We start from the raw sequence: 72,089 nt of genomic DNA, 5'->3' as shown, positions 1-72,089 counted from the left end.
TCCAATAGTATCCTTCTATCATTATCTTTTGGACTAGAATTTTTCCATTAACATGGGTTCCACAAATGCCTTCATGGACTATCCTCATACCTCTTTGAGCATCCTTTTTCCCTACACATAAGAGAGCTCGACCCTTAGGTACCCTTTTATGCAACTCGTTGTCTATGAGTATGTATTGGGAAGCCAAGAGTCTTAATGCACGTTTTTCTCTTTTATCAACATGAGGAGGGTATTCTCCTTTGGTGACATAGTTAAGTATATTTGTGTACCACGGTTCTTCCTCTTCTTCTTCATCTTGGATCACTTCATCATCTTTTATAGCTTGAATATAAGCCGGTTTGTGCCTTTTCTCTATAGTTAGAGGCATTTGCTCGATTTCTGTAGGAATCCTAACCATTGAGGCCAGTCTTGCCAAGGCATCAGCAAATTGATTTTCCTCTCCAGGTAGATATGTATATACTACCTGTTCTAACTAATTGGTGAGAGTTTCCAGATAGGTTTGATAAGGGGCTAGACTTTCACTCCTTACTTTCCATCTTTTAGAAATCTGGTTGATGATCAATGAAGAGTCCCTAAATATTCGTAATTTCTTCACTCCCAATGCCAAATCTGTTTCAAGGCCTACCACGCATGCTTCGTATTCAACAGCGTTGTTGGTAACGTCGAAATCTAGCCTTATGGAGATTGGGGCATGCTTCTCTTTAGGTGATACCAATAATACTCCAACGTCACATCCCTTCTGGTTTGAGGCTCCATCGAAGTATAAAGTCCAAGTATCATGTTCTGTGACCATCAAGTCTTCGTCTGGAAATTCATTGTCGTGTATTGGCGTTGAATCTTTTATTGGAAAGTTTGCTAGGAAATCTTAGACCACATATCCATTGATAGCCTTTTGAGGCATGAATCTTACGTCAAACTGGGCTAAGTTGACTATCCATCTTGATATGCGCCCACTGAGTGTAGACTTCTCGAATAAATACTTAAGTGGATCCATTCGGGAAACTACAAAGACTGTATGCACAAGCATGTAATGTCTTAACTTGGTTGTGGCCCACACCAATGCGAGGCAAAATTTCTCAAGCGGTGTATAGCGTACTTCATACTCAAGCATCTTTTTTCTTAAATAGTAGATTGCATTTTAGTTACCTTCTACTTCTTGTGCAAGCATGGCTCCCATTGTCTCCTTGGTGACTATTAGGTACAACCTAAGAGGTATTCCTGGAAGTGCTGGTGCTAATACGGTAGGATTTGCGAGATAGGCTTTGATCTTTTCAAAGGCTTTTTGACACTCATCGTCCCATATTACTGGTACATTCTTGTAGAGCTTTTTGAATATTGGTTCACATATTATTGTTAATTTTGATATGAACCTACTTATATATTGCAACCGGCCAATAAATCCTCGAATTTGTTTCTCGGTTTTGGGCGGTGGCATTGACATGATTGCCTTGATCTTTGTTGGGTCTATCTCTAATCCTCTAGAGCTTATGACATATCCCAAAAGCTTGTCTGAGGTGACTCCAAAAGGACACTTGGATGGATTCAACCTCATGTTGTATTTCCTTAGCCTTTCAAAGAATTTTCTCAAGGCTACTTGATGGTTTGGGCGATCTTTTGACTTCACAATAATATCGTCCACATATACTTCAAATTCTTTGTGCATCATGTCATGGAGTAAGGCAGTCGCTACTCGTTGGTAAGTAGCACCTGCGTTTTTCAACCCGAATGGCATTACCGTGTAACAGTAAGTACCCCATGGTGTTATGAAAGTTGTTTTCTCCATGTCTTCTTCTGCCATGAGAATATGATTGTATCCTACGTATCCATCCATGAACGAGAGAAGTGCATGATTTGTTGTATTATCTACCTGAATATCGATGTGCGGTAAAGGGAAGTCGTCCTTTGGACTTGCCTTATTTAAGTCTCAATAGTCGACACACATTCTTACCCTTCCATCCTTCTTCGAAACTTGGACGACATTGGCCACCCATTCGGGGTATTTGGATACCCTGATAAAACCTGCACTTATTTGTTTTTGAACTTCTTCTTTTATTTTAAGAGCTACATTGGGTGTCATTCGACGCAACTTTTGTTTTACGGGTTTCATTCCTGGAATTAGTGGTATAGTGTGTTGAGCTATTTCTCTATTAATACCTGGCATATCTTCATATGACCAAGAAAGTACATTGATAAATTCTTGAAGTAGATTAATTAAATCGGTTCTTTCTTTTTCATTAAGTGTTAATCCGATTTTAACCACTCTTTTATTGGTTTAATCATTTGAGATATCAACCGTCTCAGTTTCTTCAATTATCGATGTCTTCTTTTCAAGTGTTTATATTGCTTTAATAATTTCTTTGTCATTTTCATTGTTAGTTAAGCAATGCTCATCATCTTGGGTTAAAGAAAAACACGAGGAGTAAGCAGAAGAACACATATTATTGAATTTGAAAATCATCACATCAAAAAGGGAGATATCTTTAGGGACTTGATTACTAATTGTCCTAGGAGAAGAAATAGAAGAAGGATAGGGCGCTACAACTAAGGACTTGGATGACTCTACAAGAAAGGACTCTGACTCTAACTCTGACTCATATGACTCTTCAAACATCGGTCCTTGCCTTGTCGCTATGGAGATTTCCTTCCACTTGGAGTAGTCACCTTGACTGTCTTGCGCCACCCTTGTACTGATCCATCTGCTGGAGTGATGAGCTTTGAGGGGTCAAAGTCTCGCTTTGTAGGACCGTTTGGATGAGCGAGGAATTATCCTCTATGTACTTCGGCTCATCTTTTTCTTTCCCAAATAATAACCCCATGACATTAAAGTCAAAGCATGGGGGTGCTTTCTCCTTGTGGATAGGAGTTGGGATTTCATCTAGAAAGTAGAAATCTAATAAAATTTTGAATCCCGGTTGCCTTACGCCATTTACAACAAAAGGTTCGGGAAATTCATAACACGGATAGTCCTCTCCTTCTTTTATGAATTGTCCATTGAGTGTAAGAGGATACTGATCCATTGGGATTGCTTTCTTTTTTATGCGAGCGTTCCTACGCGCCTTAGACCTTTCCTGGGCTCGCTTAAGATCTTTCCGAGTCGGTTCAAAACCAAGTTCGAAAATATCTAACTTAGGGAGGCCAGGTAATTCCAGCTGTTTTGCTATTCCCTTCTTCTTTCCTAGAGTCATTCTAGAAAAATGCCCTTATTTCTTAATAATAGCATTTACCGTCATATTGGAGTGGGGGTCATGGAAAAGAGGAGTCCTTTCATCCTCCTCGATTAAGGAGACCTCTTCATTAAAGCCCCACAAATATTCATCGTCTTCATCGTGCTTCACGCTAATGATTGGATTTTCCACAGCCTTAATCCTCATGGGTGAAGCATCGATTATGATAGGGATTCTTCCAACTATGGCTTTTACCTGTTAGTGGAGAGATGAAGGGACGACCTTTAGGTCATGAAGCCAAGGGCGTCCCAACAATAAGTTGAATGAAGCTTTAATATCTACCACTTGAAAGGTAGTAGCATGTTCTATTGCTCCCATCATTATTTTCATGGTAATATTACCAAGAGCTTGACGACGAGTGTTGTCATAAGCTCTTATTCCTTGTGTTGACGGGGTTAAGCCTTCATCCCTTATATCTAACATCCTCGCATTTCTAAGTGGACAGACATTAATTGCTGATCCAATGTCTACAAGAGTCATTGGGACGTTCATTCTCTTGCAAACCACTGTGAGGTTTAGTGCCATATAATGCCTGTCACCTTCTGTGGGTAAATCTTTGTCAGAAAAGGTGATCAAGTTGATAGGACTACGGAGATCACTCGTAAGGATGTTAGCCAACCCTTTAGGAGTGGTGTCAGAATCTATCCCTATCTTATCCAAGGCATTCATCACTGCCAACCTATGTTCTCGAGATGTAGCTAGAAGCTTCCATACATTCATCTCAACCTTGGTCTTTTTGAATTGTTTGACAATATCATTGTGTTCTATGATAGGTATGGAAACTTGCTACGTAGTCAGCATAGGTTGTGTTGAGATGGGAAGGTTGTGTTCTCCCTGATCTTGTGAGGATTTCTATAGGTGAATCCTCTTCAACCCAGAAATCATCTATTAAATATGACACTGAAGGTGGAGGTCTTTCCATGTCTTTTAGGTAGACGTCTTCTTCATCGCTGTCCTAGACCCCATTAATGCTTATGTCTTCTTCTTGTGGGATTTGGACTAGCTTCTTATCATCAATCATTTTCTGAATTAAATCTTTAAATTTAAAACAGTTTTCAATAGTGTGTCCCCCTGATTGATGGTATTGACAGTAGAATCTATCTGTCCTCTTTAGCGATTCAAATGGTCTCGGTTCGAGAGGTTTGACCTTACCACACTCAGAGAGCATTTTGAACATTTTAGCGTAATTGGAGTATAGATTTTATTTCTCTTCTTGGGTCCGTTAGTTACTTGTAGAGAGAAGGCTTTCTTCTTCATGGGTGGAATTTTATCATTCTTTTTCTGAAGCTCCTCTGCTTGTTTCTTTGCGAATTCGAGAGCCTCACGTAGCAAATTTATTCCCTCCCACATGGACCATATAAGCATTCGTACATCTTCCTTGCTTGCTGGTTCGGGAAAGTCATCCATGGCATCAAAAAGATCTCCTCCTCTTCTTCGATAGTATGAGTTTCTTCAATAGGCTAGATGAGAGATGAGGGATCAACCTCGTTTTCCTCATCAGAGATAGCCAAGGAATAAGAAAGAGGTGCATTGTTGATGCTTGGCTTCTGACAGGCAGGGGGCAATGGTAGTTTGTTATCACCAATTAAATCTTGGATAGCTTCCTTAAGCTTCTAACAATTTTCAGTGAGATGGCCCCTACCTTGGTGATATTTGCAGTGTGCATTGGGGTTCCAATTAGCTGTCCTCTTTTCAACTGGTGGATCCCCAAATGGTCCAATGGGAGTTATAAGACCTTTTGCATTCAGTCAATCGAATGCGGTGTCATCACTCATACCAATAGGAGTAAAGTTTCTCCTAAATGGTTTCTTTTGTCCTTTGTTGTTCATAGCAAGGACTTCACTCAAATTAAAGGTGCTAACATTGTTTGAGTGGGTGGTTTTAGAAGAAGAAGGATTGTCGTTCTTCTTACCTTTCCAACCACTGTTAGCAGATTTCAGCTTAGCCAGGTCGTCTTCAATATTAATTCTAATGTCATAGACAGCCTTGAAGGTATGTAGATTATTTTGATACATCAGATGTTTAGAGTACTTCTCTTGAAGGTTCTTGATGAACAACCACACAGATTCTTTCTCGCTTGGTACTTCAATCATCCTAGCAGAGGTTTCTCTCCATTTGTTAAAGAAAGAAGTGAAACCTTCATTCTCTTTCTGCTTGAGTATTTCAAGTTCCCTATAATCAGTTTCAACTTGAATGTTGCATTTGTACCTATCGATGAAAGTGTTTACTATTGATTCCCAAGTAGAGGTTCTCTCTTTGTCAAGGGAGAAGAACCATTGTTGGCAAACGATTTCAAGAGATAGAGAAATAAAGAGGGAAATACTTTCTTATCAATACCCTTAATACTCATTATTATTTCAAAAGCTCTTAGATGAAAATAAGGGTTGTCAGTTGCCTTGAATTTCGGGATGTCGTTGGCATTGAACTTATGCGGAAGAAGCTCCTTGTCCACCGAGACCCCTTGTGAACTAATGCCTTGAAATTTATAGTCACTAGATAGCTTGCTCAAGCTTTCTTGCATGAGGTCCATCTGTTGTTGCTTCATAGGGTCATTGATTTTGAGGGTTAAAGCTTTCAACGCCTCAGTCACATCAGTCAATTGATTCCTAAGTTCAGTAACTTCCTCCTGAGTTGCCATTATCTTCTTAGCTTTCCTTTTTAGAGCAATTGGTTTGTAAAAAGTTGAAGTTGAATGAAAAGGTTGTCTTTGATCAAACGTCCTTCCTTTCTTGACCACGCGCTGTAAATTAAACCATTTTTGTTTTTAATGACTTGACTCAAATTGACTTTGACTTTAACTTTACGGGTTTATAAATAAAAAGAAAAAAAAGCAAAAATAAGGTGTATATTTTTGGGAATCAAGTATAGGGTTCAAACAAGTGGTTTAATTGGAGGATTAATATCCAACTTACCCCTCTGAAAAAATGACGGAAAACACGCGCATAAAAGACTCTCTTAGACATGGTCAAAGTGTACATACATATTAGTGTGTGTGTAGACATCTACTTTTGGCCTCCTTCCCCAACAGGAAGTACAATGATGATAAATAAAGCCATCTTTGTGTTGGATCAAAGTGAAAAATACTTATGGATAACTAGTTAAGCCACAAAACACAAAAGACTAGCCCAAATTAAAGAAAAAGCCAAAACAAAGGTCTAATTAACTAAACCCTATCATAATTAGGCTTAAGCCTGTGCTTAAACTCTAATAATGACGGATTTAGGAGCGCCTAGGTTAAAACTTAGTGCTGCCGCAGAAAAAGCCGCACGCATCTCACAAAGTCGCGCTGGGCTGCCGCGCGCAACTATTTTAGTTGCGCGCGACACCCTGCGCAACTTTTAGAGTTGCACTGCGGAAGATTTGTAATTTTTCGGAAATTATACGGAAAATATAAAATTGAATCTTACCATAGTAGTGCAACTCTATAACTTGCGCTGGGATGCCGCGCGCAACTTCATCTGTTGCGCGCGACAATTGTTGCGGCAAATTGCTCGAAACCCTAAACCTAATCATTCTCTATAAATACGAGCTTAAACCGAGGCTTCAACAGACATAAATTAACCTAAAACTCTGGCAAAATAACTTGTTAACTTGTGCAACCTAGCCCTCTTGTCCTAAACACTCACCCTTTCGATACTTTGTTACTACGGTGGAGGTTCCCCACCAAGAAGGTGTCCATAAGTGTTCTAAACGGAGATCTAGCAAAGAGAAGTGGTAAATTCCCGAGCACGTAGTTAAATCACTTTTATTTTCTTGTTTAAAAAGACTTAAATTAATTAATTAGTGTTGTTTGATCACCTTTAAAATAATTAATTAATCAATTCCACATAGTATCTTGTGTTAAATAAAGACTAGAATTGAATTAAATAATTGGTGGTTGATCACTTAAGCCAAGGTGAATCTTGTTTATTTATTGTTCTTCCACGAATTTAATTAAATAAGAATAACAACTTTGCAATGTAATTCCTACGTGAATTAATGTTTTTAAATAAAATCAACTAACATAGTTTTAGGTATCGCGTTGCATATATTGTTTGGTGATGAAATTGTGAAAAAGGAAGAGCTAGTAGAGGTCGTACTAGGGCTAGGATGACGATTCCCCTCTAAAAGGAACGTTATCTTAGTTATCCTCGCTCCCGAACTCATTTCTGGTTTATAGACCAATTTGGGCATGGGTAAACTTATGATTTGTGCTAATTATTCCATGAATCCTACATGGAAGAAAGGCATGAACGAGGTTTATGAGTTTTTCCTAAAACTCATTGGCGACTCCTACTTGTTTCTTATAAAAAAGCGTGATGATGGAATCAATTCTAATTCAAGGTCCCCCAAACAGTCAGGAATTCAAATCCTATTGCACCCTAACAAGTGTAAAGTCCTAGGCTTTTAAGTGGCCAAGGGCATTTAAGGAGAGTACCCCTTACGATGGGATAAACCTCCTTACAGTGTACTTTATATGGTGAGTGCAAGTGACATGCTTTGACTCTTGTGTAAGACTATGGGACTTAGTGCCTAGACTCTATTAAGGGCTTAACAAGGTTTTATTATTAATAAAAGTAATCGAATTGATTAGCAAAATGTTTAATTATACACAAAGTGATGACTCGAGCAATATACCGAACTGTCGCCAAAACGACAAGACTGGCGCCGCACTTTACAGTGTAGCGCCAGACGATAGAGCTGTCACCTGGCGCTGCACTCCATAGTGTGGCGCTGCACTCCAAATCGCGGCGCCATTGCTGGAACGTTGATCTGGGACTGCTTTCGGTATTATTACTCTACAGGGTATGCCTAAAGTCATACTAAGTCAAATCTGATTAAGTTATTAGACTTTAATTACTCAAATTAATTAATTAAGCAAAGTTCTTTTAGTCATTAACCAGTTTATTTAGTCTTAACACAAGTCAAACAAACGGTTAGGAAAAACACATAGAGTATGCACAACATATAATGCACAATTAGTCAAGTAGGCACAATATGATACAATGAGTTTGCAACCAAACCATGGCTCTAGTTCTCTAAAGTTCGGGATATGGGTTAGTCAAAGAGAGTCCATGGTTAATTGTCCGGATGCACCGCGTTGAAGCCTTACCTTTTGAAGGGTTAGCGCGAGTGGATAGGACACCGCGAGTTTTTTTATCGCTTCCATGGTTTGGTGAATTCAACATTCTCGGATGTACCATTTGTTACACAGAGCGTTCAATCAGGTAGATGGAGCATGAATTCCCAGAGGGTTATTGTAACACCCTAGAAATTCCTTTCCTTTAAATACCCATTCTACTATTTTAAAACTATTTAGGAATAACTAAGACATTACCGCCACCATGAAAACGGCTAAGGCAATTATCAAAGATACACATCGGAAGACTCAAAATTAAAAACCTTTCCAAAATAAACCAACTTGAAAAGCTAACCAAACGAAAGTAAAGTTAAAACCAAAATGAGCGAAGTAAAATGAAAATCAACCTACAACTTGGAACCATTAAAGGCCCTTATTAAAAACCAAACCAAATACAAAACTTGATGTTAGCTCCACATATAAATATTAGCATAAATAATTAAAGCAGAAACACATTGTAACTAATATAAACTAGCATGATTCACTCTTCACTCGTGCCCCATTATGAATATGCTTCAATACCTGAAAAGCTTATCTCTACTTGTCTCCACTACTCTCCATTAAAAATGGGTCATCATAGGGCCAAGATAAAGACATGGCCAAAACACACAAATACACACAATCAGCAAAGCTGAGTACATAAGCGTAATTAAACACACTATTATGCTTTCACTTATCAACACACACTTACCTCATTGCACCTGTTCACAAGAACCCACACCAATCAACAAAACACAATGACTAGAAACTAATTAATTCATTTTGCATTGATTACGCATCGAACGGGTTTCCACCTCCTAACCTCCCCCAAATAAATTTGAGGTTAACTGACACGGGAGCTAACCGTGCCAGCGACAAAACCACTCAAAGGTGGCGGAATTCCTGCGCATAATAATAAATAAAAAAAGGAATATACAGCGTCATGTACTCCATTAGAAGTTATGGTTAAATATAAAACCCCATAACTCCCCCCATTGTTCATACTCAAGGTATATACGTTCCAAGAGTTTTGGTGCGTAATCTCTTTCACTTTACGTTATTTACATATTATTAGACTTGGTGATGACTCTCAAAGCATAATAAGTCAATCAACAATAATTATTCAATCAAACAAACATACCAATTTAATTCTTGAATAATTAGTGACTACATATTATTTATTGTTGAACCCTTTTTAATTCTACCTTAGTGTCAAAGACACCTTAAACGCATAATGCGCCAAAAATCTTATCCCTCGGTGTTAAAAACACCTTAAGTGCACAAAGGCACCAACATACAATTTATTCCTTGTGTACATAGACACTTATATAGCTCCTTCCTCATGCTTAAAGCATCAATAAAAATTATTTGAACCATAATAAAATTCCTTTTCAATATTCCAAACATAATTAAACATGTAGTTTAATTAATCATGCCTTCTAACATGCCATAAATAAAAATGTGGTTCAAACACAACATGCCCAAAATATAATTTTCCAATCCATAACCATCACAAATAATTCATGCTTCACAATTCAATCACAAACACCATAAATTCACAATTCCATACATAAACCTTAGCATATACTACTTGTAATTGATTGAAATCAAACCTAGCATGATTCTACGTCATCAAAATATGCTAAGTACGCGAACGTACCTCAATTAAGCTCTTAAAATGTTCAATTACACTACAACACCTCTCGAACCAAGTCTCCTACATAAAGGGACAATAAACTTATATTAATTACCTTAGTATACACAAATTTCCATCAACTTTTAAACATTTTAAAACCTCACTAACAAGCTGAAATTTTGGTTTAAAACCTTTAAAACACTCTCTTTAAGAGAGTAATTAAAACCACAATATGAAAACTCAATTATAGTTTTCATATAAAAATTCCAGCATACTTTATAAGGCTTAAACCCCTTTAATTAATACACAAAAGTAGTATGTAAATAAAAATTCCAGCATTATTCTATTAACAAAAACCCATTAAAACTCCATAAAGATACAATCTTTATGTTTTATTACCACTTACAATCAATGGGTATATAAAACCCCCAAATTGATTGTAAGTTAGAACCCTCAAAAATCAACACTTTACTAATTTCAAAACCCTAACTTTAATGCCTAATAAAATCATAATCTAAAACAATACAAAATCTGAAATTTATACTCTTTAATCATCAAAAACACAATTTTAAAACATACTAATCATAATTTAACCATCAAGAATCAATACCCAAAAATATATTATAGGAATAATTATTAAAACAAAATAAAAGAGGAGAGAGAAAATAAGACTAACCTTTTTGTGTGGGAAATTTTTTGGGGATTCATGGGGTATTTATAGAGTAGAGAGTGTAGGGTTAAATTTGGGCTTATAAAAATGTGGGCTTGAGTTATGGGATAGGGCTTAAGTTATGGGTTTTGGAATGGGTTATTCCAATAAGAGTATGTAGGATTAATTTACATTATCCAATAATTAATAAATGTTTGGCCCAAAACATATTTTACTTTTATAAAACTTTATATTTAAAATACTTTAACCCTTTAGAATATTTAATTAAAATACTTGAGCCCTTGAAAATACATTTTATTAATATTTAAATACTTTATAAAAATACATAAAAATACGGGGTATTACAGTTATGTCCATATGTAGAACACATATGGGTTTCAGAAAAGTGAGAAAAACTCAATCAGGAAGTAGGATCGAGCAAACAGTGCTAAAAACTAGTAAAAATTAGAACGCACATTTCTGGCTCGGCATTGGAAGAACTTGGCACCAGCGCTGGCGCCGCAATTTGGCTTTGGTGCCTGGCAACAGGAGTGTCGCCTGACTCCAAAGTCACATTTGCGGCGATAGACTATGTTTTCTGACGCTAGTTCCTACATGCCTCAACAGCTTTCTGTGCTCGATAAAATTTTCCATTTCTGCGCAGCATTATTTCGGTCCTAGTTGTGAAATATATTCCTCAAATTTCCTACGTGTAAAAATCCTATGTTTTTAACTCATTCCGGATGGTATTTCCAATGAGATCTTTTTTATGCATATGACAATAATGCTATTAAACATTACGCACATGAAATACTTAGAACTTTTTGAGTCTCATCCACTCATTCTAAATTATTACCGAAATAAATTTCAGGAATTAAAATAGAAATCCTCCCCAGCGGAGTCGCCAAAAACTGTAGGGAATATTTCAAGCATTACCCTAAACTTTAACCCCAATGTGATCATACACTAAAGCATGGTGGCGTCCAAAGGGAAGGAAGATAGAGCAAAAGAGTAGCCAACAAGTTTTAGGAACTTGTAAACTGTTCACGAGGTGAAGCTTACACCCCTTAACGATCTAGGAGATCGTCAACTCCAATAGGTCTAGAACCATGACTGGTAGTTCGGGGATGAAGGTATAAATCCAACCTAAAAGAGATTGAACCTACCCTAATAATAGACCTCTACTTTATTCTGATCGTATTCATGTGCGCTTTCTAACTAACGTGCAATCAATAGATGTACCCTAAACCTGTTTAATCTATGTTGGTTGAATTTAATGCACAAATAAATCTATTATTGGCGATCACTTGAATTATAATCAAATTAACCCTAAACAAGATTATTAATTATCTTATTAAGCGTGATTACAAGTATAAATTCCCTTTAAACATGCATAAAAGGCGTGATCAAGCAAAAACAATAAATATCAAGCAATATAATAATAAATAATCATAATAATAATTATATTTATAAAAATAATAATCATGTTTAAAACAATCATGTTAAAGCATAATAATGGCAAGATCCTAGGCATGATACTAAAAAGATTAATAACAAACCCTAGCATGTCACTAAACAATAAAAATCAAAGCTTTAACCCTAACATGATACTATTATGAATATTAGGAAAAAAATAGGAAGCAACACAGGAATCACAATTTTCATATTTGATATTAGAAATTATAGTTATTACCCTAAACATGATACTAGGAACTTATTGTTTTCATTCTAAACATCAAATTAAGAAAAACATCCTAACATGATACTAGGGATCAAAATAACAACCTAGACATGATTTCTATATCAAAATATCAAAAAAACAATTAAAGTACTTACTTGGATGCCTCGTACCTCTTTCTAATAACAAAATACACACGTTAGTAACTTCAAGGAAAATATAAAATCATAGAATTAAATTAATTGAAATAAGGAATTAAAGAAAGTTTAGACTAGATTTGGGACCAAACCCTCAGAAATCAAACCTTTCACGTCTAGGGCGAAGGCAACTTCGAATTATGCTAGGTGTGTCTAATGCTAATGTATGAGGAATTGTGTTTGTAAAAGGCTAGGCTAGAAAGAGGAAGAGAGAATCAAGAAATTCTTGATGATAGTTTATGATTTTTTTATGACTGAAAACGGAGCTTTTAGGAGGCTATTCATAGAGAAAATCAGCCAGATATGATAAAAAAATGAATCAGAGTTTCGAAAAGAATAAAACAACGTGGCGCCAAATGCTAGACACTAGTGCCAGACGCCAGGTCTAGCGCCAGACGCCATGAATGGCGCCAAGCTGGTCCCGTCATCAGACGCTGGAAACAAATTTCCACGCGTTTTCTTAATTTGATAAAATTTAACAATACGAGAGGGCAAAATCGTATTTTCCTTAAAAACATTTCTTTTATTCTGATTAAAACTCTAAAAAGTCAACTAAAGTCAATTTATCAATGCTAATTAAATTAGGAATGAAAAGAACCTTCCAGAAGAATCTAGAAGACTATAATCAATTCTAATTACATTAGGAATGATAAATCAATATTAGGCCATCCTCTAGATCATTGGGTCGCACATAAATATCAAATCGGGCCTAGTTTAGTAATTTGGCCATAACTTCCTCATTATTCATCGGAATTGGGCTTATAATATATTGTTGGAAAACTCTTTTCGAACCCAATCAAACTACACTATTATTGGACCCTTGCCATGGACCAAACCAAAATGGATTGGCTATTTTCTTAAAATAGGTTTTCAAAAACAAAGAGAAAGAAAAGAAATAAAAACTAACCGCAACTCTAAACTTTCCACACTTTCACTTCATTCGATTATGATTCGACGTGAAAGGTACTAATCACTGGGTTTGGTTTTCGGGAGACACAAATGGGTATCTACAAGCGTGCTTCGCTCTTCTAAAATGAGCTCTTACTTGAAAGCCTTCAATTACCGCTCACACGGCGACCTCCTTCAAGGTCCACCCGCAACACGAGCACCGAAGTGGTCTAATGCCTTGGAGTAAGCAAGGTCCAACCTAAAAACTCGAGTAATTAGTGTTCAAAGGTTTTCACACTGTGATGCCTTTTTCAACATTTACTCAAGTGAATAATTCCCAACTCCTTAGGTTGGTACTTATAAGCAAAGGATCCCAAACTTTCCATCATCTTTCCATGCATGTGGGAGATAAGCACGCTACTAATAAATCAATAAGTGTCAAACTCACATGAGGGGTTAGTTGAGAACCATTTGGAGGAGGGGGGACCAAACTTACTCCCCCCTCCTCTCCTAAAAACCGCCACCTCACTCTCACACCTCTCTCTTGATTTGCACCACATGGCAACCCCACTTGGGCACCAAGGCACCCCAAGTGGGTTGACATGCTTCCCCTTATGCATGCGGCCACCCACGGCCAGCTGGCCCAGCACGCTTGTGCGGGCTGCTGCTAGCTCCCTCGGTTAGCATGCCTTGCACCATATGTGCGGGATGCTGCGGAGGGCTGCTGCTAGCCCTATGTGCACATGGCCATGACAGCCATGCTAGCTCAGGTGCGCTAGCACGCACCAGCTGAAGGAGTTCTGTCTTCGATAAGTGCAATTACTAGATACATCAAGAATCACAATTATAGAGATAATTAGTTCATTCTATAGGGTCGTCAATGTTTGGTGCTAGATATGACAATTGATCTATGGGATAGTTGAATAGTCCAAAGCCTTATAGAATGAATCCTATGAGGTCACACACAAGAGTATTTGGTCAAAATAGTTAGAGGCCCATTATTGGGTCTCATGACTTTATGACATGCTACATTGATTGTTGAGCTAGAATATTTAGAAGAGCTTAATGTGTTTTGGGCTTGACAGGGATTTATTTAGAGATGTGATCTATAAATATAATGCATGCCTAGGGTTGTTTGAGATAACGATTAACAGTTAATTGTGAATCAAGCAACAAACTCCCAAAAACCCTAATTCTCTCTCACTCCACTCGACCGTCTCTTTCTCTCCTCCCTGTTCGTACGGCCGGCCCTCCTTGGGTGGCGCGCGTGGTGGTTTCGTGGGTGGTTCGTGGTGTGCTCGTGACTCAAATCTCTGCCAAAGGTTGATTGAAGTGTTCGATCACAACTAACTAGCATTAGTGGAGGTTTAATCCGTGCTCGTGGACTTATTAGAGGAATCACACGTGGGGTTTTTATTTTCATTATTGTTCTTGCTCGATCATACGTGGAATCACGCTTCAAAGGTATTAATTCTAATTCATTATGTGTTATGCATGATCTTGGAATTAGGTTCTATATGAATGTAATTCATATTTCCGCAATACGTACCTATAAACTCCTACAGTGGTATCAGTTAGCCTATGCATGTACATGTATTGAATATTAATTCTTTGATAGTCCACAATTTTAATTCAATTAGGAGGGAGAATAATTTAATTATGGGTCAATTATTATTTTAAATGTGATTTAACAACATAGAATCATTAAAAGTTGTTTAATTTACTCCATATAAGACAAAAAGAGATCCAATTTTTGCCCCTAATCACTCGAAAAATTCGACCCCCCAACCCTAAATTTCAAAAATTTCGAAACCCTAAACCCTAATTTGTGAAATTTGTGTTTTGGTTTTGATTTAATTCGATAGTTATGTGTTTAAAGAATTTAATCTATTTGATTTCATGTTAAATTATGAATTTTTCATGATCAGATTATTTAATTGAAGAGTTAAATTAAATTGGGGATTAATTTCATGAAGAATCCTAATTTCGAGATTGAATATGATTTAATTTTGAAATTAATTGGACCACATTAAGATTAATTTAATTTTAACAAAATATGTTTTGTTTTTATTTAAATTAAAATTAAAAAAAATTAGGTTTTTAGCAGCGGCAACCGCGGCTGCCGCTGCAAGTGGTCCGGAGGGAGGTCGTGCTGGGGGCAGCAATCGGGTCAGGGAGGTGCAGCAACAGCAACACCGTGCAAGAATTGCGTGGCATTGGTGCTGCTGCTGTTCACTGCTGTTGAGCAGCGTACACCTCACGGTGTACGACCACTGTGGCCGACTTTGGCTGGCTACACCACGATGGCTGGTGCATGAATTTTAAAAAAAAATTATTCTATTTTAATAAAAATCAGATTTCGAATTTAAAATTAAAGAGATAAGTTTTGATTTTGAAAAGATAATTAACAAAGTTAAAGTTGTTAATTTTGTTAAGTTTGGATAATTATGGAGCAAAAGATTCTATTTGGATAATAATTGATTTAATAAGATTATCCCATAATTATTTTTGATAATAATTGATTTAAAATTATGTGATTTGCTAGGAAATTAGGATAGAATCTCCTAAATTAGTTATGATAATCATGGCAAATAAATATGATTTATCTTCCATAATTAAAATATGATTTGATTCTATCTCTTACCTAAAATAAAATATATGATATTTTATGGTTGGTTAGAAATAATATGTGATATTATCTAATTGCAGTAATAAAATAAAATATGAGATATTTTGGAGCCATGTTTCCTTAATTGTGAACATTCGATGTTGTAGTTTAGGAAAGCATGATGAGTGATTTATTATGTGGAATTATATAATATATGATATTATTTATTGCTATATATAGACTAGTATGGCTCATAGATTCTAAATACAATCTGCGCATCATTTCATATTTTTGTAATCTACATACGGTCTACGTACCGTTAAATATTTTTGTAATTTATTTTATTTTATTTAAGTAGTAGATAGAATAGAATAATATTACAGGTTGTATTTGATCCAAGAAGCCAATGGAGTGGAGGCCCAAATGAATAATATGGATGAGATGCAGAAGATTCAAGTGGGAGCATTTTCTGCTTTATTAGTTTTCTTAGGATTAAGGGGCCATACTATGTCATGTTTTATTTATGCATTACTATATTATGCATGTTAGATTATTTTATGTTAATTGATGATGCGTTAGAGTTCACTAAATAATCACAACATAAATGAATCTAGGTCCCAGTAATATTGAGGTTTCTTTTCCAATTGAATACCCAACAATCCTTAGATCATGAGTGATGGGTCGGCCTCATCAGAGTGTCACTTATTATCGTAGGTAATTTGGGGTGGATCACGTTCTACAAATTTAATTGGTTGTACTCAACAAGGTTACCTAAAGCGTTTAGAACCTTGAAGCTAAGTGTAATAATTAAACATGTGATGATTAATTATTCAACAAAGAATTACAAAGAGTTGTAATCAGTAAAGAGTTTACTCACCTTGAAAATGTAATGCTTGATGGTAGGGCCTCAGTCCGGTCAACTATTACACAAATAAAGGGTCTTGGAATCATTTAATTCAATAGGGATCAATTTAATATTGAATAAATGATTTAAAGTTACCAATTTAAATCGTTTATAGTACTTTAAAATTATTAAACATAATTAATGAACTTTGCCTCGTTTTGTTTTTGTTTGTAGATGAATAACCTTTACGACAACACTATTTTGCCTACCAAATTGAAATTAAGGCTGAATCTCAGAAACTTTAGGAAATGGGAAAACGAGCTGATAAATGTTCTCAGAAGTCAAAGGGTTGAGGCTCGTTTATACATACCCATTGAGAGCAGATGCACTATTAGTTTCACTCCTAAAAGGCATGCGAAAGATGTTTCGGATGTAGAGAAAATCAGGAATCTCATTTTAGAATCTATTCCAACTTGTTGGAAAAGAAGGTTCAGGCACTATGAGTTGACCAATCTGCATGAATGTCTTTGTGCCATCTATCGAGGTGGCATTGGGACATTAGAAAGTGGAGGCATCAATGACCACAATGTAAGAGAGGTCGTTAATTCGATCCCTCAGATTTACTACTCCTGGATTGACAGTGTAAGGTTTGAGACTTATAGTATACATTGTAAGATAATGGATAAGAAACTCAAGCCTGGTCATTCAGTTAGGACCCATGTCAATGAACTGATTGGATTACTCAATCAGATGGATATCCTAGGGAGGTCGTTTGATGATGAATCTGCGCATGACACTATCTTATTCTCGCTCCATGATGGATTTGATCTAGTAAAGCTTATTCATGATGATGAAGGATCAACGGTGAAATTAGTCAACCTTTTGGTCAACCATTCAGAGGAGTACCTGAAAAAGGAGGGATGCCAGTCCTTCTATACAGTAGGTGGTCTTGCCACGTACTTGGGTGTCCCCATTACACACCAGTGAAAACGGAAGGTAAAGAGTTACCTAATGTTTTTGTTGTAGAAATTAATCTTACTTCTTCTTCAACTTGGGTATTCGATACCGGTTGTGGTGCTCACATTGTTAATAACATGCAGGGCCTAGAAAGGAGTAGGGCATCATCAAAAGGGGAAGTCACACTCCGAGTAGGAAATGGAGCAAAAGTTGCTGCACTTGCTATTGGAGATTATCAATTGAGACTTTTGTCTAGTTTAGTTTTGGTTCTTAATAAATGTTATTATGTTCCAACAATTACCAAGAACATAATTTCAGTTCCAATTTTAGACACTGAAGGTTTTTCTTTTGAAATAAGAGACAAGTGTTGTTTTATTTCCAAAGAAAATATGTTATATGCTAAAGCAAAATTATTTAATGGCTTGTATGTCTTAGATTGTACAATTAATATCTACAACATAGATCATAAAAAGCAAAGAACAGATGGTTCAAACCCAACTTACCTATGGCGTTGTAGGTTTGGACATATTAACCAAAAGCGCATCCAGAAATTACATAAGGATGGACTCCTTTCAACATTTGATTATGAATCATTTGAAAATTGTGAGTCATGCTTGCTTGGTAAAATGACTAAGTCGCCCTTTACGGGTATAGGTGAAAGAGCAAGTGACCTTTTGGGACTCATACATACGGATGTGTGTGGACCAATGAGTTCAATGGCTTGGGGTGGATTTAGTTACTTCATTACTTTCACTGATGATTTAAGTAGATTTGGTTATATTTACTTAATGAAGTAGAAATCGGAAGCCTTTGAAAAGTTCAAAGAATTCCATAATGAAGTACAAAATCAACTTGGGAGAACAATTAAAGCATTACGATCTGATCGTGGTGGTGAATATTTATCAAGAATTTGATGAACATCTGATTAATTATGGAATACTTTCACAGTTAACCCCTCTAGGGACGCTATAGTTAAATGGGGTGTTAGAAAGGAGGAATAGGACCTTACTGGATATGGTTTAGTCCATGATGAGCTTTATTGATCTTCACATATCATTCTGGGGATATGCACTAGAAGCAGCTGCTAGAGTACTGAACAGAAGCCCGTCCAAAGCAGTTGAAAAGACACCATATAAGATATGGAATGGAAAAGTTCCAAATTTTTCTTCTCTCAAGATTTGGGGATGTGAAGCCTATGTAAAACGTTTACAAGGTGACAAACTACACCCTAAATCAGACAAGTGTTTCTTTGTAGGTTACCCAAAAGAAACAAGAGGGTATTACTTCTATAATCACGAAGATAACAAAGTGTTTGTTGCTCGCGATGGTGTCTTTCTAGAAAAGTAATTCCTATCTAGAAATCCAAGTGGGAGTAAAGTAGTTCTTGAAGAAATTCGAGACGAGCAACAAATGGATGTGGATAACCCCACATCAGAGGAGAGGGCGCATAATCATGCGTCGGAGCAAGCTAATTCAACCAGCGAGACTCCTATCGTCCCACTTAAATCTAATTCTTGCGAAAATCTTCAAAGAGTTGAAGAGAATATTTCTATTGTTGCTCCTACCCCACGTAGGTCTACTAGAATCAGAAACAAACAGTTTGTTGAATTTATGTTAACTGAGGATTCTGAAATCTTCTTATTGGAGAATGATGAACCTACAACCTAGAAGCAAGCTTTGGCAAGCCCCAACTCAAATGAATGACTTGAGGCCATGAAATCCGAAATGGAATCGATGTCTGAAAATGTTATGTGGACCCTGGTGGACTTGCCTAATGGGGTAAATCTATTGGTTTCAAGTAGATTTACAAGATTTAAACAGACAAGTATGGAAATGCCTACATCTATAAAGCAAGACTGGTTGCAAAAGGGTACAGACAGATTCATAGTATTGACTATGATGAAACCTTTTCCCCAATGGTAATGCTTAAGTCCATTCGAATTCTTCTAGAGATTGCTGCATTTTTCGATTACGAAATTTAGCAGATGGATGTCAAAACTGCCTTCTTAAATGGGTTCTTAATGGAGGAAGTGTATATGACACAACCTGAGGGTTTTGAAGATCTAGAAAATCCTGGAAAGGTATGCAAGCTTCAGAAATCCATTTAGGGATTGAAGCAAGCATCAAGGAGTTGGAACCTTTGTTTTATAAAGCGATCAAATAGTTTGATTTTCTCAAAAGAGAAGAGGAACCTTGTGTATACAAGAAGTCTAGTGGGAGCAGCATAGTTTTCTTAGTCTTGTATATAAATGACATACTGCTCATGGGAAACGACATACCAATGCTTGAGTCAGTCAAGGAGTGGTTGAAGAGTTGTTTCTCCATGAAAGACTTGGGTGACGCCGAGTACATGTTGGGAATCAAGATTTATTGAGACAGGTCTTGAAGGATGATTGGATTGAGTCAAGAGACTTATGTTGATAAGGTTCTTGACAGATTTTCGATGAAAGACTCTAAGAGTGGATTTCTCCCCATGTCTCATGGCATTACACTCAGTAAATCTCAGTGCCCTAAAACGCTAGAAGAGTTGAGACGTGTAGTTGATAAACCTTATGCTTCGGCAATAGGGTCAATCATGTATGCTATGATATGTACAAGGCCGAATGTTACATATGCTCTAAGCATGTGTAGCAGATTTCAGGAAAATCCAGGAGAAGTACACTGGACAACTGCTAAAAACATCCTTAAGTACTTGAGAAGGACTAAAAGAATGTTTCTAGTTATGGTGGCAAAGATGAGTTGGTTGTCAAAGGTTATACGGATGCGAGTTTCCAAACAGACAATGATGATTTTAAATCCCAGTCTGGGTACATCTTTTGTCTGAATGGAGGAGCAGTGAGCTGGAAGAGTTCAAAGCAAAGCACTGTCGCAGACTTTACTACAGAATCAGACTATATAGCTGCTGTTGAAGCAACTAAGGAAGTTGTTTGGATTAATAAATTCCTTATTGAGATGGAAATTGTACCAAGTTCTCAAAAGGGAATTGAGTTGTATTGTGACAGCAATGGCACCATTGCTCAATCAAAGGAGCCTAGGTCACACTTCAAATCCAGACATGTTAAGAGGAATTATCATCTCATTCGAGAAATTGTTGGCAGAGGGGATGTTAAGATGTGCAAAGTTCATACGGTTGAGAATATTGTTGATCCACTTAGTAAACCCCTTCCATTGCCTAAGCATGAGAAACATGCTAATGCAACTAGATTGAGGCTAATGATGTAATTTCAGTTGTATTTGTTTTGGGAGAAAAACTTATTACATATGTAATACATTCATTGGCAGAATTATGTTTAATCAGAAATTCATCATTTCTCTTATTTAATTATGGTTTTATGGTATTAAATAAAATGTCCAAAATAATTATGGATTGATGAGCTCATCAGGTTGATAACCTGGTGAATGATACCCCACAGGTGAACAAAATCCATACATTATTCAAGTTCCTAGTTCGAAATCATTAAAGTGGACATAAATGATTCCAATAAATGGACTAGCATGTAAGATTGATTGTATATCACAGTTTCATGGGCTATAGGGGCATAGTGATGATGCTTGGTCAATCACATGGGTATGCATGAATGATGCATGATCGAACTATAGACCTACTTTGAAGTCCAAGTATAGAACTTCCGGGATATATTAGTGGATTCCTTTGACAAGAGTGGAACACTGATTCCATTCAATGATTGATTTAACTGTGGTACACTCAAACGTCTGCCTGTAACTGGAGGTTATAAAGTGTGTTTCCCGGTTACTTCATGAGTTGAGTGGGAGCTTTGGCTGCCACAAGATTGGATTGAGTCTACATATTTAATTAGGAATGTGTCTTGGTCCCTTGAGGAGGGAGAATTCAGAAAATGCATGGTCGTGCTCAAATGGATTACATAGTGATCATTTGTTTTGAAATTTAACTCAGTTTCTCAAGAAAATATTTGTAGATTAATATGATTACGACATTAGATGCAATCATATTATCAAATCAACACACATTGACTTAAGGAATTTGAATATTGTGCACTTGTCTCAGACAATTAGGAGATTGAAAGAGTTTTGTCTTCGATAAATGCAATTACTAGATATATCAAGGATCACAATTATGGAGATAATTAGTTCATTCTATAGGGTCATCAATGTTTGGTGCTAGATATGACAATTGATCTTTGGGCTAGTTAAGTAGTCCAAAGCCTTATAGAATGGATCCTATGAGGTCACACAAAAGAGTATTGGGTCAAACAAGTTAGAGGCCCATTATTGGGCCTCATGAGTTTATAACATGCTACATTGATTGTTGGGCTAGAATAGTTAGAAGAGCTTAATGTGTTTTGAGCTTGACATGGATTTATTTAGAGATGTGATCTATAAATATAATGCATGCCTAGGGTTGTTTGAGATAACGATTAACAGTTAATTGTGAATCAAGCAACAAACTCCCAAAAACCCTAATTCTCTCTCTCTCTCTCCACTCGGCCCTCTCTCTCTCCTCCCTGTCACTACGGCCGACCCTCCTTGGGTGGCGCGTGTGGTGGTTTCGTGGGTGGTTCGTGGTGTGCTCGTGACTCATGTCTCCGTTAAAGGTTGATTGAAGTTTTCAATCACAACTAACTAGCATTAGTGGAGGTTTGATCGTGCTCGTGGACTTAGTAGAGGAATCACACGTGGGGTTCTTATTCTCCTTATTGTTCTTTCTCGATCATACGTGGAATCACGCTTCAAATGTATTATATCTAATTATTTATGTGTTATGCATGATCTTGGGATTAGGTGATATATGAATGTGATTCATGTTTCCGCAATTCGTACCTATAAACTCCTACACCAACCAGCCATAAGCTCATCTTGGTGCGCTTGCTAGCTACCATACCCCTAGCACTCGGTTTGCTTGGGCCGTTCCGATGCTAGGGGTATTTTTGGGAATATGTTGATTTCTCATCTCGTCTTTTTATTATTTTCGACTCGACTTCCGACGCTCTAAGCTCGAACCGATTTAAACCGGCGGGATAAATTTTTTTTGCCACCGGTTTGGACTGAACTGGTGCCTTTATTGATGGTGTTAATCTCGCCCATTTTTGGACCGTTTTTTACCACCAGTTTGGAGTGAACCAGTGGGCATTTCTATTTTTCTACTAGTGTATTAATTACTTGGGACACTCATTATTAATTACTTGGGACACTCATTAATTTCCTTCTGAATTAATTCATTGCTTTGGTTCACTAGTTTCTTAGGTGTGACCCGAAGTGTTCAGTCAAGATTAAGTTGCATTATTAATTATTCATTAATATTACTGATCGGAAGTGGCCTCCACCCAGGCATTCCAATCACTTGACCTCACTGAATAATTAGCTTTCTAATAATTCCGAACCCTGTATCGGACACCATTCCTTTCAGGTAACTCCTTACCTTCTGTTTTCACTAGTGTGTAATGGGACACCCTAGTGTGTGGCAAGACCACCTACCGCAATAAAAGCATTGGCTTCCCTCCTTCTTCAAGTACTCCTCTGTATGGTTGATCAAAAGATTGACTACTGTCACTGTCGAGCCTTCATCATCATGAATAAGCTTGACGAGATCAAATCCATCATGGAGTGAAAATAGAATAATGTCATGTGCAAAGTCATCATCAAATAGTCTCCCTAAGATATCCATCAGATTGAGTAAATCAATCAGTTTCTTTACATGTTTCTTAACTCACTGACCAAGAATGAGTTTCTTAGCCATTATCTTACCATGAATATTATAAGTCTCAAACCTTACACTGTCAGTCCAGGAGTAGTACGTTTGAGGGATCGAATTAACAACCTCTCTAACGTTCTTATCGTTGACGCCTCAACTTCCTAATGCACCAATGCCACCTCGACAGATGGCATGTAGACAGTTATGCAGTTTGGTTACCTCATAGTCCATGAACCTTCTCTTCCAACAAGTTGGAATAAATGCCAATATGAGATTCCTGACTTTCTTTGCAACCGAAACATCTTTTGGGTGCCTATCAGGAGTGAAACCTACTGTAAATCTGTTATCAATAGGAATATAGAGTCGAGCCTCAAGAATGTGGTTCATAAGAACATTTCTTAGCTCTTCTTCTCATCCCTGAAGTTTCTGATATTAAGCCTTGTTTTCAACTTGGTTGGCAAGTTAGTGTTGTCGTTAAAGCTATTCATCTACAACAAAAACAAAACGAGGAAAAGTTCAATAATTATGTTTAATAAAATTAAAGTACCATAAGCGAATTAAATTGGTAACTTTAAAACATTTTATTCAATATTAATTGATAACAATTGAATTAAATGATTCCAATACCCTTTATTTGTGTAATAGTTGACCTGACTAAGGCCTTACCATCAAGCATCACATTTTCAAGGTGAGTAAACTCTATACTGATTACAACTCTTGTAACTCTTGGTTGAATAATAAACCATCACATGTTTAATTATTACCCCTTTGGTTCAAGGTTTTAAACGCTTTAGGTAACCTTGTTGAGTATAACCAATTAAATGTATAGAACGTTATCTACCCTAAATTACCCAAGAGGACAAGTGACATTCTGTCGATGCCGACCCATCAGTCATGATCAAAGGATTGTTGGGTATCTAATTGGAAAAGCAACCTCAATATTACCGAGACCTAGATTCATTATGTTGTGATTATTTAGTGAACTCTAGCGCATTATCAATCAACATAAATAAAATCTAATATGCATAATCTACTAATGCATAAATAAACATGACATAGTATGACCCCTTAATCCTAAAAACTAATAAAGTAAAACTCTCACTTGAACCTTCATGGATCTCATCCATCTAGCTCCTTTGGGCCTTCACTCCATTGGTTTCTTGGATCAACTGCAACTTGTAATACTATTCTACCTACTACTTAAATAAAATAAAATAAATTACAAAAAATACTTAACGGTACGCAGACCGTATTTAGATTACAAAAATACGAACCGATGCGCAAATTGTATTTAGAATATATGGTTCATACTAGTCTATATATAGCAATAAATACTATCATACATTATAAAGAGCCATATAATAAATCACTCATCATGCTTTCCTAAACTACTACAACATCGAATGTTCATAATTAAGGAAACATGACATCTTAATATCTCATATTTTATTAAATTACTGCAATTAGATAATATCATATATTATTCATTACCAACCATAAAATATCATATATTCTATCTTAGGTATGAGATAGAATCAAATCTTATTTTAATTATGGAAGATAAATCATATATATTTCCCATGATTATCCTAACTAATTTAGGATATTCAATCCTAATTGTCTAGCTAATCACAAAATTTTAAATCAATTATTATCCAAAAATAATTATGGGATAATCTCATTATTAAATCAATTATTATCCATATAGAATCTTTTGCTCAATAATTATCTAAACTTAACAAAATTAACAACCTTAATTTTGATAAATATCTTTTAAAATCAAAACGTATCCTTTTAATTAAAAAATCAGATTTAAAAGAATAAATTTTTAGGATAAGATCAGATTTTAAAAGATTATTATTATTATTATTATTATTATTATTATTATTATTATTATTATTATATATTTCTTCGATTTAAATTTTTATTCATGATATTTTTTTTTGTTAATATAAGTATATAACATGTTTTCATAATATTTTGTAAAATTATACATCTTTCCCCTAAAATAATAATAGCAGTACGCTTTTTAAAAATAAATTATCATATAAGTATTTTTATTCTAAATTATCATATTTTAAATTTGATAATTACACGATGAAAATATTTCCCATATATTTACATTTTTCTAAAAAATTATCATATACAATTTTTTTTTTTAAAGTTAGCATATACATTTTTTGGGGTAAATTATCATATACGTTTTTTTTATGTAATTTAAATTTGAATATCTAATGATAATCTTTTGTTCTTAAAAAAATAATTTTTATCCTTTTAAATAGTTTAAATCCTAATAAATCATAATTCGTTGTTTTTACCTACGGGGCAAAATTCTCAAATCTCATTCGTCATTTTTTCTTAGATGGCGAGTGAATTTTTTAATTCTAAAATAAAATAAAAATCTAATTTTCAATTGATTGAAATAATAACTTTGCTTATGTGGTGCGCCGAATGCTCTTGAAAAGTACCTATTTATTTATATATAATTAGATTACTATTACCCTTAGCTTATTCTTTTAAGTGTTACATTGAAATTTTTTCCACTATTCACTTTATCTAATGTGAAATTTTGAGCAGTTAATCAATGATAGTGATCATACAAATGAAACAATATAGTCTTGTGTATATAGTACTGTTGAAATTGTCTAATAAATATATTATTAATAGTCAATTGTTATACTTTATACTTATTGATAATTATAATATATTATTGGTCAAATCTCTACATCGACATAGACGAAGATTGACCTGACCCGAATTGACCCAATTCGAATTTGACCCGACCCAAACTAGAACTTATAGTTGGACCTGAAGACTGACCTGACCTGAATTGACCCGGCCCGATCAACCCGACCCGAACTTGACCCAAAGTGTTGACCCGATACTCGACCCAAATTACCATTGACCTGAAATCGATCCAAAATCCGACTCTGACCCGACTCGAATATTATTGATTGACCCGACCCGACCCGTACACAACCCGAACGACCAATTTAGCAAGCACTATTTTTATCAATAGTACTAAATTTACTTTACAATAAATAATTCAATAAAACTATCTAACTCAAATATTTCTTAAACTCTATGTTTTTTTCAATGTGTCAATTGAATTGGACCGCAAAAGTTTTGCCATATCAGATTTCTATTTCACCTTCTAATACTTGTCGACCAAACCATTCATCACCTCAATTGCACGTGTTAAGTATTCTTTCGTACCCATCCAGTTAAAATATTTGCAATTATTAACCTAAAAATAAAATTTTCTTTCTCAATTACTCACAATAAATCAAACTTAATTACATTAATCCTGGGGTGTGAAAATTGCGTACCTGATAAATCATATTTATATAGAGTTTATAGGCACGTTTATGCTAGTTTTATAGTTACTTTTTGAGTCTTTTGTCGCTTTTTAGGTCGCAATTGCATAAGTTGTCCATTTTGTATTCTATTACGCTTTGTTTGTGTTTGTCTTGGTGTTTCAGGTGATTTATAGTCATTTGGACGCTTTTGAAGTGTTTGGAGTTGATTCGGATGATATTTAGATGGAAACCGACGAATCGAGCTTATTAATCGTAGATACCATGTTCGTGTATGTTGATTTTGAGATTTATATGCATGAGAAATGAATATAGCATTCACAAGGGTCGCTATGCATCTTTCAGAAATGAATTTGAGTTAGAAACGAAGTTAAACGATATTTGAGTTAGCATTCACAAGGGTCGCCTGCGACCATACCCCGCGCCCAATCGAGGCTCTGTAGCTACTGCCAGGGCGCGAGGCTGACCTGCGCCCACAGGATTTGGCGAGTGCATGACCAGCCCACAACCATGAGGTTTCGTTGTTGCACATCACTCGTCCCTCGTTTCCATCGATATTATTCATGCCACGTCACCTTCTATCATCCAATAATATTGCAACTTATGTATATATTATTTTCTTATTTCTTTTCTTTAATTATTTTTAGATTAGATTTAGGAAGTTTATAAATATACCAAGGGATTAATATTTCCCCTTATGCCTTTTTATGCTTTTTTATTATTTTACGTTCTTTTGAGTTTTCTCTTGAACCCTAATTTCTCATGGCATCTCCATGGATTCTTTCATGGATGATTTTTGGGTTTATTATTTCAATTCATTGAGGTATTTTATTTCTATCTCTTACTTTTAATTATGTTTTATTTCTTAGATCTAGTTTTAATTATTTCTTCCATGTTTGAGTAATTTATTTCTAGGGTTTGGGAATCCATGTTTATACAATGAATCTTGATTGATGTTTTTAATATTTTGATTATTAATTTCTCTAATTGATAGTGTTTTGTTGTTAATCTTGCAACCTGATCAATTGTTTGATTAATTATTGTTAATAAGAGTTTGAATCAAACGATCTTACTTTTAGAAGCTTACCTACAATTAGCAATTCTGATTATGTTAGCGACCGAACTACATATGTTGAATTGAGAGCGTTAAGACCCGACCGTAGGCTTAGCAATTGCTCTAGATAATTGAATTCATTATTGATATTTGATAGATTTAGAATTATAAGCATGGTGAACCATAACCCTAGGTTTTTTTTAGTAGTTCTTTTATTCCTATTTTAATTTAGACTACCTTTCTATCCGAATTTCGTGTCATAGTTTAGTTTCACCAAATTCTTAAAGGTTAGATTAAATAGCTATCTCTCTGTGGATTCGACCCTACTTACCCTACTACATTGTTAGTTGGTTTTGTTAGGAATTTATTTTTTACAGGTGTACGACAACCTATCAGTACCTTAACATGTCTTCAACTCCCAACGGAGTTTATCCTCAATGTTGACGAGACAGTGATAGGAATACATAGGAAGAAAATTAAATGGAGAGGTAGAGCCGTAGAGGGGTGTAATAAATCATTCACGTGACAATAAAAAAAATCTAAAAAATATTTCAAATTCTTGTTTTTTTTTTGGCAAAATTTAGATTTCTGGCAAAAATCTCAATTTTCCAGTATCATTGATGTTAATGTTATTATGTGCACCTAAGTGTATAGTTTGATATGCAGAATGCACCCTTAAAAGGTTGTGTTACTACAAGCACTTTGTAATAGTTGGTGTTGCTGCGGCTAATTTTTCCTAATAATAAAATAATAATAACACGCTTGAGCTTTGCTTAGAAGCCAAAAAAGGACCTAATAGAGCGACATTAATTCAAACATACACGACACGAAATGTTTACAATCTCGACTCATTATGGCTAGAATCCTACATTTTTGTTTGGAGTTAGAGAGTCACGAGGACAAGTGATGTAAATCGATCTCAATATCTCTTAAAATCGGAAGAAGAACTCTAAACCTCTAATTACTATCATTATCCCTCAAGTCAGAATCCGAATATGATGGCGGAAGAAAACGAAGCCACGACGCCTCGCTATCACCCTTACCTTTATTCGCACAGATCGTATCAAATTATCAACACTTTTTTCTCTGAATGCAACGTAACTCACCCATGTCATCTCACTCGAAACCAGAGGCGATTCCAGTATGAGTTCAGTGGGTTCAGCTGAACCCAAACTGGATCCGAAAAAATCTGGTAGGTTTCGTTAAAAATGGGAAAAAAACAAAGGTATAAATAATAAACGATGCGAATATTTACAATGTGCGCTCAATTGGTCTAGTGGTGAATGATTTGCATTTTCAGACAATAGGTACTGGGTTCGAAACCATAATGATGTGAAATAGTAAATGTTAATGTGAATATATATATTTTGGGCTCTTTTATTGTCTGGAATTGAAATGTTTAGAGTATTTTTTGGAAATGTTATTTGTTAAAATCATCATTTTTTCTTTTATCCTCCCCAAATCAAATTCTAACTAATGAACTGTCTTAAAATTAAATAAACCTCCAATACCCCAAATCAACATATGTATTGTGCACACCTGATTTATCAACTTAAAATTTTATTTTTAATTATGATACTAGACGTCATTGTATGCGTTTGAAAATTCCGAACCCATAATAACAAATTCCTGGAATCGCGACTTCTCGAAACTACTTCTTTCTTCCAACGAACACCAGAAAATCATAACGTCGCATCACACAAACGAAATCACAATTCGACATTCCAATTCTCCAACACTGATCATCAATGGCGGATCATTACAGAATCTTAGGAATCACAAAAAATGCGTCAAAATCAGAAATTAAAGATGCTTTTCGTAAATTAGCGGTTCAATTTCACCCCGATAAACACGCGCAATCATCAAAGTCTGCAAAAGATGCTGTAACTCTTAAATTCAAGCAAGTTTCTGAAGCTTACGAAGTTTTAATTGATGATCGAAAGCGTGCTGCTTATAATTTGAGCAGATACAGCAGTGGCGGATCTAACAATTTTTATAATAATAATAACAGCAGTTACAATGCTGGTTATTATCGTCGCGGTGGCACTTATTATCGACCGCCACCATCGTCGTCGTCTGGAGCTAATCGCTTTGCGACGAATTTAGACGCCGTTTTTCGATATATGACGACTCGTTCTTTCCTTCTTCATCTTGCCTTTGCTGGGTACATATTTCTTTCTCTTCGTTATTATTCGTTTGGTTGTTTTAAGTGCATTTTCAATCTATTATGTTTGTTATTGTTGTTATTATAGAGATGTGAATTAGTGGAGTATTTGTGGAAATTGTTAACAATTAGAAAAATATAGTCCCGGACTATTGTAATTAAAGGATGGTTAGGATTCTGAATAATATACTAGTAGTATAATTGTATTATTGTAATTTAAGGATGATTTAGGGTTCTGAATAATGTGTTGGTTTTTGTTGATGTTTTTGTAGAATTGTGAATTGATGGAGTATTTGTGGGTTAGGATCAAGGGAATTGTAAATTATTATAGTGCAATTGTTATTTCGGGATGATTATAGGATTCTGAATAATGTGTTATGCTGGTTGAATTGTTTTCATGGGAATCGAGGGAGTACGATTTGTATAGCTGCCTGCCTGCCTAAACGGGAAACTAGTTTTTATTTTTTTATTTTTTTATTTTTTTATTTTTTTTAAAGGAGATAGTAGGTAGAGAAATAACAGTGGATGGGATAGAGAAAGGAGTTATAGGATAGAGATGATTGAGAGAAAATGGTCAAAAGAGAGCATATGGGTTAAGAGTTAGGAGAGAGCATATGGGAATTGTAAACTATTATAGTGCAACTGTTATTTCGGGATGATTATAGGATTCTGAATAATGTGTTATACTGGTTGAGTTGTTTTCATGGGAATCGGGGGAGTGCGATTTGTATAGCTGCCTGCTTTTCTATCTGGGAAACTAGCCTTTTTTTAATTTAATTTTTATTTTATTTTTATTTTTATGGAGAGAGTAGGTAGAGAAATAACAATGGATGCGATAGAGAAGGAGTTATAGGATAGAGATGATTGAGAGAAAATGGTCAAAAGAGAGCATATGGGTTAAGAGTTAGGAGAGACAATTTGAAGTTGGAAGTCTTGGAACCATGTGGTTTAAGTATGCTAGTGTCAATGTAGTGGATGTTGTTAGGACAATCAGATGTAGGCAATCTCACTGGATTTCCGTTACCGACAAGGTGTTCTGTGTGTTTAATTGCATTTGACACTGAACATTTATTGAAAATGCATTTCAACATTTGATGGTTGCATGTAGGTGACTGTGGAAAGTCATTTGGAGGAACTTAAAATGCTATCTGAAGTAGTGTAAAAGATTCCTAATTGGAGCTTGTGAATAGAATTTTTTTTCTTCTCACTGTTGTGACGTTCTATTGGAAGGACTCCATTGGAACTAGTAGGGAAGAGAGAAAAAAAAAGAAGAAAAAACGAAAAAAAAAGAGAGAGAGAGAGGGAAAAAAAAAACAGAGAAGACTTCGCAAGAAAGGAACAATATAAACTGAGGAAACTGATTTACACTACTGGTGTAAAGGGCTAAGGAAAAGATAGGCAATATGGTAATCTTTCATTTGAGAATTTTTGTACTTAAGCTCATTATAAACTTATTGACCTATCTTATATCAAATCTAAAATCCATTATACTCTCAGTAAATTGAAGAGCTGCAAAGGGACCCCCTAGGCATATTACACCTAAAATTCCTTGACCTTTTTTTGGAAAGGATATTGATTTACTCTCTTAGGCATCACACCCGAGCACAACCTAGCTTTTGCATTCATTTATACTCTTAACATCCACTATAGAGACATTATACCAAATGCAAACCCAATATATATATTCATTATATTCAAAAGTTTTTTGTATAATGGGAAGTGCTTCTAGTTATAGAGCATTAGAGAACCTTCTCTTTTAGCTAAGGAAAATAAAATGAAATAACATTACTAAATTGTACATATGTGTTAAATTGGAAGAATATTCTAACAACTCTTATCATGATTGAAAGATATTTCTCTCTAAAAACCACTTGATGGAAGCTGTTCTGACACTCTTCAAGTTCCTTGAACTATATTTCTGCTTCTTAAGGTGATGATTTAACTTCCAAACCTTCTCTTCTTAAGTAGTTGAGCTGCACTACACAGCAAGTTGTTTACTTTAAATGTTTATAATCTCCATTACAGCCACCATAGTTAATTAACTTCTCTAGTTTTATTAGTGCTTAACTAGTTATCATCAGTCTAAATTGATCGGTATCTTCAAGCAAGTACTGCTGCACCCCTGCAGTTGGCTGAATTGACCAAGATACACCTGTGTCTTATTCAGAACTTGCTCTGTTTAGAATAGAAACTGTTCCAGATTTGAGCTCAACAGAGATATCTGCAGAAGGCCTCTTTAATTATGTCCAGTAGTTGAATAACTTAAGCTGATTTGAATTTTCTACATTCTGTCTCTCACCTCCGCCGAGCACCACCGGTCCACCGTCACTTGACATTGGCGTTGAGGGTTGCTGGGAGAGGAGAAAAGAAAAACGAAGTAAAAGAAGGCACTTTTAGAGTATAACTCCGAATCGAGCAGTTTTTTATCCTTAACTCTTTTCTGAGGAACAACTTTGTCAGAAATGGCAAAAAGCTAATTTTGACCATAAATTGGTGAGAATTGGCTTCAGTATGCTGACTGACAAAAACCATACGTGAAAAGTTAAGAAATAAAAAGAGAAAATCAAGGGGATACAATAAAAATTATATTGTCTGTTTAAGGATATAGTATATATAGATGAAAAATAAATAAGGTTTAAGAATGAGCTACACAATTCAATTTAGAAAACTTTAAGTTATATCATGCAATTTAATGATGGGTTGTATGATCATTTGAGTTTGGGCCTTAGGAACTAAAATTGACCCAAAGGTTTAGTCTTTAATGAATAAGAGTTAGGACTTCATAAATATGTTAGGCTTATTTGTAAGAAGTCACCGTGTTCAAACCTAACACTTGGTTCATCAGCTGTTTGTCATCGAAACTTTTGTGTTGGTAATATTTTTAAGCCATATATCAAGGAATGATATTTTATATTTGTATAAAGATGAAGGTACCTCTGTACCAATTAGCTATTAGTACTTCTCTAATTTTTATTCTTTAAAGTTCAAGAACTTTGTTTTCGATAGGTGAGGTAGAATTTGGATGTATGTCTTTTTGGCGTAAGGTTGTGGACTATTCTTTATATTGCAGAGGTGGGATGATTTGGTGTCATTTCTAAGCTAGACTATGAAAGAGGCTATGATGGAGTAGTGAAACTTCTTGGATGAAGTTATGGAGAAGAAAGCTTTTCGCTCTGTCACCTAGGCACCTTGGCTGAGGATGTAGTGACTACCATACAGTGAATTCTTTTTGAAGATCTAATATTTATTCTTTTTAATTCAAGAACTTTGTTTTCTATAGGTGAGATAGAATTTAGATGTAATGTCTTTTGGTGTAAGGTTGTGGACTATTCTTTATATTCTAGAGGGGGGATGATTTGGAGTCATTTCTAAGTTAGAATGTGAAAGAGGCTACGACGGAGTAGTGAAAATTCTTGGATAAAGTTATGGAGGAGAAAGCTTTTCACTATGTCACCTACGCATCTTGGCAGAGGTAGTGAGACTAGTGACTATATATGTGATTTTCTTTGGTGGAGGTGTTGTGAGTTGGATATCATTTTGTTACTTATTAGAGAATGTTTAGGAGCTGTTTGGTTCAAATTGTGGAAAGAAAATTTAGGAAAACTTTATAATAGAAGGAAGTATGAAAGAGTGCTATTTTATGTTTGGTTGAATGCGGTGTTCAACTTCCGGTATTGCTTGATAAAGAAGGAAAATTTTTATTTTTATTTTGTACTTCTGTGTTTTTAATGAACTGTTACCTTGCAATATCCTTCCTTCATTTGTCTTATTAACTTTGACCGTTAAATTATGATGCAACTATGCTTTCATTTCTTTTTGTTGAAAGTTAAAGCTTTCTCTTTTCTCTCAGATTTTCATTTTACATTTACTTTCTTTGAGACTTATGCATCTTCACTCTCAAAACTCTTACAGAACCACCCTCACTGCCAGCCTATCGAGTACTATACTTGATGCACCCTATAGCACACATAGCCTCCTTATCTAGTAACCTGTGGGCAGAGCACCAGCTTTTTGCATACTCTCTCTCTCCCTCATACAGTGGCACCAACCACTCTCCTCCCCCCTCCTCCCTCCTCCCTCCTCCCATCCTTCTATTTCTTGCAATGAAGTATGATATTAATAACCCGCAATGATTAAGAATACAATAAAGCTTGATAATTTAAAAGCATACAAATACATATTCCTTTAACTAGACCCAGACAGAATTAGTATCCAAATGCACCCATCTTCTTGTAAGGAGTTTACTTCTAAGGACTCTTCATGCACAAGGCCCATAAATCATACACCAAAACAAAAGTAAGCAATCATCCAACAATTAAACTGATTACTCCCTCTGTCCTAAAATAATTGTTTTGGTTATTGGTATACTATTTTAGTCAATCCCTATAATAATGTTCCATTACCTTAAATGGATAATTTACTCATCCAATTTATGTGATATGCGCCTCACCGTTATCTATTTCAATCCATATCTTATGAGATGTAGGATTTTCTACTAACTTTTTTTCCAACAATCAAATGTTTTTGTTCTTAGTTTTCCACTTTTTACCAAAAACTCCCACACTATCGCATTATTTCTTCTTAGTATGTCTGCCCAAGTGTCACGGTTTGAGTGTTTTGACACCAAATTGTGCGTCGCTTTCTTGCCTATTGGCAGCAAGGGTGCAAGACTTGTGCAGATTCGAGGCTTGTGAGCACAAAGCAGTATAAGAGGGCATCTAAATCACAAGGGGCACTATCTTTTTGGTGATGAAGTGCAAGTGATCGAGGCTTGTGATGGCCGAGCTAGTCAAGGCGGACATAGGCAAGACCAAATCACGAGTTTTAGTATATAGTGAGTTTGGGGTCCTAATTTGCATGTGACAACACAATATGTATAGAGGTCTAATAACACAACATAAAAGCGAGTTAACACTTGGTAGTAAGCTTTTGGATTTCATTAATCTCTTGCTCCCTAAAGAGCTTCCTTTTGGATTTACGATGTTTTCCCTGTAAATGCTGGGTTGACAAAAACATAGTAATAACATCCAGGGCCTAGGAAACTTAAACAAAAGCCTAGAAAGCATTTAAATTCTAAAACATGAAAAGGAGGTTGGATTCTAACACCGAGCCTAAGAGGACAATAGTTTGAGGATGGAGGGAGTACAATAATTTAATAGCCTGCTATTACCAGGCCTATCACATCATGCTTACACTACTGTTACCAAGCCAACAAAACAGTACAGCTAGCCTTAATTGGACCAAAAAGTTAATCTAACAGCCAAGTTAAAAAGTGTAAATCTTAGTAGATCTGAAAATCTAAAATTTATAGATGGTTTTTTAAACCACTAACTTCTAGATTGATTTTTTTATTTTTTTTTTGAAAAAGGTAAAAAATACTATTAATGGTTCAAAAAACTTGTACAAACAACAAGGCTACACAAAAGCTAGCCACCCTACATATACACATCCCCAAAGCAGAACACCACAAAAAAAAAAAAAAAAAAAAAAAAGAAAAAAAAAAGAAACACAGCATCTATACATCAAAACAAACACAAAACTACTAAGCCGTCAAGCACTCCAGCCATTTCCTGTTCTTTCTGCTTGTTGTCCTTGGCATGACTTGGTAATTCTCAACTTCTAGAAATTTCTTGAAGCCAATTATAATGAATGCCTTCCACAAACAGCATCATGTACACTTCGTAAATAGCCCCCAAATTTCTTAGAGAATTAGAAGCAATTTCAGGTTCTGAGTTAAATCATCATTAGGACTGCTGAACTAGAGTCTAGTGATTGACAGGGTCTTTATGAGGGCCAGATGGCTCAAAGATAGTTGGCTTTATTTCAGGTTTGGGATTCTCATATTTCTTTTTATCTCTTTGCCATTTCTTTATGCAAGGCTCCTGGATTGGGGTGGACAATTTTACCTACTAACCTGTGTTTGTAAGCCTGAGGAAGAAGAGATTAATTGTGTTCAAGAATCTCTCTTTTATGGTATAAATGTTTATGATGTTTCCCCCTTGAAGTCAAACTCCATCGAGGACATTGTGATTGAAAGCTAACAGAGTCTTCAAAGTGATGGGCTGAACATGTAACTTGAGATGGAAGCTCTGTTTTAAGTTTTTGTCTGTTTTTTTTCCTTCTTTTTTTCCTTTTCAATCTAGCTATACCTATTTTTGTTAGAGGTTTGATCCTTTGGGAACCTTTGGTGAATAAGTGACCCCTGGTAATCCTCTATGATGTGTCAATCAGCTAAAGTAAACCGATATCTCTCTCTCCTTTTTTTTTTTTTTTTGAAAGACTACAAGACCAAAGCGATTCAAAAAGCTTTTGTGTGAGCAGTACATTAAGGAATTTTTACTAACTATAAAATTTTGAAACTTTGAATGTCCCAAAAAAAAAACTGTCTACTATACTGGCAAGGCCAGCTATCAACTGTTGAAGAATACGTTGATGTCCTTTCTATGGAAGATTATCAGTTTGTTTGCTTGCGGTTGAGTAAGGCTTTCAATAATCTCACAGCCGATATTCGCAGCTTGATGTCTTTTGTTTCTACAAAAAAAATAGTGTTATTGGTAGCTCGTGAAGGACTTGTGATCTTCACACCCTATAAATTTCTTCTTTCATTATTACTAAATATCTCTCTAGTTAAGTATAATGGTTGATGTTTGTCTATATCAACTGTCATCCAGCCTGCGTAAAGTATTCATACTTTCATTGATCTATTTTGTAATGCCAAGTCATCTATGATCTTGTCTTATACTGAGTACATAATTATAATGGAGTTGAGCAAAAGTACATTATATTGCAATGACCACTTAACATGTTGGTTTTGCAAGTAGTTGGATCTGTAAACTAACTGTGAAAGTGAAGTTTGAAAGAATTTATGTATCTTCTTGGTTTTTCCTTTTTGGTTAAATTGATACCTAACATTCTGGAGTAGAATAATGAATTATTTGTAATGACTTAAAAATTTCTAATGGCTATTTAACATCGTTTTTTATGTTCCACTTTTGCAGTATATTACTAGGCGGGACAGTAGTCATTGACATGAGTGGAGAAGCTCTGTGGAAGATGCAAAATCCTGGGGTATTTAATCTGAAAGTACTGAAAGTAGTAAGCCAGTTTTTATCACAGATAGATATGTGCTCTTTTAGTCCCCAATCTTTGTTGCTCACTATAATTTGTAAGTAGTACGACATAACTTCTTGTATTTGTGCCTATTGCCTAGTTTCCTATTGTGAGATAGGAGGCTTGCTTGATATTTGTCCATTGTGGGCTCAAATATCTTCTCTGGACTATAAGCCAAGACTTCCTAGGCCCTGCCTTCCAACCTCTCATCTCCTGGCGCATCACCCCACCCCCCCTCCCATACATAAAAGAAAAAAATAGCCTGCATCATCAGCTGAGGCTTTCAGTTGATAGGCTTGTTGAGTTCTGATGATCAGTTTACAATTTCCATATTAGTTCAACCATTGGCTGGCTAGAAAAGCTAAAAAGGGACATGTATATGACTGGAGATTTTTACCCATCCAAGCCTTAGCTTTTTGCCTAATTGAACAATAAAATTGTATAAAGGAGCACGAAGCTATAGGCTTATTTCATGTTTTTGTTTTCAGCAATAGATGCCTTTATCTTAATTTCATGTGACTTTCACACCGATTCTTAGTTTCTTCAGCATGATTTTGTGATTTGGTGTTGGTTAATACAATACTTTCTGTTTAATATAAATTGATTTGCATATGTATTGATGTGATTATATAAAGTGCTTTTTGTGTTTTTTCAGAAGTCATTTGAAGAAGCAATGAAGTCTATTGAGAGAAACAGAGAGGAGGATTAGCAATAGGTAATTGATACTCTTATTGACAATCAATAGCTTCATTCAAGTAGAATAGAAGGAACATTGGTGCAGACTGTACAACTGGTATCGATCTTGTGGATGTCAAAATATGTACAATCTTAACCTGAATAGACGCATTCAATACTAGCGGAGGTATAGAGGCGGTTGTAAGTTGTTGCAGTCAATTGTTAAATTTTTTCCTAAATAAGGTATGGGAATCGGTCAATTGTATACTTATATGTTAGTATGTAAAAATAACCTAATATGTACAAATCTAATGTGTACCAACACCGTATATATGGCAATAGTGTGGGTTGTGTTAACTCATGCGCTAGGGATTTTAAATAATTGTTGTTTGGTTGACAACAAAAAGTACAATGGAGGAAGTTTAACTTTCTTGGGAATGAAATAAACTTTCCACAAAACATGAGAATTGCCCCCTCCTTTGGCTTCTCTAAATATTTATGAAATTAGAAAATCATGTTTGGATTGCATGATTTCATTTCAAATTCCGAAATTGGGCCAATTATATAGTTTGGATACTTCAAAATTTTGGAATTGTATTTGGCCCAATTCCAAGCCATTACATAAATCAGTTATGTTTTATGAATTTCAAATTCTAACCTAATATACGTTATTCTAAATTCTGTCTCTTCAAACATACTCTTCTTCTGTCCATTATTCTCTCTTCTCTACTAGTTATTCCTGCTCATCGCCACTATATCACGACATATTTTTCCGATGGCAATCATTGCACCACCGTAAACGCTGGAGTGTCGAAATATTTCACAACTTCTCGACAACAAAATATTTTCGTCAATTTGAAGCTCATATCAAGTAATTGGTATACACTAGACCCTAGTGTAGGTAGGGATACCTACACCCCCTCTAAACGATGCGTTTATCATGTTACCCACATCCCATAACCCACTAACCTACTGTAACTACCTACCATTCTCTCTAAAACCTTCTTCTTCATTTCTCTAGACTTTCTCTCTCATCAAAACTAGAAAATATGAACCAAAATTGCTTCAAAATACTACAAAATTGCTTCAAAATACTACGAAATTGCTTCAAAATATTGCTAAATTCCTTCAAATGTCTACATTTGCGAAGAAATTCAACAATCGCAACAACATTCACAGAAAGAGTAAGTAATTTTACTAATTTTTTTTGTATGAACCTATTTTTTCTACTACGTATTTCATTTTGAAATTACATGTTCAGAAACATAATCTAACTTGATTAGAACTATTTTATGCAAAAATCATTAAAATCTACTATGTTTTGTGTTTTTTTATTTTTTACAGAACCGAAAAATATATTTCGAATTAGAGAGATAAAGAGAATGATGATTCAGAGAAGAATCATGTTCGTTGAACATAACAAGGCATAGTCTGAAGAAACGTAAGTATTATTTCAAAAACCTATTTAAACAAGAGTAGAAATTTTTTTTTAAAAAAAAACAACGAACAAAAGTCTCAAGTTGTAGATCTAGAACTTTTAAAAGATATTAAAAAGTCTTATGGTATAGATGTTAACATTTCTACGATTCCGAGTTAATATATGAACATATATAGAATTATAAATGTTCATTTGTATATTTGAGTTTATTTGAGTTTATATTTGACTTTATATGCCTAAATAAATAATGTTCATTTTTATGATATGTTATGCACATTTATGAAATGCATAAATAATCATTCATTTGAGTTGAGAAACTGACTTATTTATTCTATCAAATCTTTTGATCATTTATGAAATTCATAATGTTCATTTACATATAAAGTAATGTTCATTTTAAAATATATGTTAATATTGGTTCATTTCAGTTTACATATATATTTATATGCCTAAATAACGAATGTTCATTTCTTTTATACATTATCCTCATGTATAATATTGAGAATGTTCATTTGTATGCATTAAAACTAATATCTTACAACCAATCTAGCTATATTGTAGTGATGTCCAAAGTTACACATTTGATATAAATTTGCACATGGAATTGAAGAATACGTAGTTGTTTTGGAGAAGATAAAATGGCTTAACAACGCTGATTATACAAACTGCGGAGTATAAATTATGAAGCATATAGAAACATTCACTACTAAACTTAATGAGAGTTAGATTTGTGATTTGAAACCAAATAGTGTAAAAGTGATAAATGTTCAATAATGTAAGATATATTGTTCATTTATAAAGTAGTGTATATAATAATTAACATTTGTTAATTCATTTTGTTCAACAGGTGAACCAAATTAGGAAGCAAGGATGCGGAACTGATGTTATTTGAAGAAAAACACTAAATATAGGTTAAATCGAAGATAAGCAAGGAAGTTTGCAAATGAATAGTACATGTTATATGTTCATTTATGAAAGTGTATATGTTCATTAATGAATGTGTATATGATCATATCTTAAACTTCCTCCATTTCTTTTTACTTGCAACACAGCCTTGTGGCACGTGTTTTGAGGTCGGGTTTATATAATGTAAACGGATAAATTATTCATTATAATTTTTACAAATGATACTTAACCCTATTCTAATCTTCGTGTAAAAATTATATTGATAAAATAGCTCGTTTACCCTCACTAATCATCTCCTAAAATTGCGTGCCTAAAAGGTGTGTTGCAAGTAAAAGAAAACGGAGGAAGTATATAGTTTTATAGATGATTTTTTTTTGGAGGAAAATAGACTTATAGATATTATTTGTTAAAAAAATTATTGTAATTGATATTTCATTTTAATCTTTATTTGTATGAAAAAATATATATAATTTTTAGGTTTTATGAATTGGTTGTTGGTTCTTTACTTTTGTTCATTTTCAAATTGATAAATAATCATTTACATATGTTGAATTTTAAAAAAACAATATACTAAAAAAGGTACTATATAGAAACAAATTCTTATGTCTTTAACACTTGAAGAACTTTGAACAAGAGCACCTTGATCATTTATTGGAACCGTGGGAGGAATAACTTAAACATTTGTCGATTGAACATTTCTGGAATGGGGTTTAAACATTTCTAGATTGAAGTTTGAACAATCCTGAGTTGAAGTTGGAACAATGCCAAGAACTACGGGTGGAACAAAATATCTAGTTTGAGATTTTGTAGACGCATTAGTACTCTTGGATTAACTTGAGCATCATTTTTAACACCAGCACCACCTTTATTTATAGGAACATTACATTGAGCTTGAGCAGCAGAAACACCAGCAACACTTTTATTTATAGGAATATTTAAATCCTTCGACTGCAAAACAAATTAAATGATCATATTAAAATATATAAATGTTCAATTACAAACACTTAAATAAACAGATAAGAAAAACAAAACTTTAGCAAGATATGAAATATCAGCTTTTTTTCCCACTGCACAAAGTTTTAATATACAATTATAAATGAACATAACAAGTTTCAAAAAATGATCATATTAAATCCTTTAAACACTAAATCCTTCGCCTTCAAATAAAAGTTAAATGATCATATTAAAATATATAAATGTTCAATTTCAAACACTTAAATAAACAGATAAGATCAAAACCTTAGCAAGATATGAAATATCAGTTTTTTTTCTCATTGCACAAAGTTTTAATGTACAATTATAAATGAACATAACATGTTTCAAAAATGAACAATAATTAACAAATACAATGTTCAATAGCAAAATTGCACATGATCAATATGGAAAATTTTGACACATAATATTATCAAGAAAAAATGGTAAAAACAAATAATCATATATGACATAAAAAAATTAAGAAGTACAAATGATAACACATAATTGATTAATTTTAAATATAAAAATGATCCAAAAAAAAAAAATAAAAGCATAAAAACAAAATCACGCAATTTTCAAACATAGAGCAATGAAATAAATTGAAGCAGCGAAATATTCATAACAAAGTATGAACAATCCAAAAACGTTCATCATAATCATAATCAAATTTTGAAAATTGAAGCAACGAAAAGAATAATAATACATAAATTAAGTTGAAATAAACAGAGCATTATAACACAACAATGTATTGATGATAAAAATTACAAAATTATGATTGTAATTACTCACATTGTTGATGAACAAACGAATCAATCAATCGAACTCTAGAAGACGGAAACACACTTTCGTAATCACGATCGAAATTAGCAGAGGAAGAATCAGCCATTGACGATCAACAACAATTATCAAAATCGTAGGAAAAATAAACGGCAAAATTAGTATAAAATCAAATGAAGAAGATGAATTAACTAGAGAGAATGTAGGTAGAAAAATGGAAATTGATCAATTGAGGAGAGAGAAAATATTGGGTTTAAAATCATTTATATACATAGCTTGAATAATAAGAAACAAGGAATTAAAAAAATAAATAAAAAAAAGGAAAGAATTGAAGCATGAATTAGCTTGTGAGTACTCCCCGCAAGCTACAAAATGGCGTAGCATCAGGGGGTGTAGGTAGACCATCCTACACTAGGATGTAGGGTATAATTTTCACATATCAAGTACTCCGGTATAAATATACTTCCAAAATTAAAATTAATAAAACTTTAGGTTCTTCTGGATTAATCTATTTTTGACAATTTATATGAAATCATTTTTTATTCATTCACTAATAAAAAAGGGGCAAAAATTAGGGTTTATAATTTGATGTAAAAAATCAAATCTTTTACGATTTTTGAAAAAAAAAAATTTGAAATTTATGCCACAATATTACCTATATTTGAGTTGAAGCATCTACTTCATAATTTGCTCTTGTATGATCTGACGCTAGTGACGAAGATGATGATGGCCACTGCCGATAAAGTCTTCTAATTTGACTATGTTTCTTTTTTTTTTTTTTTTTTGGTACCCTTCAATTTTATTAGCCGCTGTTGATGAATAATACAGAGTATGTTGATATTACTCATAGAAGTTTCAATTCCGTCTTTGCAAATTCTACTCATCCCAAACATGACTTGGAATTTGACATTCTAGAATTGAAATAATGATGTTTTCCAAACACATCTTTTGAAATTGAATTCTAATATTTCAAATTCTGAATTTCAATTCAAGCATTTGAAATGAATTACTAGTATCCAAACACAACCTTAGGTAATGTTTCTATAAGATGAATTTGATTTAAAATTGTATAATTCAATTGCAAAAGTTGAAATGGTGAAATTGAAAATTCAAATAAAGTGTGTGACAAATCTAAAGCAATTCCACCCTATTAATTTTGAAGTATGTAGCATTTCAAGTCTAAACTTAAAAACTATTTATTTGTTGGTGTTTATGGATGAATCACTGCCATCGTTAGAGTTTTAATTTCCCCCTCCATCGCCACTACCTCCCTCTAATGAATCTTGTGCCTTCGACGCCTATGAGCTTGGGAAGAGAATCAAAAGTGGGAGAGACGATTGGAAGTGGTGGTGAATTATTGATTGAGAGTATGCTTGAGAAGAGAAGAAATTATAAAAAATGTAAATTGATGGGTGTAAAAAAAAAACAGAAGAAATGTCAAAGCCATTGATGGAGCTCTAAAACTGATTAATGGCAATGACAATTTTGTAAAATCGAACATAATCATGAACGAAACTATGAAAATCGAGCATGATTGTGAAATTAAACATGAAAATTGAACTTTTTTTTTTTAAGGAAAATAAGAAATTTAATCAAACAAACATAGTAGCAACCCTGCCAAAACCCAATAGGATAGCACTTAGAGTCTTACAACAAAACAACAAGTTTGCAACTAGGACAAAAAAGAGAGAATAGTGGGTAGAACTCTGGTAGGCTTTTAGTAATATAGAGGAAAGTGGTAGTTGAAGGTCTTAATTATTGGATTTCGAATGTTAAGATGTTATATTGGATTCTAAATGTTGAGTTTATTTTTCAAATGACATGGAGTTAGACCAAATCTAAATCCAAAGTCTTATAGTATCCAATCATGTTATTTACTTTTTCAAATTTGAATGGATTTCAAGTTTCCAAATAAGCCATTTGCTAAAAATTGTATGAAGGAAATAATTCGCACTACTACTTAGTACTTACCATAGGAATTCAATTCTCATGTCAACCAACTAGACATTATATCTCATGAGATTGATGGTAGGATTGAAAATTATAAAGTAATTGCTTTCTTTCTTTTTTATTTATTTTATTTTATATATATATATTTTTTTTATCACCAATTGAGCTCATTCACAATTTCATCACTTTAACATTTATAAAGTTGAAAGACTAAAAATATATTTAGACAAGTCATCACTACTTAGCCAATTGCTAGTCTTTGTATTGCATTGCGAATTTCATCTACGTAGTAAATGACTTTTGTTTTGGATGTTTTTGTCCCTAGGGAAAGTTATGTCACCAAGATTGGTCCGGCGCGATCTGTACCTGCAAAACACGGAGACTCTGGTTGGTTGGAGCTCCGCCTCTGACGATCAAGTTAGAACACGTTGGACAAAGTAAAAAGTGCGAAAAGGTAAAAGTAAGATCTTCTTGGATTCCGAGATCAGGTGTTTTCTGTGATGTGAGAGAATGTAGGATGTGCTGTGATAAATGAATTGTAAATGTCCCCATAATGGGGGGAATCTCCCTATTTATGGTAAATGTAATTGTAATTGTAAATGTCCGTGGTAAATGTGCCCCTGATTAGGTCACTCTGACCTAATTCTGATGGGCTACGCCGAATTACGGCTTTATCGGGATTTGGGCCCTGAAGACTTTTTTTTATTGAAATCTGGGAACGCCACATGTCAAATGGGGATAGGTCCTATTCAGACTAATTCGGGGTTGACACGTGTCGCCATCTGATTGGCCCACGTGGCTTGGGTATAGATTACCCAAAACATTTGCCCCTCACAAATGTGACGTGGCACGCCACGTGGCATCTGTGATACATGTCACTCTGCCACTAGTAGAATTTAACTGTGAATTTTAACTTTCACATTCTAGAGAAATTACGACAATGCCCCTTTATTTACCCCTCTATAAATACAGGTTTTACCCTTCTCATTTTGGATGTTTCTAAAAAGTTTTTAGAGAGAGAAAGTCAAAGAGTTCCAGAGAGAGAAGCTTTTACCACCGTTTGCGTTAAACACAAACAACTCCTACTTCGTGATGTAGTTAAAACCATCCTCCGGGTGTACGACAGCTTGGGTGTATGGCAATTGACTCCAAATTGTTGGTCAACATTTTGGGTTATATAGCCGCCTGCGAAGGGCAAGGGCTCCACCCAGGCTGGGAGGCTTTTGCATACATGCATTACCTTAGTCGAAGCCCAGGCAGGTGGAAAGCGTGGTACACTCTTACCACATACCCCAAGTACCAAATAACCTTAGACAAACTGTCTAAGTGGGACAATTGGAAGGAGCGCTTCTATCTGGTGTCTTCCTTCAAGGAAAGAGAGAACCACGAGTACATGCGGTACAATAGGAAGTCGGAGCTTCTAGATCAAAAGTGAAAATTCTCTGTCATTCCAGACGAGGAATATGAGAGAATCATAGAGGCGGGATTCTTTGAACTTACAACCGACTACCTTTCAATCGGGGAAGCAATAAGTGTTCCCAAAAATTTGATACCTAGGCATGTATGGCTGAGAGACGAGGCATTTTTTTCCGTTTGCGGTCTTAGCACAATGTTTGATAGACGTATGTCCAATGTGTATCCGACAGTACTTATGCAATCTGCGTTAAATTCTTGATTTTATTTCTGTTATGTATGTTCTAACAGGCGTTTTGTTTGCACAGACAGGCAGGAACATTTTTTTCTAAGGAAAAAACCCCTAGAAGGTCTACAACACAAATCCACAAGGACAAGGCGGAGAAGCAAAGGGCAGAAATTTCCGCCAAGGGTTAGGTATTCACCATTTGACCAGTCTACTTTGAATATCATTTAATTAATTCTAAAGGTGGTTCATTGCCGGTTGTGTACTCATTGTACCATTGCTTTGCAGGATGTTCCTCGATCCTTCAGAAAGCTCATCAAGCGAAAGCCAGATGAGACTGTCGACAGCTCCACCAAATCTCAAAAGGTGTCGTCGACCTAGACGGCCCCCGAACTACCGACTGGGAATACCCGTCTCATCATCGAGGGGAAGAGCATCAGCTTACAAGGCTTCGACCTAGTAATAGACCTAGGCAAGAAGCTTGGCGCAGAGGCGGTGCCTAAGGGGGACATAAAGTCCAAGGGGGCTCGCAGTTCTGCCATGGCCGTGGGTGATGATAGCCTGCTGATTATTGATCAAGGTATGGCTAGTCCATTTAGATCACCGTTTGAGCTTCCTTGGCCAATATGGGTGAAGTCTCACTCATAGCAGACTTTAAAGGGTTCATTAGGGAGCCGTCTACAGATAGGTGTCGCCTATGCAACTTACTCACCCAATCTTGGTTGTGATGCAAATTCCCCTCGGTGGCCGGATGTGCTGCAGCACACCAAGTTCTTGCTTGGGGCCATCCTAAAGAAGGAGAAGGATGTCATCCCAGGTATTGAGGCGTTCAACCTTGACCAGATCGTGGCTCTCTTATCTGACGTATGACCCTTTAAATCAAACTTCACAAAATTTCATTAAGTTTTTTCCCGTTTGAGTTTTTAACATCCACTTGTGCCCATAGGATATGCTGAGGGTGGATGGGTTGAAGAGACTATGACAGCGCAAGCAAAGTGAGGTAAAACGAGCCAATAAAGCTGCGCAAGACTTTGCAGACGTTACTGTTTATTCAAATACAATAAATGAACTTGATTCTAAAGCATTTGAACTAAAGCAAGCGGAAAATATTAGGCGCTTGACAATTGAGCTAGAGACTGCCACGAAAAAGGCCTCCGACTTTGAGGCTACGCTGAAAAATGCTAAGTCGAACCTTAAGGTACTTGAGGCGGTTGACAGGGAGAACACAAATCTTCGTCGGATGTCAACCGCCTGAAGAATCAGATGGCCCAGGCTCAAGAGAACTTCAAGGTGACCATGGAGGCCGAGCAGGACCAGATCGTTGAAGAGAACGAATCCGACTGCACGGACCACATAAAGTATGCTTGGGACACTTTATGCCCGGGGCAGGAGTATGGTCTATGGGCCTTGGCTTATCAGTATGCTGATGAAGTCATTAATTCTAAGGTTGAGGGCAAACCAGACCTTGGAACGTTCCATGCTTGGGCCAACCGGGAGGTCGAGGAAGAAGAGCCGGCTCAAGCCGCAGGCAGAGGTGAGAAATAGCAGAAATAAGAAGATGCACAAGTGAACTCTAATCAACCGCCGCTTAGACAAACAGGAAAGAAGGTCCCGGCTACGCTCAAGAATTAAGCTTCTCTGTTTTCAATTTGGCCTCAAGCCGTCTGCATTTTCGGCCTGCGTGCTGAGTATTTTGATGTTGTGAATCAACAATTTATTTGCTTTTTCCCCGGATGGTTATCCGGCTGACATTTCCTCTAGGCTAATTTGGCCGAGATTTATTTATGAAAGTGTCGACTAAGTCGGCTTTGATTCAATTTGTTTTAAATTTTGAATTTTTATATATACTTGAGTTTTTGCCTAACTCTTTGAGAGCATGCGACAAATAATTTACCGGCTGCACTTGCCTCTGGGCGGCTGTGTGGTTGGTTCCAGCACTTTGTTTTTTGATTGGCTTGGGAATTTTTGATACTTTAAAGAGTATGAGAGGTTCTCAAGTCAATTGATCACAGTAGTGATTGCCCCAAACCAAGCACACAACCGTCTACTCATACTAGTAAACAACCGTTAGCCTAGGCGGCGAAATAGTTCTACTGAGCTTCTTTCTTCTCCGCCTAAGGTTCTTGCAATATAATTATGCTCAATGTCCTTTTGCCCCATTGGGAGGACTTTCATAATTTCGATAAATAATCTAAGTTAGAACTTCAGCCGGTCACCAGCTGAAGTCTTTGGTCATCCAATTTTGGTAAACTTAGTTGTTCCTTAGATTATTTTGGTCACAGGGCTATGAGTTGACCAATAAGGTCGTTCAATCTTTGTCGTCTGTAAGAGTTTGTTGAGCACTTTGTCACCCGGATGGGAGATACTCTCTGCGACGGTTCCACCCGGATGGGCGTCGCCGGACGCCATACACATGTTGGAGCAGACAAATTTATAAAATAAGGTACATCCGGCCATTGACCTCGTGTCTTTTGGAAATAGATTGAGCCACTAAGTTTTTAACTTAATTTATTTTTAGTTTGATAGTCGACCATCTGTGCATTGCACAGGTGGTGCTTTAAACATCTGTCAATACATTACGAATGATTTAAGACGTTCTGCGATCTTAAATCACTCTGTATACGCTGAGACCTGCAGAAAAATGTTAGTTCCAAAGATAAAAGAGTAAAAGGATAGAATAAGTATCAGACACCAGTGTATCGGTGACAAATGAGTTTGGTGGCTTCCTATGCCTAAAGGAATCCACCGGATGACGTTTCGTTGAGATACTTTCCATGCTTGAGGAAAGTCGATTGATGAACTTGGTAGCTTTCTAAGCCTGAAGAAACCTACCGGATGATACTTTCCATGCCTACAGAAAGTCGACATATGATTTTGACGTTTTTCTATGCTTGAAGAAATCCACCGATAAAGCTTTACATGCTTGAGGAAAGCCGACTTGGAAATTTTCTATACTTGAAGAAAAATCCACCGATAACGCTTTCCATGCTTGAGGAAAGCCGACTTGGCAGTTTTCTATACTTGAAGAAAAATCCACCGATAATGTTTTCCATGCTTAAGGAAAACCGACAACTGATATAATCGCTGAAATTTGCAAGTGTATGATTGTTCGATTATCCCTGAACATGGGCCGCAGATGATTTACCTTCAAGTCGACTATCCAACTATATTAGGTGTTTAAAGCGTAAAAAATGCAACCCTAATGCTTGTTAGGGGTAAATCGGTAATTTTGGTACCCTTTAAATACCAATTAAAATTTTCCGCGCAATTCTGGTGAGAAGATAACTGACCAAAACTTGTGGTAAATCGTTCCAACTTGGTCAAAGATGCTAAAATATCTGCAAGAAGGTTTAAAAGTGAATGCAGGGCGCACAGCTAAGCACCGTGCCACGTGGACAAATCCTGCAACACGGTGTTTGACCCCATCAAGCGGTGGGGAGTCCCATGTCGCGGGGTTTTTTTTTGTGCTGGGAATGTCCACGTGCCTTGATATTTTCACCGTGCCACGCACAAACATGCCGTTACCAGATAACGGGATTTGTGGCACGGGAAATGTGTCGCTTAACGGGCATTTTGGACTTTAAATATTAGCTGCTTCTTCCCCATTTTCTCACTTCTTCTTCACCATTTTCATTCTCAATCTTCTTCAGCTCTCTCTCTTCTCCTTTTTTTTAGTTTACATTACATAGACCACCGTGCCATGGCCTTGAGCACCGGCGTACGTGGCTTTTCACCATGACACGACAGTTTTTCTTCGCCTTTTTGCTTTGGTTTAGTCGCTGTTTGTCATCGATGTTGTCTGATATCGCTGTTTTTCTCGCTGCTGCTGCCTGAGCTCCGCTGCTGTCCAGGATACACCGTGACACGGACCACATTCACCGTGTCAAGGCTTCTGGTTCCTATGCCGCGGTGGTTACGGTTGTTGTGCTGAATAGTTTCAACGGTTTTTCAGGCTTTCAGAGTTTAATTCTCCACCAAATTCGCTCCATTTATTGCTATATTCCTCATATTCGAATTCCTTCAAGGATCTATGTAAGTTTCTTGTCTTTTATCTTGAATTTTGCTTCAATGGGTAATTTCATGTAAAAACCCCTGGAAAATCAATATGGGGATTTTTGATTTTGACCCTTTTTGTTGAAATTCTTGTCATGAATTGACTTGTATATGATTGTATATGTGTTTGTGAGCGACTTGAGGCTAAAATTGCATGATTTGGTGAAGAATTGGGCAAATCACCATTTTTTGGTACTACTTATTAAAATGGTGTTCTTGTTGTTCATGTTATTCTTTTGCACTTGAAATGGTGATATGTTGGTTGTAGATCTTGTAAAACATGCCATGATGTGCCGATCTATTGTTCTTGTGCAATTTTGGAATATGCTCTGTTTTATGTATGTACTATATTGTCATGGAAAACATAGTATCATGCAATTAGGAGAACTGTAGTATTAGTTCGTCACGGAGAAACTAAATACTAGAAATAATTCCATTATTTTGCAAATTTTTAGCCTTGAGGTAAAAATTTTGCGTATAATAGAAAATGCAACTTGAGGAAACTGTTAAGTCACTTTTGAATAAATAACTAAATAACTTAGGAAAATGATGCTAGGAAGTTAGATTTTTATTTTTTGTAATAGCATGCCTAGACAACGTGATCGCGATCTTTCTACTCGTGGCCGGTGTCAGGCTTTTCGGGAGGACACTCCCACGGTTCCTGAGGGCATGGACGACGATGCCCTAGAGACCGAGCCTTGCCCTTCTTCGAGTAGGGTTAGGTGGATTCCTCCTCCGTGGATACAAAACGAGTTGGTTTTTTGTTGTGAGAACCACATTTCTCACCGTCCACTTGCCGGCATAGTCGATGGCACGTTTCGCCATCATGGATCCGGAGCTGGAGATTTGGTTCCCCGGATATACGGGATTATCACGAGGGATCCTATTACGAACGCCTTGTGGGAGTTTGCTAGTTTAGGAGAATTTTATTCGGCGGTCGCAGGATTTTGCAGCCCCCGGGGTTGTGGCCCGACATTGTTCGTGTGTTGTTAGAGTTTTTTTGGGATACTGCCAACACTTTTCACTTTGCTTGGGGGGAGATGACAATGACCTCCCTGGATTTTAGCATGATCAGCGGCTTACGCTTCATCGAGCGGGCGTACAGCAGATTCCTGACCTCACTTGTGGGGCGGATGAGGTATCAGATTTATTAGGTCCAGTCGTTCAGCATATCAGGACTCAGCCGGTGCCTCGAGGTGGTCCTAAGAGCGCGCGTTCAGAGTTGGCTTTTGTTCTTGCCCGTGGCTTTGACATGGATGAGACGTTACCTGAGTAGCGAGTGCGGATCTTTATTTTGATTCTCATTTCCGTGACTCTTTCTCCTGATAGGAGTTCACGTGCCCTCGTTTGCTACCTTCCTTCTTTGGTCAGGATCGGCGAGATAGGATCATATAGTTGGGCCAGCCTTGGATATGCTGATCTACTCTCGTCGCTGCGTCATGGCTGTAGGCAGTTGAATGACCAGGCCCCTGTCATTGTCTACGGTTTATGGAGAGTCGTAGAGGCGACATTCTTTCTTCTTCTTGTTTTATTTTTACCAGTTTAACTCATGTGCTTAGAGATTAATTTTCATTGCAGTTGTGGTTCTATGAGTACTTTCCGGGATTGGCCCCTCGACGGCGTCGTGGAGCGTTCCGTGACTTCCCTGTTGGAACCAGCTGGTGTGACCGAGGCGAGTCACGAGTGGAGTCCGTCCCTATGCTGCGCGGGCTACTGTCCCGAGGCACCTCTTCCGTTGGTATAAGAATTGATTTTGCAGCATGTTATTCTCTACCTTGATGTTATTTCGGCGTTCATTGCAAATTTTTATGGTTTTTAGGTTGCTGTTGAGATCTAGTATCGGCCTTGGGCTGGGATGACTGATCTTCTCGAGGCCTTGTGGCTTTCGGCGTTGTAGACACTCATTTGTGTCTCCCCAAAACCAAACCCAGTGATGAGTACCTTTCAAATCGAATCACAATCGAATGAAGTGAAAGTGTGGAAAGTCTAATGTTGCGGATATATAGTTTTTAATTCTTATTTTTCTCTCTGTTTTTGAAAACCTATTTTTAAGGAAAACAACCAATCCAGTTTGTTTTAGTCCATGGCAAAGGTCCAATAATAGTGTAGTTGGATGGGGCTTGAAAATAGCTTTTCAACGATATATTATAAGCCCAATTCCGATGAATAATGAGGAAGTTATGGCCAAATTACTAAACTGGGCCCGGTTTGATATTTATGTGCGGCCCAATGATGTAGAGGAGGGCCTAATATTGATTTATCATTCCTAATGAAATTAGAATTGATTTTAGTCTTCTAGATTATTCTAGAAGGTTCTTTTCATTCCTAATTTAATTAGCATAGATAAATTGACTTTGGTTGACGTTTTAGAGTTTTAATCAGAATAAAAGAAGTGTTTTTAAGGAAAATACGATTTTGCCCTTTTGTACGACTAAATTTTATCAAAATTAAGAAAACGCGTGTAAACGGCTATTTGCGTCTGACGCCAGTTATTAGCGCCTGGCGCTAATGTCCAGCGTCTGGCGCCAATAGTGTTTTATTCTCGTCGAAACTCTGATTTGTTTTTCTATCCGTCTAGCTGATTTTCTCTATAAATATCCTCCTAAAACCTCCGTTTTCAATCATCAACAACAATTATTTTTCTTATTTTCTCTAGTTTTCAAGATTTCTCTCTCTCTAGCTTTTTCATACAAAATTCCTCATACATTAGATCTAGACACAACTAGCAAAGTTCGAAGTTGCCTTCGCCCTAGATGTGAAAGGTTTTAATTTCTGCGGGTTTGGTCTCAAATCTCTATTTCAATTATTTAATTTAATTGTTTGATTTTTATTTTCCTTGAAGTTACTAACGCGTGTATTTTGTTATTAGAAAGAGGTACGAGACATCCAAGTAAGTGCTTTAATTGTTTTTTTTGATATTATGATATATAAATCATGTCTAGGTTGTTATTATGGCTCTTAGTGTCATGTTAGGGTGTTTTGATCTTCCTAGTATCACGTTTAGGGTAACAACTATAATTTCTAATATCAAATATGCTTATTATGATTTCTGCGATGCTTCCTATTTTCTTTCTAATATCATGTTAGTATCATGTTAGGGCTATAGCTTTGATTTTTATTGCTTAGTGACATGCTAGGGTTTGTTATTAATCTTGTTAGTATCATGCCTAGGATCTTGCTATTATTATTATGCTTTAACGTTGATATGATTACTTTAATTATGATTATAATTGTTATAATTATGATGATTATTTTAGTTATTATTGTTATGATTATGATTATCGTGATTATTATTACGTTGCTTGATATTTATTGTTATTGCATGATCACACCTTTTATTTATGTTTAAAGGGAATTTGTACTTGTAATCATGCTTAATAAGATAATTAATAATCTTGTTTAGGGTTAATATGATTATAATTCAAGTGATCGCCAATAATAGTTTATTAGTGCATTAAATTCAACCAACATAGATAAACAGGTTTAGGGTAATCCTAATGATTGCATGTTAGTCATAAAGCGCACATGAATACGATCAGAATAAAGTAAAGGCCTATTATTAGGGCAGGTTCAATCTCTTTTAGGTTGGATTTGTACCTTCATCCCCGAACTACTGGTCATGGTTTCAGACCTATTGGAGTTAACGATCTCCTGGATCGTTAAGGGGTGTAACCTTCACCCTATGAGCGGTTTACAAGTTCCTAAAACTTGTTGGCGACTCTTTTGCTCTAGCTTCTTTCCCTTTGGACGCCACCGTACTTTAGTGTATGATCACAGTGGGGTTCAAGCTAGGGATAATGCTTGAAATATTCCCTACAGTGGCCCAATGGGGGTTTGAACCGGTGGCCTTTTGTAATTTTCTACTAGTGTAATTTACGCGACAAAAATCATTAAGTGGTGGTAATTTCAAATTTTTTAAGTGGTGTTCAAATAAAAGTTTTTTTTGTACTTAAGTGTATGATCACATTGGGGTTCAAGTTTGGGGTAATGCTTGAAACATTCCCACAGTTTTTTGGCGACTCCACTGGGGAGGATTTCTATTTTAATTCCTAAAATTTACTTTGTCAATGATTTAGAATGAGTGGATGAGACTAGAAAAGTTCTAAGTATTTCATGTGCGTAATTTTGATTAACATTATTATCATATGCATAAAAAAGATCTCATTGGAAAGACCATCCGTAATAAGTTAAAACATAGGATTTTTACACGTAGCAAATTCGAGGAATATCTTTCACAACTAGGATCGAAATAATGCTGCACGAAATTGGAAAATTTTATCGAGCACAGAAAGCTGCTGAGGCATGTAGGAACTAGCGTCAGAAAACAGAGTCTAGCGCCGAGGATTTGACTCTGGCGCCAGGCACCACTCTTGGCGCCATACGCCAAAGCCAAATCGCGGCGCCGACCTCTTTTTGCTGGCGCCAAGTTCTTCCAATACCGAGCCAGAAATTTGCGTTCTAATTTTGACCAATTTTTAGCACTGTCTGCTCGATCCTACTTCCTGATTGAGTTTTTCTCACTTTTCTAGAAACCCATATGTGTTCTACATATGGACATAACCCTTTGGGAATTCACGCTCCATCTACCTGATTGAACACTCTGTGCAATAAAGGGTACATCCGAGAATGTTGAATTCACCAAACCATGGAAGCGAGTTTTTTAACTCGCGGTGTCCCATCTTCTCGTGCCAACCCTTCAAAGGTAAGGCTTCCGCGCGGTGCATCCGGACAATTAACCATGGACCCTCTTTTACTAAACCGTATCCCGAAATTTAGAGAAATAGAGCCATGGTTAGGTTGCAAACTCATTGCATCATATTGTGCCTACTTGCCTAATTGTGCATTCTTTGCTTGTGGATACTCTATGTGTTTTTCCTAATCGTTTGTTTAACTTGTGATTAAGTATAAATAAACTAATTAATGAGTAAAGAACTTTGTTTAATTAATTAATTAATTAATTTGAGCTAATAAATATGTCTAAAATCGAGTCATAGTCCCTTTAAGTCAACCCGGTTTTTTATTCCCGTATACTGTACAAGCATCAACTTGTTTTGGTCATAGCCAAAGTTATAGGAAGAACTACGATTCGTACAACCTATGGATCTGTAGCCCCGAGTTTTATATATAATTTGGGGTTGGTTTCATCCCAATCAGAGTCACAGATCAAAATTTATGACTAAAATACCACAGTGTGTCCAGTTTAATGCATATACGTGAGGTCTTAACTTAGTCTTTGTTCGAGTCTAGTCACATAGTCTAGCCACAAGGTCATGACACGAGTCTTAACATGTCACTTGCACTCACAATAAATCACCCACTAATATGTATATACACCATGACCATGTCTTAGGTTCATGTATGAGTCGATTCTTTCTGTCATTTAAGTTGGGGGTACAGTCTATTCCTAATTTCTTCATATCCCTCCATCTACATCGTCTTTCTTCACATCACAACCTTCATTCTTCTTGCCTTCTTCCATATTTGCATATTTAATAGAGTTGAGTCAAATAATTAACGATGAATACCCTTAATTTCCCTTTCCACAGTACTTGGTCAAGGAGGGAAGGGCGATTAATCAAGGATAACATATTTGTTTAAGTCTTACTTGTTGATAAACCAATTCGTCAAAAGAGGAAAGCTAAGAAGATAATGGAAATTCAAGAAGAAGTCAATGAACTCAAGAAATAGTTGGCTGGCGTAACTGAGACATTGAAGGCCTTAAACCTCAAAATCAATGACCTTGTGAAGCAACAACAAATGGACCTTATGCAAGAAAGCTTGAGCAAGCTATCTAGTGACTACAAGTTCCAAGGCATTAGTTCACAAGAGGTCTTGGTGGACAAGGAGCTTTTTCCGCAAAAGTTCAATGTCAGTGACATCCCTCAATTCAAGGTAACAGATAATCCTTATCTTCACTTAAGAGCCTTTGAAACCATAATGAACATTAAGGGGATTGATAGGAAAGTCTTCCATTCCTTGTTTTCTTTATCTCTTGAAACTGTTTGTCAACAATGGTTCTTTTCCCTTGAAAAAGAGAAAATCTCTTCTTGGGATTCCATAACAAATGCTTTCATAGATAGATATAAGTGCAGCATTCAAGACGAAACAGACCACATACAACTTGAGATGTTAAAACAAAAGGAAAACGAAGGGTTCACTTTTTTCTTCAACAAATGGAGGGAAACTTCTGCAAATATGGTTAAGGTTCCTACCGAAAAAGATTATGTGAGGATGTTCATAAAAACCTTCAAGAAAAATATGCAAAGCACTTAAAATGTCAACACAACTTGAATACTTTCAAGGCTGTGTATAGTATAGGCATTGACATTGAAGATGACCTTCTGGTGAAAGATAATAGTGTGAGAGGAAAGAAGAACGACCATCCTTCTTCTTCCTCTCCCATTAATGAAGTACATGCTACGAACGCCTCTAAACCACGAATCCAAAGGTCGAAAAGAGTGTTCACTCCACTTGGCATAAGTTATGAAGCAGCTTTCGAAAAGCTACACCATAAAGGACTAGTCATGCCCATAGGGCCTATCAAAGATCCAGTTCCAGAAGCCAGGCCACCCAAGTGGGATCCTAATAAGCACTGCAAATATCATCAAGGAAAGGGTCACGACACTGAAGAGTGTTGGAAACTCAAAGAAGCTATTCAAGATCTGATTGATGACAATAAAACTTCCGAGATTCTAGCCATCGCAGAAGATCAAACATCCTTCGATCCTTCACTCCTTATCACACCTGTAGGTGAGCCCATGATCGAGACAACTTATATAACTTCTCTTGATGTAGTGGCCATGATTGAGGAGGATGAAAGTATTTTCTTAGATAATACTAGGGAAGACTCGTCAAGTTTAAAAGAGGACGTTCAAAAACTGCAAGATGTCGTTGCCATGCTCTTGAATGTGGTAGAAGGATTAGAAAATCGGGTGATGGTTATTGAACAAAATTCTCACTAAGGATTTAATGAAGAACTCGATGCTCCTATGCCACGGGCAAAATAGACCATTGAAGAATACACACCAATAGGAATGACTTACAATGAAGCTTTTAACTGTCTTCGCGATCAAGGTCTCATTCACCCCATTGGTCCTAGTCAAGACCCTCCGCCTGAAAAACGGTATCCCAATTGGGACCCAAAATCTTATTGACGATACCATAGAGGTCGTGGTCATACCACCGAGGTATGTCTTGCTCTCAAAGATCGTGTTCAAGACCTCGTTGATTCAAACCTCCTTCGTGTTCCTCTGCGCGACAAGAAGACCAAGATTAGTAATGATAACAACAGTGGATGTAAAGGAAAGAAGAACGACTATCCTTCTTCTTTCGAAAACACCTACTCTAGTAACAGTGTTAGTAATTTCGACCTTAATGAAATCTTAGCTATGGATAATCGAGGATTTAGAAAGCAACTGAGAAAGGATTTCACCCCTATTTGAATTAGCTACGATGATGCTTTCGATCGACTCCATGCAAAAGGACTCATTACTCCTATTAGACCCATTCAAGATCCCCCACTTGAGGAGAGATTGCCTAGTTGGAACCCAAATGTACGCTGTAAGTACCATCAAGGTAGGGGTCATACTACTGAGAGTTGTTGGAAGTTAAAGGAAGCAATCTAATATTTTATCGACAATAACGGGCTTCCAATACCTCCAGTCGGCAAGAACACCAAGTGATGATAAGCCAAGGGACAAGAGGCAAGCTTCAACGAGAAGATTTCATGATATTTTTTCTATTTTTTATTTACCCTTTTCCCAATAAGTCTAGCATAGGCAACATTTTATTCTCCTTAAATTTATTTTGTAGGATCATTATTTCTTTTCCTTTAATAAAATGAGCATTTATTTCCTTTCATATGATCATTGAATTGCAATAAAAAAAATAAAAAATAAAAAACTCCATGTCAAACTAAGCACAAGGTATACCAATGATTTGTGGCACCCCTTGATAGCCATATCATATCACCTTTCACCCTTCAAATTTACAATCCTTTTTCTTCATAAACCACTTTGAGCCTCGTCTAACGATAGACCTTTCAGTTTTCAACCTACATCTACCTAACCTTAAGATAAGATGGTATGCCACTTATGCAATTTTCAAAGAACAAATGCTTGAGTGATTTCAAAAGCTCAAAATAAATAAAATAGGCAAAAAATAAGTAAAAGTGTACAAAAGGGAAAGTGTTCCAATGTCTTTGACATGAACATGTCTTTGATATGAACACGTCTCAGATTGCGTCTCTTATCGAGTGCTCGGTACCGTGCCTGAGAAACATGAATGCCAAGTGAGTGATAGACCACATGATTGGGATTTCCCACACTTATAAAAATAAAATAGATGCTAAAGCAAATGAGAAAAGAGAGCTAAAAAAGAGTAGAAAACCTTAAGCATAAAAATATAAAGATTCAAAAGCAAGGTTGCATACCTTTGGGGGGCTTATCGAGGGTCTTGAGCCTTTATCCCCTTCTTCTATAACCTTTTGCCTAACCATGTTACAACCCTTCAAAAGACCTTTTTGAGGTATACACACACTTGTGCGAGGTTCGGCTAGAGCTACGTTCGGCCTGATTCCTAACGGATACGTAGGCAACCTCACAAAGGGGTGCGGCTGTAATAAACATGCATTCATATTTACATTAATAATTGATCATATCAAGAGATCCCCTATGCGCATCCCTATCTACTTAGAGCTAGACTTCGGGGCTTGATCCTTATATCATTAGCTTACCCAACCTAAGAGTCAACATCATTTGACTCTTTTTAATAAATTTTCCACACTTAGCCCTTGCATGCTAACCTTAGTGTCACTTTCACACACTGCACATATACATGACCAAAAGGTCCTCCCCTTAGGAACCCTTTGTCATGAGATCTTAACACGACATTGAAGCATGCCTTGTCATATCAAAATATCTCATCACTTGTAATCGTTATCGCATCACGAAGTATGAAGTGCCTAGCCTTCGTGCCTACGTTACCTACATAATTTCATTATTGAGTCAACTAGGATAGTCTAAGATGTTACAATCCTTTTACTATGAGAGACAACATTTGATTAAGCTCATTCAACATGCACCTTAAAAAACTTCGCGTCTTTCTTTTTCGGGAGAAAGTCAGTACCCTCCACAAAAATGACGGAAATTTTTTTGCTTTTTTGCATTTTCGAGTCGCACGATCATAATACAATGCACTCACGGGTCATGAGTCACACATGTCATTTCACTTCGAGTCGAGTCAACCTCGTGTTAATCACAGCGAGTCAAGTTTATACCTTGAGTCGTGTCAAGTCAATGAGTCAAGCGACATTAAACCTTAGGTCAACCCTAAAATAATTAAAGAGATTAGCAAAGTCCTATAGTCAAAGATAAATACAAGTGCATCCCAGCGACAACAAGAGCAGAATAGGGAAAACCCGACTCCAGCGCCAGACGACATCATCCAGCGTCTGGCAATAGATTTCAGTGCCTGGCGATAAATCCCAGCGTCTGGCGACAAAGACAAATCGCGGTGCCAGAGGCATATCAGCGGCAACAGAGCGCTCAACCACTCAGAGCAGTTATTTCAGCCTCTTTCAGCAATTTTGGGTTCCTTGGTACGCCAGTTAGCCCCTATAAGAAATTTGACATGATTAAGTACTCGGCTTGATTACAATTGTATAAAGTGATCGACCTGATGGAAGATCGTCTCACTTAGCTTAAAGTGCCTAAGCATTGGCTCGTCAAAGGAACCAACATAATGGTCCATAAGCAACATGAGCACCGACATAATGGTTCACAATTCAGAAAGCACCGACATACTGGTTCATAATTCATAAACATCAAAAGCGCCGACGTACTGGCATAGCGGAAGCAAAGTTCAAGCGAGCTTTAAAGATCGACAAGCGTTGGTCTTCAGAAGTATTCTTCGAAATATTATCGCAACAAACATTCAAGTATCAAAGCTCCATTGTTCAGAGACGCATGGACATCATCAAAGCTCTTTTGTTCAGAGATGCGTGGACATATCATCAAAGCTCTTTTGTTCAGAGACGCGTGGACATATCATCAAAGCTCTATTGTTCAGCGACGTGTTGACATATCATCAAAGCTCTTTTGTTCAGAGACGCGTGGACATATCATCAAAGCTCCATTGTTCAGAGACGTGTGGACATACCATCAAAGCTCTTTTGTTCAGAGACGCGTGGACATATCATCAAAGCTCCATTGTTCAGAGACGTGTGGACATATCATCAAAGCTCTTTTGTTCAGAGACGCATGGACATATTATCAAAGCTCTTTTGTTTAGAGACACGTGGACGTATCATCAAAGCTCTTTTGTTCAGAGACGCGTGAGCATCCTATTAAATCTCTTTTGTTCAGAGACGAGTGGACAATCCTCAAAGAGAAGCTCTTTGTTTAGAGACACGTGGGCATATCATTCAAAAGATCTTAGTTCAGAGGCACGTGAACATATGCAAAAAAGCTCTATTGTTCAAAGACGAGTGAACATCAAAACAGCAAGATAGCGTTCCATAGATTGTGGAAGGTTGTCACAACGACAAATGCAGCAACAAATCGGTTAATGTAGACACCCATTTATGTCTCCCCAAAACAAAACCCAGTGATGAGTACCTTTCACATCGAATCATAATCGAATGAAGTAAGAGTGTGGAAAGTCTAGTGTTGCGGATATTTTTAATTTCTTTTCTTTTCTCTCTGTTTTTGAAAACTTATTTTAAGAAAATAGCCAATCCAGTTTGGTTGGTCCATGATATGGGTCCAATAGTAGTGTAGTTGGATGGGGCTCGACAAGAGCTTTCCAAAGATATATTATAAGCCCAATTCCAATGAATATTGAGGAAGTTATGGCCAATTTACCAAACTGGACCCGGTTTGAGCCTTATATGCGGCCCAATGATCTAGAGGAGGGCCTAATATGATTTATCATTCCTAATGCAATTAGGAATAGTTTTAGTCTTCTAGATTCTTCTAGAAGGTTCTTTTCATTCCTAATTCAATTAGCATTGATAAATTAACTTTTGTTGACTTTTCAGAGTTTTAATTAAAATCAAAGAGCATTTTTTAGGAAAAGATACGATTTTATCCTCCAGTACGACAAATTTATCTGATTTTCGAAAAAGCGTAAAAAACAGGACTAGCGCCTGCCGCCAGACATTGGCGCCTTGCATTAGGCCTGGCGCCAGCTATTGGCGCTAATGTTGGCGCTTGGCGCCAATCAGCTGGCGTTGGCGCCAGCTCTGTTTCAGGTGCGCAAATGCTCTGTTTTGTTAATTTTATCTTTTTGGCTGATTTTCTCTATAAATAACGTATTAAAAACCCCGTTTTCATTCATCAATAACCAACTTTTTCAATATATTCACCTACAACCAGTTTTCAATTCTCTTTCATTCTCTATAATCATTCGCTAATTCTCTCTAATAATTCATTCATCCTTCTCTTTCTCTTTTCTAACAAGCCTTTTACATACAAAATTCCGCATTCGCAAGATCTAGAAACACCTAGCCATATTCGAAGTTGCCTTCGCCCTAGACGTGAAAGGTTTAATTTCTGAGGGTTTGGTCCCAAATCTCTCTTTCAATTATTTAATTTAATTGTTTGTTTATTATTTTCCTTGAAGGTACTAACGTGTATATTTTGTTATTAGAAAGAGGTACGAAGCATCAAAGTAAGTGCTTTAATGGTTTTAATTGATATTATGATGTAGAAATCATGTTTAAATTGTTATTATGATATTCCTAGTATCATGTTTAGGGAAAAGGTTATAATACCAAATAGGCTTATTATGATTCCTGCGATGCTTCCTATGTTCTTCCTAATATTTATGATTGTTAGGGATTAGCTTTGATTTTTATTGCTTAGTGACATGCTAGGGTTTGTTATTAATCTTGTTAGTATCATGCCTAGGATCTTGCTATTATTATGCTTTAACGTGATTTAAGATTATTAATTATGATTATGATTTTTTTTATGATTCATGATTATTGTTATGAATATTATTATTATTATGATTATTTATTATGTTGCTTGATATATTCATTGTTATTTCTTGATCACACCTTTATTGCATGTTTAAAAGGAATTGGTACTTGTAATCACACTTAATAAGATAATTAATAATCCTGTTTAGGGTTAGTGTGATTATATTTCAAGTGATCGCCAATAATAGATTTATTTGTGCATTAATATTCAACCAACATAGATAAACAAGTTTGGGGTAATCCTATTGATTGCATGTTAGTCAAAAGGCGCACATGAATACGATCAGAATAAATTAGAGGCCTATTATTAGGCCAGATTCAATCTCTTTTAGGTTGGATTTATACCTTCATCCCCGAACCCTATTTGGTTCTAGACCTTATGGAGTTGACGATCTCTTGGATCGTTAAGGGGTGTAACCTTCACCTCGTGAACGGTTTACAAGTTCCTAAAACTTGTTGGCGACTCTTTTGCTCTATCTTCTTCCCTTTTGGACGCCACCATACTTTAGTGTATGATCACAGTGGGGTTCAAGCTAGGGAATTAACGCTTGAAATTTATTCCCCACAGTTTTTGGCGACTCCACTGGGGAGGATTTCTATTTTAATTCCTGAATTTGTTTCGGCAATGATTTAGAATGAGTGGATGAGACTCGAAACGTTCGAAGTATTTCTTGTGCGTAATTTTGATTAACATTATTGTCATATGCATAAAAAAGGTCTCATTGGAAAGACCATCCGTAATGAGTTAAAAACATAGGATTTTACACGTAGGAAATTTGATAAATATCTTTCACAACTAGGACTGAAATAATACCGCGCGAAACTGGAAAATTTTATCGAACACAGAAAGCTGCTGAGGCATGTGGGAAGTAGCGCCAAAGGCCAGAGCATTGGCGCCAGACTTTTAGCCGTAGCGCCAGACGCCAGCATTGGCGCCAGACGCTACAGCTAAAAGCTGGCGCCAGTCTCTGATTGCTGGCGCCAACCTCCCCCAATACCGAGCCAAAAATATGCGTTCTAATTTGGACCAGTTTTTCGTATTGTTTGCTTGATCCTACTTCCTGATCGAATTTTTTCTCACTTTTTCGAAACCCATATGTGTTCTACATATGGACATAACCCTCTGGGAATTCATGCTCCATCTACCTGATTGAACGCTCCGTGCAACAAAGGGTACATTCGAGAATGTTGAATTCACCAAACCATGGAAGCAAGTTTTTTCTAAAGCTCGCGGTGTACCATCCACTCGCGCCAACCCTTAACGGTTAGGCTTCCGCGCGGTGCATCCGGAAAATTAACCATGGACCCTCTATTGGCTAAACCATATCCCGAACTTTAGAGAACTAGAGCCATGGTTGGGTTGCAAACTCATTGCATCATATTATGCCTACTTGACTAATTATGCATTATTTGTTGTGCATATATTCTATGTTTCTCTTAACCATTTGTTTGACTTGTGTTGAGATTAAATAAATTAATGACTTAAAGAACTTTGCCTAATTAATTAATTAATTTGAGTCAATAAAGTCTAATATTTTAATCGGAATTGACCTAGTACGACTTTAGGCATACCCCTTTTGACTAATAACACCGAAAACAGTTCCAGATTGAAGCTCTAGTATTGGCGCCAAAATCTGAGCTGTAGCGCCACCCTGTGGAGTGTGGTGCCTGGCGACAGCTCTGTCGTCTGGCGCCAAGCTCCACAGTGCGACGCCAATCCTGTCGTTTGGCCGACAGTTCGGATTATTGGTCGAGTCATCACCTAGTGTCTAATTAACCAGTTTACTAATTAATTCGGTTAACTTTCGCTGTCAATAGTACTTGGTCGAGTCATTAATTGAGTCTAGTCACATAGTCTAGCCACATGGTCATGACACGAGTCTTAACATGTCACCTACGCTCACTAGTCTTAGCACACACTTTGAGTACACATCACCATGACCATATCTTAGGTCTATGCATGATTCGGTCTTTTTCGTCATTTGAGTTAGGGGTACACTCTATTCCTAATTCTTTATATCCCTCCATCTAAATCTTCTTTCACATTTTATTCCAATCTTTCTTCACTTCCTCCATCCATTGCATGTTGAATAAAGTTTGAGTCAAATAATTAACAATAAATATCCCCAATTTCCTTTTCCATAGTATTTGGTCGAGGAGAGAAGGGCGATTAATCAAGGACAACCTCTTTATTCAAGTCTCACTTTTTGATAAATCGATTCGTCAAAAGAGGAAGGCTAAAAAGATAATGGAAATTCAAGAGGAAGTCAATGAGCTCAGGAACCAATTGGTTACCGTGACTGAGACACTAAAGCTACTCACACTCAAGATCGATGATCCCGTGAAGCAAAAACAAATGAACCTCATGCAAGAAAGCTTGAGCAAGCTATCTAGTGACTACAAATTTCAGGGCATGAGTTCACAAGGGGTCTCGCTGGACAAGGAACTTCTTTCACATAAGTTCAACGCCACTGACATCCCTAAATTCAAGGCAACAGATAACCCTTACTTCCATTTAAGAGCTTTCCAAACCATAATGAGTATTAAGGGTATCGATAAGAAGGTTTTCCCCTCTCTGCTCTCACTATCTCTTGAAACCGTTTGCCAACAGTGGTAATTCTCTCTTGACAAAGAGAAAACCTCTACCTGGGAATCGATAGTAAACGCTTTCATTGATAGATACAAGTGCAATATTCAAGTTGAAACCGATCATAGACAACTTGAGATGCTAAGACAAAAAGAGAATGAAGGTTTTACTTCTTTCTTTAATAAGTGGAGGGAAACTTCCGCTAAGATGATTGAGGTCCCCACCGAAAAGGAGTCTGTGAGGATGTTTATCAAGAATCTCCAAGAGAAGTATTCGAAGCATTTAAAATATCAACACAATTTGAATACTTTCAAGGCCGTTTATGACATCGGAATTGAAATCGAAGATGACCTCGCAAAGAAAAAAGCTACTAACAATAGTAACCACGGTGGCTGGAAAGGAAAGAAGAACGACAATCCTTCTTCTTCCGAAAACGCCCACTCTAGTAACAATGTTAGTACCTTTGATCTCAGTGAAGTTTTAGCCATAGATAACCAAGGATCTAAGAAGCAACTAATGAAAGACTTCACCCCCATTGGGATGAGCTACGATACTGCCTTCGATCAACTCAATCCCAAAGGACTCATTACTCCCATTGGACCTATTCAAGATCCCGCACCTGAAAAGAGATTGCCTAGTTAGAATCCAGACGAACACTACAAGTACCATCAAGGTAGCGGTCATACTACTGAGAGCTGTTGGAAGCTAAAGGAGGCTATCTAACATTTGATTGATAATAACAAGATTCCCATGCCTCCAGTTAACAAGAAGAGCGAGTGATGATAAAGGAAACAACACAAGACAAGAGGCGAGCTTCAACGACAAGATTTCGCGACCTCTTTTTCTATTTCTTTTTTATTTACCCTTTCCCTAATAAGTCTAGCATAGGCACCTTTTTATTTTCCTTAGATTTATTATGTAGAATCATTATATATTTTCTTTTAATAAAATGAGCATTTATTTCCTTATATATGATCATTTCATTATATTGCATTAATAAAATAAAAAATAAAAAAAAATCCATGTCGAATTAAGCACAAGGTATAACAATGATTTAAGGCACCCCTTGTAGCCACATTATATTACCTTTCACCCTTTAATTATACATCCTTTTTTTGGTAAACCACTTTGAGCCTCGTCTAACGATAGACCTTTCTTTTTTTAACCTACATTTACCTAACCTTGGGATGGGATGGTGTGTAACTTATGCAATTCTAAAAAAGGGCTTGAGTGATTCAAAAGATCAAAATAAAAATAAGAAAAAAATAAAATAATCATAAAAGTGTACAAAAGGGTAAGTGTTCCAATGTCTTTGATATGAAAATATTCTTCGATAAGAACACGTCTCAGATTGCGTCTCTTATCGAGTGCTCGGTACCGTGCCTGAGAAACATGAATTCCAAGTGAGTGATAGACCGCATGATCGACATTGCCCACGCTTATAAAAATAAATAGATACTAAAGCAAAAGATAAAAGAGAGCTAAAAAAAGTAGAAACTCAAGCATAAAAATTATAAAGATTCGAAAGCGAGGTTGCACACCTTGGGGGCTTATCTAGGGTCTCGAGCCTTTATCCCCTTCTTCTTTCAAACCTTTAGCCTAACCACGTTACAACTCTTAGAAAGACCTTTTTGAGGTATACACACACTTGTGCGAGGTTCGGCTAGAGCTACGTTCGGCCTGATTCCTAACGGATACGTAGGCAACCTCACATTGAGGTGCGACCTTAATAAAAATGCATTCATATTCACATTCACACACTTACACTATGATCATATCTAGGAATTTTCAATGCTCATCCCTTTTCACGTAGAGCTAGACTTGGGGGCTTGATCCCTACATCATTAGCTTACCTAGCTTAAGAGTCTTCACCATTTGACTCTTTTCAATATATTTTTCCACACACTTTAGCTCTTGTGGCCTAACTTTAGTGTCACTATCACACACATCACAGATACATGACCAAATACTTCCCTTAGGAACCCTTTGTCATGGAATCTTAACACAACGCTGAAGCATGCCTTGTCATATCAACATCACTCATCAATCATAATCATCATTGCATCACGAAGTATGAAGTGCTTAGCCTCCGTGCCTAAGTTACCTAAATGCTTTTATCATTGAATCAACAGTTGAGATAGCCTAGGATGGATTAATCCTTGCACCTTGAGAGATAGTATCAAACAACATTTGACTAAGCTTATTCAACATGCACCTTCAAAACTTCGATTCTTTTTTACGTCTTTCTTTTTCGGGAGAAAGTCGGTACCCTCCACAAAAATGACGGAAAATTTTTGCTTTTTGCATTTTTGAGTCACATTGAGTCAACACTATGCACACACGGGTCACGAGTCACACGTGTCATTTTACTTCGAGTCGAGTCAACCTCGAGTCAGTCAATCACAGAGAGTCAAGTTTATACCTTGAGTCGTGTCAAGTCGATGAGTCAAGCAATGCTAAACCTTAGGTCGACCCTAAGATAATTAAAGAAATTGGCAAAGTTCTATAGTAAAAAATAAATACAGGTGCAGCAGAATAGGGAAGACCCTACTCCAATTCCTGGCGCCAGAGATATCTCAGCAGCGACAGAGCTCGAAGCCTCTCAGAAAGGTGATTTCGACCTCATACAGCAATTTCGGGTTCCTTAGTACGCCAGTTAGCCCCTATAAGCAATTTGACATGATTGAGTAGTCTATTTGATTACACCCGCAAATAAGTGATCGACCTGACGAAAGATCGTCTCACTTAGCTTAAAGCGCCTAAGAATTAGCTCATCACGGAGACACCGACATACTGGTTTTAGCAAAGTTCAAGAGAGCTTTAGAGATCGACAAGCGTTGGTCTTCGGAAATTTTTCTTCAAAATATTATCGCAACAACTAAGGATGACTTCAAGTAAAGTTATTTTCGACAGCGTTCGCTAAGATTGTGGAGGTTGTCACCAAAGATTTGAGATGATAGCAAGAGATGGGCGGTTTTTGACGGCATTCACTAAGATTGTGGAAGTTGTCACCAAAGATTTGAGAAGATATCACGAGATGGGCGGTCTTCGACAGAATTCGCTAAGATTGTGGAGGTTGTCACTAAGATTTGAGATAAGATTTGAGAAGATAGCACGAGATGGGCGGTCTTCGACAGCATTCGCTAAGATTGTGGAGGTTGTCACCAAAGGTTTGAGAAGATAGCACGAGATGGGCGGTCTTCGACGACATTCGCTAAGATTGTGGAAGTTGTCACCAAAGATTTGAGAAGATAGCATGAGATGGGCGGTCTTCGACGGCATTCGCTAAGATTATGGAAGTTGTCACCAAAGATTTAAGAATAGCACAAGATGGGCGATCTTCGACGGCATTCGCTAAGATTGTGGAGGTTGTCACCTAAGATTTGAGAAGATAGCATGAGATGGGCGGTCTTCGACGGCGTTCGCTAAGATTGTGGAGGTTGTCACCAAGATATGCGAAGAGCGGTTCATGATGAGGCGGTCTTCGATGACTTTTTCTATGATTGGAAAGGTTGTCACTATGATTCAAGAAAAGGCTCAACATTGATCGACGGCGTTCCCTAGATTACGGAAGATCGTCAAAACAAGCAGCAAGATGACGTTCCATAGATTGTGGAGAGTTGTCAAAAAGCAACTAAAGGTGATTTCAAGAGAAATAATCTTCGATAGTATTCCCTTGGACGTGGAATATTATCAATGCGGATGAGGATTGTTTCAAGAGAAGAAATCTTCGATGGTATTCCCTTGGACGTGGAATATTATCAAAGCGGAAGAGGATTGTTTCAAGTGAAACAATCTTCGATGGTATTCCCTTGGACGCGGAATATTATCAAAGCGGAGGAGGATAGTTTCAGGCGAAGCAATCTTCTAATTTGGAAGCAGTTACGGGCGTAGCGGTTTTCAAGCGGGATTGCGTTCTCTAGCTTGCAGAAGGTCATCAAAACAGTGAAGCGGCAGCAAATCGGTTACTTTCAGAGACGTGTGCTCGACGGTGCAAGATACGTGTTTCTTAACTCTTTTATCTGTTTAACTAACGCTAGTTTTGCAGGTATCGGCGTTACAAGAGTGATTTAGGATCGCAGAACGTTCTGAATCATTCTCCGTCCCTATCGGTACTTTGACTTTCGTTTTCGTAACTTGCGTTTCTCCAAACTCAGTCAAAGTGGGGGCTTCTGTAGACACCCATTTGTGTCTCCCCAAAACCAAACCCAGTGATGAGTACCTTTCACGTCGAATCATAATCAAATGAAGCAAAAGTGTGGAAAGGTACTCATCACTGGGTTTGATTTTGGGGAGACACAAATGGGTGTCTACAGAAGCCCCACCTCTAACTATGTTTGGAGAAACAAAAGTTTTGAAAACAAAAGTCAAAGTATCGATAGGGACGAAGAATGATTCAGAACAATCTGCGATCCTAAACCACTCTTATAACGCCGATACCTTCAAAACTAGCGTTAGTTAAACAGATAAAGGAGTTAAGAAACGCGTATCTTGCACCGTCGAGCACACATCTCTGAAAGTAACCGATTGTTTTGATGACGTTCTGCAAGCTAGAGAATGCCATCCCGCTTGAAAACTGCTACGCCTGTAACTGCTTCCAATATAGAAGACTGCTTCGCCTGAAACGATCCTCCTCCACTATGATAATATTCCACGTCCAAGGGAATACTATCAAAGATTGCTTCTCTTGAAACACTCCTCGGTTTTTTGTGACAACTCTCCACAATCTAGGGAACGCCACCTTACTGTTTCAATGTTCACTCGTCTCTGAACAAAGAGCTTCTTTTTTTTTAATATGTACACGCGTCTCTGAATTGTAGAGCCTTTTTTTTATATGATCTTCTGAATGATGTGTCCACGCGTCTTTGAACGAAGAACTTGATAATAGGATGCCCACGCGTCTCTGAGAAAAAGAGCTTGTAGGACATGTCCACGCGTCTCTAAACAAAAGAGCTTGAAAGGATTGTCCACGCGTTTTTGAACAAAAGAGCTTGATTGATATGCCCACGCGTCTCTGGAGCAAAGAGCTTTGATGGAAATGTTCACGCGTCTCTGAACAAAAGAGCTTGAATGATATGCCCACACGTCTCTAGAGCAAAGAGCTTTGATGGAGATGTTCACGCGTCTCTGAACAATAGAGCTTCGGTACTTGAACGTTTGTTGCGATAATGTTTTGAAGAAAAATTTCCAATGACCAACGTTTGTCGATCTCTAAAGCTCGCCTGAAGTTTGCTTCTGCTAAAACTAGTATGTCGGTGTCTCCGTGATTAGGCGCTTTAAGCTAAGTGAGACGATCTTTCATCAGGTCGACTACTTATTGTGATTGTAATCAAACTGACTACTTAATCATGTCAAATTGCTTATAGGGGCTAACTGGCGTACCAAGGAGCCCGAAATTGCTGTACAAGGTTGAAATCACCTTTCTGAGAGTCTTCGAGCTCTTTCGTTGCTGAAATATCTCTGGCGCTAAGAATTGACTCTGTCGACAGACGCTAGATGTTTCCATCTGGCGCTAGAGTAGGGTTTTCCCTATTCTGCTGCACCTGTATTTATTTTCGACTATAGAACTTTGCCGATTTCTTTAATTATCTTAGGGTTGACCTAAGGTTTAACGTCGCTTGACTCATCGACTTGACACGACTCAAGGAATAAACTTGACTCACTGTGATTGACTAACTCGAGGTTGACTCGACTCGAAGTGAAATTACACGTGTGACTCATGACCCGTGTGTGCATTGTATTGACTGTGCGACTCAAAAATGCAAAAAAGCAAAAATTTTCCGTCATTTTTGTGGATGGTACCGACTTTCTCCCGAAAAAGAAAGACGCGAAAAAGAATCGAAAGTTTTGAAGGTGCATGTTGAATGAGCTTAGTCAAATGTCATTTGATACTATCTCTCAAGGTGCAAGGGTTAACCCATCCTAGGCTATCTCAATTGTTGACTCCATGATGAAAGTATTTGGGTAACTTAGGCTCGGAGGCTAAGTACTTCATACTTCGTGATGCAATGACAATTATGATTGATGAGTGATGTTGATATGACAAGGCATGCTTCATCGTTATGTTAAGATTTCATGACAAAGGGTTCCTAATGGAAGTATATCTGGTCATGTATCTGTGTGGTGTGTGAAAGTGACACTAAAGTTAGGGCGCAAGGGCTAAGTGTGTGAAAAAAGATATATTGAAAAGAGTCAAATAATGGCAACTCTTTAGGCTAGGTAAGCTAATGATGTAGGGATCAAGCCCCCAAGTCTAGCTCTAAATGAATAGGGATGAGCATAGGATATCCCTTGATATGATCATGGTGTAAGTGTGTGAATGTGAATATGAATGCATTTTTATTAAGGTCGCACCTCGATGTGAGGTTGCCTACGTATCCGTTAGGAATCAGGCCGAACGTAGCTCTAGCTGAACCTCGCACAAGTGTGTGTATACCTCAAAAAGGTATTTTTAAGGGTTGTAACGTGGTTAGGCTAAAGGTTGAAGAAGAAGGGATAAAGGCTCAAGACCCTAGATAAGCCCCCAAGGTGTGAAACCTCGCTTTTGAATCTTTATAATTTTATGCTTGAGTTTCTACTCTTTTTTTTAGCTCACTTTTTTCTTTTGCTTTAGCATCTATTTTATTTTAATAAGTGTGGGCAATCCCGATCATGCGGTCTATCACTCACTTGGCATTCATGTTTCTCAGGCACGGTATCGAGCACTCGATAAGGGACGCAATCTGAGACGTGTTCTTATCAAAGACATTTTCATGTCGAAGACATTGGAACACTTGCCCTTTTTGTACACTTTATTTATTTACTTGCTATTTTAATCTTTTGAATTACTCAAGCCTTTTTTATTTTTAGAATTGCACAAGTTACACACCATCCCATCCCAAGGTTAGGTAGATATGGGTTGAAAAAAGAAGGATCTACCGTTAGACGAGGCTCAAAGTGGTTCATGAAGAAAGGATTGCATATTTTAAAGGTGAGAGGAGATATGATGTGGCTACAAGGGGTGCCTTAAATCATTGATATACCTTGTGCTTAGTTTGACATGGATTTTTTTATATTTTTTTATTTTTTTAATTTTTTTTATGCAATATAATGAAATGATCATATATAAGGAAATAAATGCTCATTTTTATTAAAAGAAAAATATAATGATCCTACAGAATAAATATAAGGAAAATAAAAAGGTGCCTATGCTAGACTTATTTGGGAAAGGGTAAATAAAAAAGAAATAGAAAAAGAGGTCACGAAATCTTGTCGTTGAAGCTCGCCTCTTGTCTTGCGTTGTTTCCTTTATCATCACTTGATCTTCTTGTTAACTTGAGGCATGGGAAGCTTGTTGTTATAAATCAAATGTTGGATAGCCTCCTTTAGCTTCCAACAACTCTCAGTAGCATGACCCCTACCTTGATGGTACTTGCAGTGTTCGTCTGGATTCCAAATGGGCGATCTCTTCTCAAGTGGGGGATCTTGAATAGGTCCAATGGGAGTAATGATTCCCTTGGCATGGAGTCGATCAAAAGCATCATCATAGTTGATTCCAATAGGGGTAAATTCCCTTTTCGGCTGCTTTCGATTACCCATGGCTGGGATCTCACTAAGGTCGAAAGTACCAACACTATTACTAGAGTAGGTGTTTTCAGAAGAAGAAGGATATTCGTTCTTTTTCCCTTTACAGCCACTGTTACTATTGTCGCTGATCTTGTCGCGCGGAGGAACATGAAGGAGATCTGAATCAATGAAGTCTCGAACACGATCCTTGAGGGCGAGGCACTTTTCAGTAGTGTGGCCGCGACCTTTATGGTATCGACAATAGGAATTTGGATCCCAATTGGGAAAACGTTTTTCAGATGGAGGGTCTTGACTTGGACCAATGGAGTGAATATGACCTTGATCATGTAGACAGTAAAAAGCTTCATTGTAAGTCGTTTCTATTGGTGTGTATCCTTTAATGGTCCCTTTTTCCCGTGGCTTAGGAGCATTGAGTTCTTCATTAAACTCTTGACGAGAATTTTGT

At 36.7% G+C, this 72,089-nt stretch overlaps 1 protein-coding gene and 2 long non-coding RNA genes across 6 annotated transcripts; 2 read left to right on the top strand and 1 right to left on the bottom strand.

Annotated features, from left to right (window-relative positions):
• Positions 1 to 29,387: 29,387 nt before the first annotated feature.
• Positions 29,388 to 38,529, top strand: LOC110700057 (chaperone protein dnaJ 72-like). 4 transcript variants are annotated; one of them, XM_021877557.1, is made up of 3 exons: positions 29,388 to 29,985; positions 36,984 to 37,150; positions 37,751 to 38,529. In XM_021877557.1, coding segments are annotated over exons 1-3 (585 nt in total). In that variant the 5' UTR covers positions 29,388 to 29,569; the 3' UTR covers positions 37,753 to 38,529. The 4 variants fall into 4 exon arrangements, with proteins under 4 accessions (XP_021733249.1, XP_021733251.1, XP_021733250.1 ...); XM_021877559.1 differs by having other exon boundaries at positions 29,390 to 29,985; positions 36,984 to 37,068; positions 37,751 to 38,349; XM_021877558.1 differs by having other exon boundaries at positions 29,391 to 29,985; positions 36,984 to 37,080; positions 37,751 to 38,346.
• A 139-nt stretch (positions 38,530 to 38,668) lies between these two features.
• LOC110700060 lies at positions 38,669 to 40,354 on the top strand. The gene is made up of 3 exons (XR_002507097.1): positions 38,669 to 38,954; positions 39,115 to 39,211; positions 40,056 to 40,354. It is a non-coding gene; the product is annotated as an uncharacterized LOC110700060 (long non-coding RNA).
• Positions 40,355 to 40,701: 347 nt separating this feature from the next.
• Positions 40,702 to 42,275, bottom strand: LOC110700059. The gene is made up of 2 exons (XR_002507096.1): positions 41,879 to 42,275; positions 40,702 to 41,062 (listed from the first exon to the last, which is right to left on the bottom strand). It is a non-coding gene; the product is annotated as an uncharacterized LOC110700059 (long non-coding RNA).
• Between the last annotated feature and the right edge of the window lie 29,814 nt (positions 42,276 to 72,089).

Source organism: Chenopodium quinoa, unplaced genomic scaffold (genome assembly GCF_001683475.1).
Source record: "Chenopodium quinoa cultivar QQ74 unplaced genomic scaffold, ASM168347v1, whole genome shotgun sequence".
NCBI lineage: Eukaryota > Viridiplantae > Streptophyta > Magnoliopsida > Caryophyllales > Amaranthaceae > Chenopodium > Chenopodium quinoa.
This window is presented reverse-complemented; position numbering and strand designations above follow the sequence as displayed.

Coding starts and splice junctions, on each gene's coding strand:
- LOC110700057 (XM_021877557.1), top strand. CDS start 29,570: ATGGCGGATCATTACAGAATCTTAGGAATCACAAAAAATGCGTCAAAA. Junction 29,986..36,983: donor CTTCATCTTGCCTTTGCTGG/GTACATATTTCT, acceptor CCACTTTTGCAG/TATATTACTAGGCGGGACAG.